This window comes from Ictalurus furcatus, chromosome 7 (genome assembly GCF_023375685.1).
Source record: "Ictalurus furcatus strain D&B chromosome 7, Billie_1.0, whole genome shotgun sequence".
Classification (NCBI taxonomy): Eukaryota; Metazoa; Chordata; class Actinopteri; order Siluriformes; family Ictaluridae; genus Ictalurus; species Ictalurus furcatus.
This window is the reverse complement of record NC_071261.1, coordinates 11,606,576-11,664,502: the sequence shown is the minus strand read 5'-3', so window position 1 is coordinate 11,664,502 and position 57,927 is coordinate 11,606,576. Positions and strand designations below refer to the sequence as shown.

The 57,927-nt window shown below is 42.5% G+C and overlaps 2 protein-coding genes across 2 annotated transcripts; one reads left to right on the top strand and one right to left on the bottom strand.

The window, feature by feature from the left end:
* The first annotated feature begins 710 nt into the window (after positions 1-710).
* On the top strand, positions 711-31,866 carry ephb3a (eph receptor B3a). The gene is made up of 16 exons (XM_053628400.1): positions 711-1,182; positions 4,852-4,916; positions 5,776-6,060; positions 6,440-6,827; positions 10,092-10,247; positions 15,956-16,285; positions 16,569-16,693; positions 18,265-18,421; positions 19,545-19,653; positions 20,569-20,621; positions 20,767-20,889; positions 21,204-21,451; positions 22,549-22,764; positions 25,210-25,359; positions 26,353-26,546; positions 29,572-31,866. Exons 1-16 carry the CDS (start codon positions 1,122-1,124, stop codon positions 29,675-29,677), a joined length of 2,766 nt encoding a protein of 921 aa, XP_053484375.1. The 5' UTR covers positions 711-1,121; the 3' UTR covers positions 29,678-31,866.
* Positions 31,867-49,693: 17,827 nt separating this feature from the next.
* On the bottom strand, positions 49,694-57,904 carry mfsd8l2 (major facilitator superfamily domain containing 8-like 2). The gene is made up of 11 exons (XM_053630095.1): positions 57,554-57,904; positions 56,594-56,779; positions 56,071-56,133; positions 55,822-55,941; positions 55,219-55,298; positions 54,777-55,089; positions 53,591-53,664; positions 51,425-51,638; positions 50,500-50,622; positions 50,267-50,397; positions 49,694-50,035 (listed from the first exon to the last, which is right to left on the bottom strand). The coding sequence occupies exons 1-11, from the start codon at positions 57,627-57,629 to the stop codon at positions 49,955-49,957; spliced, it is 1,461 nt and encodes a 486-aa protein (XP_053486070.1). The 5' UTR covers positions 57,630-57,904; the 3' UTR covers positions 49,694-49,954.
* Positions 57,905-57,927: the final 23 nt, after the last annotated feature.

Below are 57,927 nucleotides of genomic sequence, written 5' to 3'. Positions count from 1 at the left end.
GTACAGGGAGCAAACAGTGGGAAAGGCTGAAAGGTCTGGGATACGCCCACAAGGTGAGGTTAAGGGGTTTGCAAGACGCCAATATTAGCTGAAGGTGGGAGGTCTGGGACACACCTGAGGAAAGCAAAAGTATGACATATCTAGTACTCAGATGAATTCACCAAGTTTACCAGATGATGTATATAACACATATTATTAAAAACAAACATTACTGGAGCCATTTTAGTCAATGGTTAGTCTCGAAACTCACTCCATTAGGTAAAACAAATACCTTCCTTAATCCAAACTGTAGACTCGTATAGGCTATTGGCTATTGTGCTAACTGCTGGCAAAATGACTCAAAATTCTAGTGAGAAAATGAAGTGATTAGCATCATGCTTTAATAGTGTCTCAAAGCCCTTGTGCACATTCTTGAAAGCCTAAAATGAATCCAAGCTAATAATAGCCTACATTTATTTATTTATTTATTTATTTATTTATTATCATTATTATTTGACAGTTGGACTTTCACGTTTTGTGCCTCCTCGCCTTGTGTAGCTACACCTCATGCTCTCGTACAACGTTCAGAACTTTAGCAAAACTTTAAGATAGCTACACAAGTACATGGTCAAAAAAAGCCCAAACTTTAAATATTTCAAAGAGAGTGGGGGTGGGTGGGGGGGAAACAACCAAACATTGTATTCAGTATTGTAGGACGCCATTTCAATCTCAGGTAAAGGTGGGCGTGTGGGAGGAGCTAACGCCCCCCCCCCCCTTTATTTTTTTTGTCTCCCGCGCTTTGGGCTCATTGGTGGCTCGCGGTCGGGTTCAACCCCGCCCTCTGGAACGTCCGCAGAGAAGCAACAGCTTCTTTCATCGCGAGGATGGCGAACACGTAGCAGCAGTAACGAGCTACACTGTAACAGCTGTGCGCGCGGGGAGAGAGAGAGAGAGACAGAGAGAGGAAAAAAGAGATGCTTTGCGGATTATTGGGCTCGAAACAGCGGGAGGGAATTCGGATATAGCTCGGATATGGACGTGTCAGTCAGTTAAAGCTTCTTCTTTCTGCCTTCGTAGTCAAATTGTGGTTGTGCCTGTGGTTGGAGTTTTTTTTCGCTCCCTCTGCTCTTCATGGAAGCTTCATGATGGATTATTTGCTGGTTTTGTGCAGCCTTTTGCTGCCTGTGGTGTCTGCTGTTGAAGGTAAGTGCCTTTGTTCACCAAAATAAAATAAATAAATAAAACAGAATGATTCTCAGTCGTAATTCTTCACACAGTAGGGGAATAAACCAACCAACCAAACAAACAAAAATACCTCAGAAAGTCGGTTCCTGTCAGAAACCAGTTTGTATCGGAATGTCGTTATTAAAGCAGAGCATGCAGACTAACCTCAACGTTAGCTGTGTTTATTCTAGTAAACATGACTTCCATACGGTTCCTTTTCGACCCAAGGTGTAGCTTAAATGCTTGAAAACATCACCACTGGTTCTAATAAAGCTGTACGCTTGGGAAAAATGGGTGTCCCATTGGCTTCCAGTATGGCACAATAGGATCCCTGCATCTTGCAATGCAGTGATTACATGTTTGGGGTGTTCAATGCCTTGGCTTTGTTCCAAACCCAAACACCTAACACACACACACACACACACACACACACACACAATCTCTCTCTCACACACACTCACAGCACACAAACCATGTGCAAAATGATGCAATGGGAGTGTGATGATGTTATGTACATGTTGCATGCATGACTAACAGGTCAAGCCTTGTGATTGTGAGGTTTCAAAGGGGCAGGAGCGCTACGGCACACCTTTTCAGGTCAGGACGTCACGCCGTCGTGATGGAGCTCCGTCTGCTCCATCAGCTCCGTCAAAGTGATAAAGGAGAGGGTCAGCAAGCGACGGAGCGGCACGTCCGATAGTGTATAACACACCCCCGGGAGCGCAGGCAAGCTGGCGCAAGGTGTGGATCTGCTGCCTTTTTTGTGGGCGGGGGGCTGACGTTGGCGTGTCAGATTGGATGTAAAGTCATGCACACACTTTTTCGTCGTTTGAGACCCCAGCGCTTCGGTGGCACTTCTTCTTGTCTCGGATGATCTCGAAGGTGCTGCTTGCGATTCGTAAGCACCGTCCTAGAGCTCGGCTGCGTCTCGGTGATCTCGATCAGAGGGAGGAATCCACTCCCTTCTCTCGCGCTTCACCTCAGCTCGGCTCGATTCCTCATCAGTTTCGGTGTCAACGGCAGAGCTCAATCGATGCTGAGCGTGTGTGTGTGTGTGTGTGTGTGTGTGTGTGAGACTCAGAGGCCAGGCTGTCACGCCGGCTTTCTCACAGAGCACATTAGTTATACATCCCATGGAGGTCAAGTGGGCACCGTTTCCACTGTGACAGGAGAGAAAGTGTGAAACGGTTTTCTCGTGGTCCCTTGAGTCAACTCGGCCCATCTGTCAGAAGCTTCCGAGTCGGCAAGGCCGTCTGAAATGATACGTTCTGTTCAGATATCATATCAACCTCGAGTCCTCATCGTACAACTCCTGGTCTAACGTTAAACCACAGCACTGCCGAATTCTCAAATCCGACCGGTCAGAAGGTTTTCTAAAACAGCTATGACTTGTACGGTCGACGCTCCAAATAAACCTAAAGCTAAAGAAAGCATGTTTGCTACTGTATAAGGAGACATTTATGTTATTTAAAAAATAAAATTTGGAAGGGGTCTCCAAAAAGCGTCGGCGCTTTGTAACAGTCAGTAGTTTTTCCGCTAGAGGAAAGTCTTCAGTATGACAAGCTGGCTTATTTTTGTCTGATTAAAAACAAGAGACGCTGGCGAGGGTGAACATTAACTCGGGCACCTCAGAACATTACGTCGTGTTATTTCTTCGTTAATTCAGGGAAATATTGACCTGAAACTCTGGTGTCCGGTAACTCCGGACGCTTGCTGCGATATCAGTTTGGAAGTGGAGCGTTTGCGTTTTATTTTGGATGTAAACACAGTGGTGTGCACTTATCCCTTAGCAGTTCTACAAAGCACTTTACACTGGTTCCTATTCACCCATTCACATCCACAGTCACTCACACACCAATGGTAGCAGAGCTGACATGCAAGGTGCTAGCTTGCCATCGGGAGCAACTCGGGGTTCAGTGTCTTGGCCAAGGACGCTTCGGCATGTGGAGTCACGTGGGCCGGGAATCGAACCGCCAACCCTACAATTAATGGACAACCCGCTCTACCTTTAACCCGAGCCATAGGCCATAAATTGTAGCCACAATTATGTACGTTTCGTAGAGTGACATAGAACACCAACATCCAACCAATCAGGACAAGGAGGTGTCTCGATTTGCCTGTCAGTCACTTTGCCAGGTCTGCCAAATCCAAAAGCTTGCCACTCAATTCAGGGGTTGTATTTGTTTCCATTTTTGTTTGGATTATAAGCTAGCTTCAGGCAAAAAATCTCTAAGTACCGGGGACTGTTTCCATTTTCACACAGAATTTTCATTTTTCGGAATTTGTGGGGTATTACATTGGTTACGACATAAAACACGTCAGAGAATTGAAAGAATCTGAAAATATGTCAAATCTAATCCGGATCCTGATATTGTCGAGTAATTTCAACTGGTATCGGCTCTGTAGAACATATAACCTCTAGCCCTAGCACACGTCTAACTAATATATAATAATGCTATTACAACGTTACTGCAATTGCTTGTGTTCCCACGTGCGTTGCTAAAATAACACCACTGTATATTTGCTAAAGTTTACGGATGTCGAGTGTTTTTCTTATTTTTCGATTCCTCACCGATACGAGCGCTCCAACACCGATCCGTCACTAGCGCCGACCCGAGCAGTCGGGTCTTCAGCTCTTCGAGACGACCGACGCATTCACGTACAAGACACGTGTCGTGCCGGTCAATATCGCACACGTTTCTAAAATGCCACGGCGGTCAGTAAATCCCCAGTATCGCTCGTTTCCCAACTTCCAGATACCAGACTCTGAGAAAATCTCCAGAGCAATTCTCAGGAGTGTACACGAGACCCATCACCCAGAAAGCCAGTGACAGTGACGTTCTTTGCTCGAGCGCTCGAGCGAAGGCACGATTTCAAAGCGCCTCGAGAAAAGTGCCGGCATGGTCATAAGGAATTGATCAAAGCTTCAAAGCGATTTTCCCTCTAATTATAATGAGATGAATATTTCACATAGCGTGTTGCTCTTAAATTCACCCTGTTCCGCTCTGTAATTTATACACCGATGAAAAGGGGCTCTGCAATATGCATAAACAGTGTGAGAATGCTTGTGTCTGTGCTGTGTTTGCACGTCCACGCGCGAGTGTGTGTGTGTGTGTGTGTGTGTGTGAGTGTGTGTGTGTGTTTCTACACCGCCTGAACTGTATTTTCCGGAGACCTAATCGGCTAAGTTGACGTTCTGCTCTGAATATTTCATGCAGGAGCTCGCAGATGTGAGAGCGGCGCTAATTTGAAGCGAGCGCTCAGCCTCATCGAGCGGCGCCTCAACAAAGTGAATAAAACATTAGCATGTGTGCTAGCCGCGCAACCGGCTAGTTTTGCTCCACTGATTGGAGTATATTTAGAGGACAGAAAATGCCCCGGAGGTTACTGCATGCCTATATACGAGCAAAGCAACAGGGCCTTATTCCATCCGAGCCACAGGCTTTTCGCTGCTGAGGATAGATAAACGAAGGCCGCGCTATCTATATGCTGGCACAAAAAAAACGTGATTAAGCATGCAGCAGATAATGCAGAGAGAGAATACTAATCCGTGATGAGCTCGAGTTTGGAAGGGGGACAGGGCCTGGATGCGTGCGGCGTTTCATTATGTTTGGATGTATTTGTTTACTGATTATCTTTGGCTTACAGAGACACTTATGGACAGCAAGTGGGCCACAACCGAGCTAGCATGGACCACGTATCCAGAAAGCGGGGTGAGTACAAACATACTGTCTGTCTGTAGTTGCCTACCTACACACTCATGTTTGTAGAGAAAGGACAAAGGAAAACAGGCTCCACGGATGAAAAGATTTCTCCCTAAGGCAGCTTCCATTTATGGAATAAATAAATAAATAAATAAATATATATATGTGTGTGTGTATAAATATTTTTTCTCCTACATCTGAAATACAGTGCCGTATGACCGGTAAGGGAATTAAGCACCACATATTCTGACCTTAAGCTTGACAGACCTCTCCAAACCCCCCCTCTACCCCCTTTCCATCCAGCTCCCGTAGTACGATCTGTCTTTGGACTCTGCATGCAGAGTCAGTCAATGGAAACGATGGGTTGCCACGGCAACAATCTTAAGCGGTCCGGTCCTTTCTGCTGGCTGGCGCTCGTTGTCTGGCATGTCGAAACCCATACATCATTATAAGTAATGCGCTCCCGCGCGCCCCGAGATAAACACATGCTTTCCCCCTCGCCGAGCCGCTTCTTAATTGCGTAGCGCGAAGTTCCCTGACCCAAATGTCACCTTGGAAAACGGATTACATTTACCCAGATTGCTGAACGAGAATTCACTCGGGCGTTTCCGGAGAGCGTTGTGTCTGGTCCGAAGCTCGAAAGGTTGCTCGGGTGCAACCTGTAGATTTATTTATTTTTAATTTTTTTGCAAGGGTGATAAGAGTGAGAATGTAACATAAAAAAATTCTCAGAGGATCTGGTCCTCACTTGCCAATTAAATGAGCAATATATTCTCAGACATAGCATTTACCTGATTCTGCTCCGTCTCTTGACGGTTTGCCCATCATACTTTCCTATTTTCTCCTAACACTCACGCTTTCCTCTCAGTGGGAGGAGGTCAGCGGCTACGACGACTCCATGAACCCCATCCGAACGTACCAGGTGTGTAATGTCCTGGAGCCCAACCAGAACAACTGGCTTCGGACGGACTTCATCCCACGCCGAGGTGTGCTCCGCGTCTATGTGGAGCTCAAGTTCTCGGTGCGAGATTGCGCTAGCATTCCCAACATCCCCGGCTCCTGCAAAGAGACCTTCAACCTGTTTTATTACGAGTCCGATGGGGACACGGCGACGGCGAACAGCCCACCGTGGCGGGAGAATCCTTACGTGAAGGTCAGATGGGGGACTGAGGTGTTAGAGGAATTGTGTGGGGATTTTAAGATTTTAAGGGTGGGGTTCATTTTGTTTGGAATAAGTGCACGATGATGTTAAATGCTGATGGAATAGAAAATTTTATGGTGACTATATTGTCAAATTATAAAGATTAATAATACCAAAATTGCGGCCAAGGTTCCAATGGAGAGACAAACCAGAGTGTATAAGGAATAGTGTGAGATCTACACATTAGAATACACCTATACCTATAATCCTATAAGGAGTGACGTTTACTGTTCCAAGTGTTTCTGCCTTCTTACATGGTGATTCTAAGACATATGCCCCATTGGCAAGTCCGACGTGACCACTTCTTGAACCTGTGACCCTTTGCCTCCAGGTGGACACCATTGCCCCTGATGAGAGCTTCTCTCTGCTAGAGTCGGGGATCGTCAACACCAAATTACGCAGCTTCGGACCACTATCCAAAGCCGGTTTCTACCTGGCCTTCCAGGACTTGGGTGCTTGCATGTCTCTGATCTCCGCCCGTGTCTTCTTCAAGAAGTGCTCCACCACCATAGCCAGCTTTGCAGTCTTCCCCGAAACAGCGACAGGTGCAGAGGCCACCTCGCTGGTCATCGCCACCGGCGCGTGTGTACCTAACGCCGTCGAAGTGTCCGTCCCTCTCAAGCTCTACTGCAATGGAGACGGCGAGTGGATGGTTCCCGTGGGATCCTGCACCTGCATGCCAGGCTTTGAGCCAGCCAAGAAAGACACCCAGTGCCAGGGTAAGTGGAGTTTATTTGGCCTTAAGCACTTATTCCTAGAAGCCTGTTTTGAGAATTTTCTGGCACATGGTACAGTTTGGAAAGCATAGATGCCAAGGTCGTAAAGGTGGGTTTTTATTTCTTTTAACAGCATTAGTGATGATTTTGAGGTCAGAAAGTGGCCTCTTTTCTCGGCTTTTCAGATACAGTGAATTATCAGGTTCCTCAATGGCTTTAAAAGGATTAAACACGGAAGAACTAATTGGACAGCAAAGTTGTTACTCACAAGGCTCACAGGAACTCAAGAGAGGGGCTTTCAGTGCGAATTCGAATTAGCGTTTCGCTACGAATTCGCCGGACAGGCGGATTTGTAGAAGCTCTTTATGTTCGGAAGAATGTGAGGGATCGGCTCCAGCTGGTGTGCGCACACTCCCGTGTCTCCTCCGAGCTGGAGCGCAGAGGGAACAGAGGGAGAGAAAAGCCGATCAGTAACGGGTGGAGGACTGCAGCAGCGTCAGAGAACAAAGCTTCCAGCAAGAGCCGCTCCTGACAGATCTGACAAGGTCCTAACAGAGCGATAGAGCGGAGACGGATGGTGCTGCCGAAAAGGGGGGGGGGGGGTACAAACCGTGAGCCAGTGAGAGAGACCGAGTGAGCATGAGAGAGAGAGATAGTGGGGATTTTAAAGGAACAAACAAATAAAAGACAGGCAAAGCAAGGACCAGACAGGGAGGGGTATGGGGGTGAAAGTTGAGACAGACTGGAGTAATAAAGAAGAGTTCCACAGAGTTCAGAGTTCAGACGGGCTTCATTCGTTTCCATATGGTCGCTCAAGGTTAAGGGCAAGCCTTAAATGACTGATGGATGATTCCCTGCGGGGACGTTGTGCGCCACCAGACCACCACTTGGCCTAGAGCTGGGAAGAGTGGATGGTGTGGGGGGTGGGTTGTTTGTTTAGCGAGATCGAGAGCGCGGATAGAGGTGGGGGTTTTTCTGTCACCTCTCTGGCTGGACACAGCTACCACTTACCTCAGGCAGCTCTGTTAGCATTTATCTGTCAGCCTGGGCATGCTGTCGCTCTCCCTGTCTCTCTCTATGTATCTGTCTGTCCATCCTGTTATTTTCGTCACCCTATTTCTTTCTCTATTTGCTCAAGCTTTCGTCTTTCTGCATCTAACCTGTTCGTTTTCCCTCTCACTATTTTTTATGCATCTCTCTCACCCACCCTTTCTCTCGCTCGGTTCTGCAATCTCTCGCATTCTCTACTGCTAACTCTCTCACCATATCCATCTTTCTAAATCTCATCCCCATTGTTCTCTCCTTCTCTATCTTCCTTTAGTTCTGTCTTGTACCAAATCTCATCCTGTACCTCTCCCCCCTCTCTGTTTCTTTCTCTCTCTTTCATGCTTCCTGCTTCCTCCTCATTACTTTCTCTCTTACGACTCTTTCTGCCCATGTCTTTCACTCTCTCTCTCGCTCTCGCTCTGTGTGCCTCTCACTCTTTCATACTTTATCTCTTTCTGTCTTTGTCTCTTTCTCCTTGACTGTGGTATGTCTCTCTCGCTCTCTCTCTCTGACTATTATTTTTTCTACCTTCTCTCTCTCTCTGTCTGTCTCGCTCTGTTTGTCTGTCTGTATTTGTATCTCTCCATATGTCTGTCTTTTTCTGGCTATTATTTCCCCCTACCCACCCCCTCTCTCTTTCGCTCCTCTCATCCTCCGTACTTCACCCGGTACCTATCTGAATGCAGAGCGCCGCGCCTGTTAAGGGGCCACTCGCTTGGATTTTCCACTTTCTTATTATCCTCACACTCTTCTCCTTCAGTCAGGAACTAATATATATCATGGGTGGAATACTGAAGCAGGCCCGGTAGCTGAGGTGTAATTCAGCCGCTGCAGTGTGGTAGAGCAATAACGCAGGCAGCCGGCATTCCAATGTGACTCTCCGCTCTTCAAGCCATTTCCACATCGATTCCATTCAGAATGGGATGGAGGAGGAGGGTGTGGTGCGCTGATGTCGTTCTACAGCAAAATGGCACATGCTGTTCAGCATTTCGTCTTGTTAAATCTTGCAGAAGCGCATCCCTATCTTATAGTAAATGCGACCTCTAGGCTCTAATAGTTATCCTGCTATATTTCCAATGCCATACTGCTGCAACCTTTGTGTTTTAGCCAATAGCCAACACTGGTTCCATTGCAAGGCGATGCTATAGGGGTGCCGTTATTTTTCTTTTAGTGTAACAATTGATTGATTGAGACAGAAATTATGATCCTAACTGAGATACGTGACTGCAAAGAAGGAAGAAGGACTAGTCAGCATCATCTAAGATCGCAGCATAAAATAGGTTTGTAGATGAGGTTGGAAAGTATGTCCGACATGTCCAAAGTATATTTGCTATACGTACAATTTGCACAAAGAATATCCAGCGTGTGTCAAATATGGCCACAAGATGTCTAGTACGTCCAAAATATGTCCAACGTGTCTAGTCTGTTCTCAATATTTACATCGAATCTAGTCAAATTATGTCCAGAATATTGCCCGTATATCTAGAGTCTATCCAGTATGTCCAGAGCGTCCTCAGTATATCCGAGGTATGTTCACTAATTCCAAAGTATGTCCAGACTATTCAGTATGCCCAAAATAGGTCCAATATGGCCAGAGTATGTCTAATATGCCTAATATGTCTAAAGTATGTCCAGTGTGTTGAAAGTATATCCATTATGTCCAAAGTATGTTCTTTGTCCAAAGTGTGTCCAGCATACCCAAAGTATATTGATTATGTCCAAAGACTAATAAGTATGTCCAAAGTAGGTCCAGTATGTCCAGAGTATGTCTAGTATGTCTAATATGTCCAAAACAACAGGTCCAAGATGTCTAAAATATGTATATCCAGTATTTTTATATATTTTGTAGTTTTATAATTAATTTTGTTTTATAATTTAATTTTTATAAATAATCTAGTGTTAAATGAGAGTGCAGAGTTCCTGGACACTGAATGGTAAAAACTGTCACTAAATCATTATTAATAACGATCAATTATAACATTGTTTATCAATTTTAAATGCCAACCCAGTCATTATCCAGAATAATTTGGTCAGTGTCTAATTATCAGTAACTCTTTCCCCATTCTTTATAATGAATCTGTTATTTTAATCATTCTATCCTTTAAAAATAAATTTACGTACACACATACTACATCTAAAATTCTGACTTTGTGTTTCGCCTGCAGCCAGAAAGACAAAACATGTTGCTGCCTTGAGTGACCTTTTCCCTTTCCTTCTCAGCATGCACAGCCGGCTTCTTCAAGTCCAAGCAGGGCGAAGGCTTCTGCACCCCGTGTCCACCTTTCAGCCGGGCCACGTCCGGCGCATCCAGCGTGTGCCCGTGTCAGAACGGGTACTACCGTGCCGACGGCGACTCTCCTGACTCGCCCTGCACCAGTGAGTCTCCTGTGTTTCCCTGCCTTGTTGAGCATGTTTAATTTGCCTGATGACACCGAATAAAAAAGCAATAAAGGCCACCTTCCTCACCATTATCAAAGCGAATCCCGGAACCACTTAGCCTGCAGGCTAATTGCGCACATGCACGTGGATTGAATCAGCAATATTGCATGCACTCACGAAAAGCCAGTGCAACAAACGGTTCGATTATTTACAGCACCGTGCCGAAACGATTGCATGTTATGAATGGATTTCACAGAGGAGTGTGCACTTAATATCAGTCAGGAACAAAGAGAAAAAAAAAAGAAGTCAGATTAGAATTTTTTTTCCCAGAGGCTCGTTTGGTTTGTGTCTAACTGCAGCCTCTGCTTTTAATTACTTTGCATTCTAACTCTGCGGGTGAGATCCATCGGTTCTGAAATCCATCCTGTCAGACGAGGGCTCCTTCGAGAGAGCGACGCTTTTGGAATGAATATGTGCAAGCGATTAGCTGATTCGATCGAAGTGACTCGGAATAAACGCCTGCTTTTATCTGACCCTTTGAGGGATTAGATTTGATCTGGTGGAGTTGTGCAGCGTGAGCATTCACACGCCGGAATCTCTGCTTGCATACAAGTTAGAGTCCAGACCAAGGTCCATGTAGAACCATGTAGTTGGGTGTTGTAATAGGTAGAATGTGGGTGTTGTAATAGGTAGAATGTGGGTGTTGTAATAGGTAGAATAGATTGTAAAAGGTCGAGAAAAGTGTTGTTATAGTTGTATTCTTTTGCAGTGGGTAAGGTAATACATGTAGTAGATTGAAATAGGTGTTTTTATAGGTGTACTAGGTTGTAGTGTGGTTGTGGTCATAGGTGTAGCAGTTGTTGTAACAGGTGTAAATGATTGTAGTAGGCATTGTAATGGGTGTAAATGATTGTAATAGATGTTGTAATGGTTTAAAATAATTGTAATAGGTGTTGTAATGGGCGTAAATGATTGTAATAGGTGTTGTAATAGGTGTAAATGATTGTAATAAGTGTTGTAATAGGTGTAAATGATTGTAATAGGTGTTGTAATGGGTGTAAATGATTGTAGTAGGTGTTTTAGTAGGTGTTGTAATAGGTGTAAATGATTGTAATAGGTGTTGTAATGGGTGTAAATGATTGTAATAGGTGTTGTAATGGGTGTAAATGATTGTAATAGGCGTTGTAATGGGTGTAAATGATTGTAATAGGTGTTGTAATGGGTGTAAATGATTGTTGTAGGTGTTGTAATGGGTGTAAATGATTGTTGTAGGTGTTGTAATGGGTGTAAATGATTGTAATAGGTGTTGTAATAGGTGTAAATGATTGTAATAGGTGTTGCAATGGATGTAAATGATTGTAGTAGGTGTTGTAATGGGTGTAAATGATTGTAATAGGTGTTGTTATAGGTGTTGTAATGGGCTTAAATTATTGTAGTAGGTGTTGTAATATTTGTTGCAATGGATGTAAATGATTGTAATAGGTGTTGTAATAGGTGTAAATGATTGTAATAGGTGTTGTAATGGGTGTAAATGATTGTAATAGGTGTTGTAATGGGTGTAAATGATTGTAATAGGGGTTGTAATAGGTGTGAATGATTGTAATAGGTGTTGTAATGGGTGTTAATGATTGTAATAGGTGTTGTAATGGGTGTTAATGATTGTAATAGGTGTTGTAATGGGTGTAAATGATTGTAATAGGTGTTGTCATTGGTGTAAATGATTGTAATAGGTGTAAATGATTGTAATAGGTGTTGTAATGGGTGTAAATGATTGTAATAGGTGTTGTAATAGGTGTAAATGATTGTAATAGGTGTTGTAATGGGTGTAAATGATTGTTGTAGGTGTTGTAATGGGTGTAAATGATTGTAATAGGTGTAGTAATAGGTGTTGCAATGGATGTAAATGATTGTAGTAGGTGTTGTAATGGGTGTAAATGATTGTAATAGGTGTTGTAATAGGTGTTGTAATGGGCTTAAATTATTGTAGTAGGTGTTGTAATATTTGTTGTAATACATGTAAATGATTGTAATAGGTGTTGTAATAGGTGTAAATGATTGTAATAGGTGTTGTAATGGGTGTAAATGATTGTAATAGGTGTTGTAATGGGTGTAAATGATTGTAATAGGGGTTGTAATAGGTGTGAATGATTGTAATAGGTGTTGTAATGGGTGTTAATGATTGTAATAGGTGTTGTAATGGGTGTTAATGATTGTAATAGGTGTTGTAATGGGTGTAAATGATTGTAATAGGTGTTGTCATTGGTGTAAATGATTGTAATAGGTGTAAATGATTGTAATAGGTGTTGTAATGGGTGTAAATGATTGTAATAGGTGTTGTAATAGGTGTAAATGATTGTAATAGGTGTTGTAATGGGTGTAAATGATTGTTGTAGGTGTTGTAATGGGTGTAAATGATTGTAATAGGTGTAGTAATAGGTGTTGCAATGGATGTAAATGATTGTAGTAGGTGTTGTAATGGGTGTAAATGATTGTAATAGGTGTTGTAATAGGTGTTGTAATGGGCTTAAATTATTGTAGTAGGTGTTGTAATATTTGTTGTAATACATGTAAATGATTGTAATAGGTGTTGTAATGGGTGTAAATGATTGTAGTAGGTGTTTTAGTAGGTGTTGTAATAGGCGTAAATGATTGTAGTAGGTGTTGTAATGGGTGTAAATCATTGTAATAGGTGTTGTAATGGGTGTAAATGATCGTAATAGGTGTTGTAATGGGTGTAAATGATTGTAATAGGTGTTGTAATAGGTGTAAATGATTGTAATAGGTGTTGTAATAGGTGTAAATGATTGTAATAGGTGTTGTAATGGGTGTAAATGATTGTAATAGGTGTTGTAATGGGTGTAAATGATTGTAACAGGTGTTGTAATAGGTGTAAATGATTGTAATAGGTGTTGTAATAGGTGTAAATGATTGTAATAGGTGTTGTAATGGGTGTAAATGATTGTAATAGGTGTTGTAATGGGTGTAAATGATTGTAATAGGTGTTGTAATGGGTGTAAATGATTGTAACAGGTGTTGTAATAGGTGTAAATGATTGTAATAGGTGTTGTAATGGTTGTAAATGATTGTAACAGGTGTTGTAATAGGTGTAAATGATTGTAATAGGTGTTGTAATGGGTATAAATGATTGTAATAGGTGTTGTAATGGGTGTAAATCATTGTAATAGGTGTTGTAATGGGTGTAAATCATTGTAATAGGTGTTGTCATCTATTTTCACTTTTGAAACCGTGTTATGAAATGATGTTACATTTTTTTTTTTTAAATGTTTTACATAGTGTTCAGACTTTCTGAAACCGGAGCACAGATGGAGATAAAAGAAATGTAGTCAAGGGCCACAGGTAACCTGTAATAACTCATAATTAAATGATTAGCAACAACAGATATAATCACTTTGCAATAACCATCTGTTGCCTATTCATTTAGATGACTCGCTTAATAGAGCCCTCAGTGCTGAAGAGTTAGAAGAGTTGTACTGATACACCAATATCGTGATGCATTTTTACATTAGAAACGCTGTAATGAATGCATTCTTTTTCTTTCTTTAGTGCCTGAAGAATAGTGAGAGGAGAGAATGAGGAGGGTGATAAGGGTATGATGGGTGTTTTTGTTTTTTTTTTAACTGCAGAAGTTCAAAATAGAAACAGATTTTTTTACCTTCTTAGTAGTGGGCCCAACCTAATTATACTTGTAAGGTAGCTCACAAGCTGTTTCAATAATGCTGGAAGGTTTGCACACTCCTGCTCTACTGTAACCTAATGTAATGCCGCATTATACACTATTACACTGTGCAGCATCATGCTGTTCAATACTGCAATAGTCTGGCGTTATCCAAAACAACAAACCAGAAGGATTGAATCCAGGGATCTCAGACATTACAGATGGAATCGACACCAAAATTATTGGCACCTTTCAGAAAGAAACATTATACGAAATCATTTTCCCGACCCACTCGCAGGTTTAGAGATTTTTTGTGGCTGTTTGAAAGGATTCCACTGGAAAATCTTTTTTTTTTTTTTTTTTTTCGTTTTTTTTTTCTGTCTCATAAAACAGAAATGTAATTTGTGGGGTGCCAATACTTTTGAAACCAGTATTTCACAAGTGATTTTTCCCCCCTGTCTCATAAAACACGGCATCTACAGTTGAGAGCGTATCTATTGTGACCAAATGTTATTTGTGGGGTGCCAGTACTTTTGAAACCAGTATTTCACATTTGAATTTTTTTATATACATTTGAAAAAGTGACCACTTGCATATGTTTAAGCTCATTCGATATGCTTAATATCACTTACCACGTGTGTTGTTCATTTTATTTTATACTTTGAATATACAACACTTTTAACGAAGGGTGCCAATAATTAATCGTTTAACTTTGTCGTTTATGGATGGGGCATAATTTTTACCCTTTCGAGTCGTGATTTTGTAACCGGCGTTCACTTTGAATAATTGGAAAATGAATTGGGATTCGTTTAAATACATTTATCACAGTGGAATAAATTTGCATTTATTTATTTGACAGATGTTTCAGTTGAAGCATAACAAAGTGAAGGGGAAAGAATTGTGAAAATGGAAGCGGCATGCTCAATTCTCCCAAAAGTCAAAGGAATCCAAATGGGGAAGAAAAAAAATAGATTAGATTCTTTATTAGTCCTGAAATTAAAAGCAAACATCTACGGGTTTTTTTGGGGGGGGGTTTTTTTTGAGACACCATGGCGTTCTAGATGTAAATCACGAGCATATATTCTGGAGTTGCCAAGCCGTTTGTTTAATTCACACTCACAGGAGCACGTCGTAGCCAGGCAATATTTCAGGGCTTGTCTCGCCCCGAAGGAGGAAGGAAACTGAGTTAAAACACTTCTCACAGCTGATGAAAGGGTAATTACTAGAAATTGGCTTAAGGCTAAAACCCTAATTAACAAAATCAATACGCAGGTTTTGAGGAGGAGATATTTCACGTATTGGAAAAATAAGATTAATTTTATATATATATATATATATGGAGAGAGAGAGAGAGAGAGATTAAAAAAGTGACATTATTTAACAAAAAAAACTACTGCATAATTGTCGATAATAGTAAAAGTTTTTTAAGAACACCATGATGTCATGTTTATGGAAGGAGTCTCCAGTGTCAGGGCTCTATCTCCGTCAGAGAAAAAGAGAGGCTGGTCAAGGAACAACTTTCGTGGACGTTCTTTAACGTTAAATGTAACTACGAAGGGATAAAAAGTGTCATGTACTTTCATTTAATTGATGGCTGTGGTATAAGAGGAATAAAACACGTCAGGACATGATGTGACTGGAAGATACCCGGAATAAACAAACAAATTAAAAAATAAATAAATAAAAAACTATGTCGGAAATGGCTTGCGATTTTGTTATAGTGTGTAAACTTGCGCGATTTCCGAATTTGTATCCAATCGTTAGAGATCGCCAAAAAAGAGGATCATATGTACTTTTTATTTATTTTTTTCATTCCCTGAACTACCACCGTGAGCATTTTCCTCTAAAAGGCTGACAGCGTGCTCCTGACGATCACAGTTAATTTCGCGTGTGATCAGGCAGCACTGTTTTAATAGAATATCATTTATAAATAATGACCAAAAAAACCCTTAGAGGGTTATGCTGCTCTAATGTATGCGATAGCAGGAACTGTCATGTTTGAGCGTTTCCCCTCCATCTTTGTCTTCAGCTGTCCCTTCAGCCCCTCTCAGCGTGATCTCCAGCATAAACGAGACGTCGGTGTCTCTGGAGTGGGCGGAGCCACGCGACTCTGGTGGCCGAGCCGACCTTGTGTACAACGTGGTGTGCAAGAAGTGCGAGCACGGTGCCTGCGTGCGCTGCGACGACAATGTAGAGGTCGCGCCGCGGCGCCTGGGCCTCGCCGAGAGACACGCGGCCGTCAGGAACCTGCAAGCTCACACGCACTACAGCTTCGAGATCCAGGCCGTCAACGGCGTCTCACCCAAGAGCCCCGTCACGCCGCGCTACGCCACCGTCAATATAACCACCAATCAGGCGGGTGAGGGTTGGCTCGTCTCCATAAGAACCTAGCGTACATTTTCTGTGTGGGACTGTGTTTTTTGGGGGGTTTTTTTGGCTGCACTTTTTTTGATGACATCATCTCGTCGCACCTCTTCACACTATTCCCATAACAGCATTTAACTAAAACACACAGCAATAAACTTTGCATCATTTTAATTGCTATAACAAAGGCAGCCACTTTGGGTCCTGAAATGCTGATTATTGTGTTTTGTTATCTCTCTCTCTCTCTCTCTCTCTCTCTCTCTCTCTCGACTCTGTAGCACCTTCGGCTATACCCACTGTGCACCTCATGCGTTCCACAGCGAGCACCCTCAGCCTCTCCTGGCTGCCTCCAGAGCGACCCAACGGTGTCATCTTAGATTACGAGATCAAATACCACGAGCAGGTAAGAAAAAGCAGCACCGACCCCCTTGTTACAATTTTTTTTTTTTAATTAATATGAAATTTAATCCTTCACATCATTTAAATTTTTTTTTACATTTTTTATTAGCATTAAATTGTAACACGTCTTTTTTTCCCCACATAACTGGAGAAAATTCCTTGCTGTGAATCTGACACTGGAGACTCCTTCTAAAAAAAAAACCTAAATAACAACGATACGTTATAATGACGTGCTTTTATAGTCCCTTAAGGTTAGAAGACGATCGATCACGAGCGTCGGCCCTGCAAACGAGCTGTTACTATAGATATTATAACATGTTCTACACATAGCACGTTGTAATTTAGTGTGTGAGTTTATGAGAATTCTGTTAAAACCTCAGAGACCATTAAAATGTCATCGCTATTCTTCTTCTTATTCTTCTTATTATTAAGGCACTGCTGAACATCTCCAAACGTCTATACAATGGCTGAGTTTGTGCTCCGGCCACCGGTTTCCTTCCAAGCTGTGATGTGTGAAAACCCGATTGCCCCCTTGGGTATAAATAAAGTTAATTAAAAAAAATTAAAAATGGGGCGAACAGATGGCCTGTGCTTCCAGCCAAACAGTTAACACCCAAAGTGCAGGATAATGTTTTTTTTTTCCTATTCATTTTTGACAGCGTTTTTTTCTTCTTTCTCTCCTCGTTCGTTTTCATCAGAACTGTGACAGACGTGCTGCGTTCCCCTTTAATCTCAAAACATTTTTTCCTCTATTTAAAGTCCAAGGGAGCAGAAACGGACGATTGCTTCCTTTCTAATTAGGTTACCGGCATTCTTGCAGGTACAGCACGAGCCGTGAATAATTTACTCGCAAAGTGGGTGGGGCTAATCTTGCGTCCGCCAATCACTAGGCCGACATTTCACAGACACAGCTCGATCAAAACTCGAACGGTGTACTGTATGCTTCCTTCGAGTGTCGGATAGAGCGGCGTCGAGCAAGCGCGCGTTAGAATATCAGGCCATGCCCACATTCCCATTCAGTCTGATTTGTTGTTTTTTTTGTTGTTGTTTTTTGTTGGATAGATGGATTAATATAACACTATAACGCTCAAGTTTACTAACATAGCAATATTCTAAATATTATTTAAACACTAGATTTCGTGGGGTTTTTCACCGTCAAGGTCGCCATGTTTTCCGCGGTTTTCCGGCACACATTCGCGCTTTGTGAATCGATTCGGTAAAACTGCAGCTACGGTGAACGCATCTAAAATAAAATAACAACCTACTTTTACCATATAAATCAGAGTTTGTCCATTATTCTCATATGCGTTCTTTATTCATGATACTATATGTAAATAAGATGAGAACATATTAGTTCATTAGCATAATGATGGTCGTTTGTACATATTAAAATATTTCTGCTGTTGGCAGTCATGATTTTGGAGTTTGAGGCTGTCAGACACTGGACTGCTTTAGTGGGACTTGGCAACCCGCCGATCCTGTTGGTGCAGTGGAAATGCAAAAGTGCAGATCAATGATCCATTGTGTGTTGTGTAGATACTTTAGCTAGCGTGTGTGTGTGTGTGTGTGTGACAGGGTGAGTCTTTCTCTCACACGGTTACGGCTCAGACCAGCTCGGCGAGGGTGGAGGGGCTGAAAACGGGCACGGTGTACACGGTGCAGGTCCGAGCTCGCACCGTGGCCGGCTATGGCAGCTACAGTCACCCGGTGGACTACAGCACCAGCCTACATGGTACGTCCTTACATTCCAAAATCAAGAACCGTTTCGAGCAAGCGTACGGCACACTTGACAACCAGTATGCTTTTACACCTCACAGCCTGCTCATTTGCATATTTATCTGGCATGTCGGCGTTAATCGTCCACTCGCCGTCCGACAAACTGACCCTAGATGTCATGGATAACTAGATCACGCTTTAACGACTTTAACCCTCAGACTTCAGGGTTTAAGGTGCCTCAGAGACGCACAGCTTCAGTTTAAAAAAAACCAAAACAAAACAATATATTTCTTTGTATAATATAATTACTACACGATTATAAACATTAAACATTTGGAAATGTAATCACTTTTATATATATATATATATATATATATATATATATATATATATATATATATATATATATATATATATCTCCATCCATCCATCTTCTATACCGCTTATCCTTCCTTCAGGAAACCTGGAGCCTATCCAAGGGATTCCCTATCCCATATCCATTGGGCACAAGGCGGGGTACACCCTGGACAGGGTGGAAATCCATCGCAGGGCACAATCACATACTCATACTCTACGGACACTTTAGACATGCCACTCAGCCTACCATGCATGTCTTTGGACTGGGGGAGGAAACCAGAGTACCCGGAGGAAACCCCCGTAGCACGGGTTTTATATATATATATATATATATATATATATATATATATATATATATATATATATACATACACACACATATGTATGTGTATATGTATGATATAAATGTCACACCTCACCTCAAACCTGTAATTTATGATCAATAAAGCATGAGTAATATAATCTGAGCATTTCAGAAACATTTACTACTACTGAAAAAATTGAAATTGTGTAACTGCTACATATATTTATAATTTTATATATATATATATATATATATATATATATATATTATAATGCATAGTATGAAAATGTTGAATTGAAAGAAGAATTTTGGTTTCGGCTTTTGGCCAGCGATTTTCTTTTCAGCGCGTCACTGCGGGAAACAGCTGTTAGTGCACATTCAGCCAATGACTTTTGGCGTCTCTTTTCTCGTTCTGCATTTTTTTGGCAATGCTGCTGATGTCTGAATTGCATTTCCCTCTCCCTTTCGCCTCTTGCAGACGATCCGGAGCGCTCCGTGCAGGACCAGCTACCCCTCATCATCGGTTCGGCCTTGGCCGGCTTCGTCGTCATCGTGGCCACAGTGGTCATCGCTGTTCTCTGCCTCAGGTGAGAGAGAGCGAGAGACAGAGAGAGAGAGAGAGAGAGAGAGACCAGTCAAATCCCTTATCCTGGCTTTTTTTTTCCATAACGCTAACGAGCGAAATAAATGCAGACTGCGTCTCAGACAGTCACACAATAAGCAATATATTTAGAATTGTCTGGGTTTTTTTCCCCGACATTCTTTTACAAGCATCTGCAAAAAAAAAAAAGATGTCCATTTTGCAGAAGTGCTGTCGATCGTCAGCTGATGCTAGCACAGAAGGGCAAAGAATGCCGAGTTTTCAGAGTTTACACTTTGCGCAGTCTGTGTTTTGGCAATTCTTCCCAAATTGTCCCCCGTTATTCCGGCTCCTTGTTTTGTTTCGTTTCCCCCCCCTCCTTTTTTCTCATTCACGTACTCCTAATGCGTGTGTGTCGCTGTGGCCTGCTGTGCGAGACGTCATTCTTCTCCGCCGCCCATTTCCATCGGAGATGAGATGCTAATTAGAGGCGGCTTTTATTGTTAGGGCAACAATACCGGAGGGTGGGGGGGGAGGGGAGTGGGACCGTCCATTCCTTTTCATCCGCTTGCCTTCCTAGTGCAAAGTTAGCAATACAAAATAGGTCTAATGAGACGACTCGAGCTTTTCCAGGCCAAGCACGGACGCCAACAGAATCCGCATATACAGTACCTGTTCACGGAGAGTCCGACCAGCTACGCGGGGGCATCAGTGCAGGTCTGTGGTGCGCAACTGACTTCAACCGCATAATGGCGCAATTAAGTTTGCGGTAGAGAACTAGGCGATCTCCAGCCGCCACGCTCATTGTTTTCAGAACCGCCGTGCAGCGGTGTGAAATCAATGCCGAACAGTTCCACACGGCACTCATTAGGAGCAAATGCTGTACGTGATCACACTGTGAACGCCTTTGGTCTGGTTTCAGGAGGCAGCGCACAGGCTCTGAGCTGGAGTACACAGAGAAGCTGCAGCAGTACGGTGAGTAAAGCCATCCACAGGATGTGTGAAATACAGTCGCTACAAGCAGCTGTTCTCAGACGAAATATTTCAAATGAATATAAACAAACACATCTGTAGGAAATCCAGCGTTATTGATCCCTCCCCTTTTTTTTACATCTCACAGTGTCCCCAGGTGTGAAAGTCTACATCGACCCTTTCACTTACGAAGACCCAAACGAGGCGGTGCACGAGTTCGCCCGCGAGATCGACATCTCCTGCGTGAAGATTGAGGAAGTCATCGGAGCAGGTAAACAAAGGCGTTTTCACAACGGACAGAGAGAAAATAGTCAGTTCATACCCCACTTCCTCCTCAAACATCTGAATTTCCTATTTTTCAACCCCCATTTTCTTTTCAAAAAAATTAATGAAGGAGTACTTTCTCTCTCTCTTTCTCTCTCTCTCTGTTCCACGTACTTAAACATGACCAATCCGTGTGTCCTTTTTCATCTCAACATCTGAAAATCCTTTATGACAAGTGTTCCTCCCTCAGCATTCTCAGTATTCTTGTCTTCTTCTCTCTCTTTTTTTTTTGACCACTCCTCTGTCTCTCCTTTCCTCCAGGGGAGTTTGGAGAGGTTTGTCGCGGGAGGTTAAAGCAGCCCGGCAGGAAGGAAGTGGCCGTGGCAATCAAGACTCTGAAAGCAGGCTACACGGAGCATCAGAGACGCGACTTCCTGGCAGAGGCGAGCATCATGGGCCAGTTCGACCACCCCAACGTCATCCACCTGGAGGGGGTGTTGACCCGGAGCTGCCCGGTGCTGATAGTAACCGAGTTCATGGAGAACGGAGCTTTGGACTCCTTCCTCAGGGTGAGTTCAGGGGTTATTGGTAAAAAAACAACAAAAAAAAAAAACAGAACTGCAGGAACCTTTTCAGGAACCTAATGCGATTTGAGTTCGTGGACCATCGTTCCTATCAGAACTTTGCGTCTATAAATTGATGAAGCAGAGATGAGCAGTCAGGGGTCTCTGTGTCTGTGATTTTTAAAAAAAAAATTTTTTTGCCTGTTGACAGAAGAACTTGCTAAAGCCTGGAGCATGAGAGACTTCTCCAGAAATAACCTTAATTCACCTTACAACTCGGTTCCACCTCAGGGTTCTCTCATGACAGCAGGGACCCCAGATCACCTCTGTGCTAAACTGCAGCGGATAAATGAGCTTCTAGAAAAGACTTCACTCGCTGACCATCCTGCACATGAGTCAAACTTGGACAAGGGACTGGCTGTCTCTCAAGTCATCTCCTAACAGCACTGAGTGTACCATCCTTACCTCAGGACACCACACACACACACACACACGCACACACACACACAAACGTCTTCATCTGCCCACCGACACAAACTTCATGAATCATCAGCAACATGGCAGAAAAAAACAACAACCGCGTGACTGAACAGGAGCACGTGCAAGCCGTTAATGATCTAACGATGGTTCCGCTTTGAGGCTTAGAGCGACTCCCGCGGATTCTCTCGACTGAGAACCAGGGTCGTGAAGGTTTCTCGTTCGCTCGCGCTGTCGGCTGCCATTTTACCCGAGATCAAAACTTTTCACAAACGACAGCTGCGTTATGCTAACCGTGTCGCTCGAGTTATCCGGAAACGGATCACACAATCCCGTGAGAGCAGTCGAGCAGAACCGCGCTGCTGATTCATCCGATTATCCCGGGAGCGATGTGGTGTCACGCGTCTGTAAAAACATCGCAGAGACCGGGAATGATAAGCGTACATTCCAAAGTATCATTTTACAGCAGAGCACGGCGTTTGGTGACGTAGCTCTCCAATGGAAACGTGAGAGAAAAGTCTAGAATTTTATTTTAAGACTTGTTGACTCGGCGACATCTAGATCAGTATAACTATTCCGTATTTTTACCGCAACGACATGACGTGACGTTGTGGTTCCCGTTCCAGCTGAACGACGGTGGGTTCACGGTGACGCAGCTCGTCGGCATGCTGCGAGGCATCGCGGCCGGAATGAAGTACCTCTCCGACATGAACTACGTCCACCGCGACTTGGCAGCACGCAACGTCCTCGTTAACAGCAACCTGGTGTGCAAAGTTTCCGACTTCGGCCTCTCGCGCTTTCTGGATGAGAACTCGTCCGACCCGACCTATACCAGCTCCCTGGTGAGTTTGTTTGTGATTATTTGTAGAAAAGAAAAAAAGGTCAGTTATCATTAAAGCTTTATTGCTTGGCTAGCTATGGTGAAAATATTTACTATTATTAATATCTACTATTTACAGCCCGATGTGTGAAAAACAGACATACAGTATCTCACAAAAGTGAGTGCACCCCTCACATTTTTGTAAATATTTGATTATATCTTTTCATGTGACAACACTGAAGAAATGACACTTTGCTACAGTGTAAAGTAGTGAGTGTACAGCTTGTGTGACAGTGTAAATTTGCTGTCCCCTCAAAATAACTCAACACACAGCCATTAATGTCTAAACCGCTGGCAACAAAAGTGAGTACACCCCTAAGTGAAAATATCCAAATTGGGCCCAAAGTGTCAATATTTTGTGTGGCCACCATTATTTTCCAAAACTGCCTTAATCCTCTTGGGCATGGAGTTCACCAGAGCTTCACAGGTTGCCACTGGAGTCCTCTTCTACTCCTCCATGACAACATCATGGAGCTGGTGGATGTTAGAGACCATGTGCTTCTCCACCTTCCGTTTGAGGATGCCCCACAGATGCTCAATAGGGTTTAGTCCATCACCTTCAGCCTTAGCTTCTTTAGCAAGGCAGTGGTCGTCTTGGAGGTGTGTTTGGGGTCGTTATCATGCTGGAATACTGCCCTGCGGCCCAGTCTCCGAAGGGAGGGGATCATGCTCTGCTTCAGTATGTCACAGTACATGTTGGCATTCATGGTTCCCTCAATGAACTGTAGCTCCCCAGTGCCGGCAGCACTCATGCAGCCCCAGACCATGACACTCCCACCACCATGCTTGACTGTAGGCAAGACACACTTGTCTTTGTACTCCTCACCTGGTTGCCGCCACGCGCTTGACACCATCTGAACCAAATAAGTTTATCTTGGTCTCATCAGACCACAGGACATGGTTCCAGTAATCCATGTCCTTAGTCTGCTTGTCTTCAGCAAACTGTTTGCGGGCTTTCTTGTGCATCATCTTTAGAAGAGGCTTCCTTCTGGGACGACAGCCATGCAGACCATTTAGAAGCAGTGTGCAGCGTATGGTCTGAGGACTGACAGGCTGACCCCCCACCCCTTCAACCTCTGCAGCAATGCTGGCAGCACTCATACGTCTATTTCCCAAAGACAACCTCTGGATATGACGCTGAGCACGTGCACTCAACTTCTTTGGTCGACCATGGCGAGGCCTGTTATGAGTGGAGCCTGTCCTGTTAAACCGCTGTATGGTCTTGGCCACCGTGCTGCAGCTTAGTGTCAGGGTCTTGGCAATCTTCTTATAGCCTAGGCCATCTTTATGTAGAGCAATAATTCTTTTTTCACATCCTCAGAGAGTTCTTTGCCATGAGGTGCCATGTTGAACTTCCAGTGACCAGTATGAGGGAGTGTAAGAGCGATGACACCAAATTTAACATACCTGCTCTCCATTCACACCTGAGACTTTGTAACACTAACAAGTCACATGACACCGGGGAGGGAAAATGGCTAATTGGGCCCAATTTGGACATTTTCACTTAGGGGTGTACTCACTTTTGTTGCCAGTGGTTTAGACATTAATGGCTGTGTGTTGAGTTATTTTGAGGGGACAGCAAATTTACACTGTTACACAAGCTGTACACTCACTACTTTACACTGTAGCAAAGTGTCATTTCTTCAGTGTTGTCACATGAAAAGATATAATCAAATATTTACAAAAATGTGAGGGGTGTACTCACTTTTGTGAGATACTGTATAGGCCACACCTCCTTCACTGTGACTGACAGACACATAGGCCACACCTCCATTATTAGGACTGACAGGTACATTGGCCACACCTCCATTCTCAGAACTTAGGCACCTAGACCATGCCTCTTCTCTAAGACTAATAGTTGCAAGAGCCACACCTTCTTCATTATGACTGACAGACGTACCGACCACACCTCCTTCACGATGACTAACAGACACATTGGCAATGCCTCCATCACTGACAGACATACCGGCCACACCTCCTTCACTGTGACTAACAGACACATAGACCACGCCTCCATCATTAGGACTGACAGACATACCGGCCACACCTCCTTCACTGTGACTAACAGACACATAGACCACGCCTCCATCATTAGGACTGACAGATTTATGGCACTGACTGACACATAGGCCACGCCTCCTTCACAGGTGACAGACCATAACACACAGGCTTGATGCAGTATTTCAGAGCTAGCAGGACATTTTCATGTGTACCGATTAGCGTCTTTGTCCATGCTGCTCGTGCCACAGTCAGATTTCTGCCAAATCAGCGAACACACTGCGATGCGAGGAGGGAAGCCTGCGAGAAAGTATTCAGGCTCTACTCTAATTAGGCATCTGGTGGGTTTGAATCTGGCGTCAAACGGCTCATGTGGCTCGTGGGCGCGTTTCTCTCTCCCCACACACAGGGTGGAAAAATCCCGATCCGCTGGACAGCCCCCGAGGCCATCGCCTTCCGCAAGTTCACCACAGCCAGCGACGTGTGGAGCTACGGCATCGTCATGTGGGAGGTGATGTCGTTCGGAGAGCGGCCCTACTGGGACATGAGCAACCAGGATGTGAGCGAGAAAAACTGCAGCACACATACACACACACACACTCTCTCCAGCCTTATCAGTCTCACAGATGGAGTGTGTATGTAGACTTGAGCGTCGCTCTGCAGGCCCTGCCAAGCGAGGATTAAACCTGCACGCGCTGTCTCTTTATCACATCGCCTAAAAGCGCTAACGTGGCTAACCAGTGGAGCAGAATCTCCCGGGAAGCCATCAGCAAAGTCTCATTTACATAACGCTAACTGGCCTCGACTAGCCATCGCTCATTATTAGCAACGTTGGCATCTTTAGCTCAACTGTTTTAACCCTTCAGAAGGATTTGAAACAATATGACGAATGATCTTGCACTTACCATCATCTGCTGTGAGGTTCACAAACTCTTTAACCTGAAAAAAATAGAAACATAATCAACCTTTCTTTTTTTTGATAATGGCGGGTTGTCATTTAAAAAAATTGTTAAATTCCCAGTATTCGGTACATATTTGATTCTGATTCCGCACAACCTTTTGCAAATATATGTCAGCGTTACCAGTGAACCAACGGTCCGAATCACTGAGAGAGGGTCTCACTTGCATTTCAAGCCCTGATCCATTCAATTCCAACCAGTAAAACTCAAATGTCCATCTCTTTCTCAAAATGAAACATTCAAATCATTTTTGATGTTAGAAATCGACTCCAAAGCTTTGGAATCGACTCTTTAAGTTTTCACTGAATCAGTGAATCAGGAAATCGACTCTTCTGGGATGTGAACCAAAAGCAGGATGATGACTTATTGACTTGACACACAGCGTATAAAGAAAACGTATATCGTTTATATTTTGAAAATTAAGCAATGTAGCGCCTAGTTGATTCAGATAGCTTGAAGTGTTGCAGGCGTTATTGCTAATATTCCGCAAGAGGATGTGACTTGGTTGGTTATTTAAAATTCTACACTGACAACAAAGTGTTGCACTTGACATCCAGTGTGACCGTCTTCTCGTCCACGTCGGCTTGTCATAGGTGATGAACGCGGTGGAGCAGGACTACAGGCTTCCTCCACCCATGGACTGCCCGGCCGTTCTTCATCAACTGATGCTCGAGTGCTGGCTGAAGGAGCGCAACGCGCGGCCTCGCTTCGCCCACATCGTTAGCACGCTGGACAAGCTGCTGCGCAATGCTGCCAGCCTCAAAACACTAACCTCCGCACACTCAGGGTAAGTGTGTGTGTGAATAATTTCAGTGTCTGTACTCACAAAGCTGATTAGTCATAACGCTTTACACTTAGGGCTTTATGTAACATTGTTCTGTGTTTAATTTGTCTCTGAAGGTCAAAAGTCTTAGGGGTGTACTTACTAACCAGTGCGTCCGACTGACGTCAGAGTGGTCGGATTACCCCCCCCCCCCCCCAAGCATGCATTTATCCAGGCGTAGCTTGAGAAAAGAGTAACGAAGCACCTATCGTAATATTTCACTGCAGTAATTAAAAAATAATTAGTGACTTGTCATTCTGCTCACCCTTTCAGCACATTCGAAAAGAGCACACGTTCGTTTATTAATTCATCCGTCACGTGTCACGTCGCGTCGCATTGTTGTGGTTTTATTTGAAGGAGTGAAAAATGATTTCGTGAATTAACAAGAATTACGCAATCCATGCATACGCAAAACTTTTCCGGTATATAACTACATTCCAGATATTAGGCACGCCATCCGAATATTCCTCCTAATTAATGCACAGTCGTCGTTTCTGCTAAACAATGACAACAAGCAAGAAGACAGCGGCAAAACGCCACGTCACTGTAAAAAATCAAACAAATAAATAAAATATGGTACGCCCTAACTTTATATCCTTATCCGTAGTTTTATTATATATTTAAAACTGTTTTTATTTTTTTCATAATTGAGCCTTTTTTTCTCTTTTCATTTAATTGGAACTATTATAATTTTGTCCATGCCAAAATAGCATCTTAAAAAAAACAGGCAAATTAAATATAACTCAATTAATATTTGATTTTATTTATTTCAATTTCTTATTTTATTTGTATGGTTTGAATTTTATTGTATAAATATATTAGTCGTGTAGTTGTATTGTGTTTATCATTGTAAGACTTCGCTATAAAACAACATGTGTGGAATGATTAGAATGAAAAATAATGCAGCATAAAATAATTTAATAATATATAAATAAATGAGTATTTTTTTTCTTATTTATTTACATTTTTTAATTACTTTATTTTCTTTAAATATATACATATATATATTCATTTAATTGTGTGTTTGTGTGTGTGTTTTTCAAAGAGCATTATTTGGGCTTTTTTTTATGTTCTTTTTATTTAGAATAAAGTCTCGCAAAAACAGCTGGATGTACTGTACACGCCGCCATTTAATTTTTATTTTTTTATTTTTTGCCTTCCTTTTCACACACTGTTCCTTAAGCAGTGGCGGTGAAGACCTCAGGCACGGCAGATGCAGCGAGCCTAATAAGGGAGACGGAGGAGAAACTAAGAGAGAGCAGCAGCTTTAATTGGCCCGCTAATGAGCTTTTTAATGCGGCGAGCGAGCTGAGCCGAGCGTAGCATGGAGAGCGCGGAGTGTGTAGGAGTGTGCGAGTGTGTGCGTGGGCACAAAGGGCGACACTCTCGCATGGAGCTGCATGCCGATGATCCATTTATGGTCGCATCTGTATGCGAGAGCGGCGGCCCGTCTCTGCTGTTGACACGCCGTGATCCAATTTCCAGAGTCCACAGCTGCATATGTGTGCAAAGTGTGTGTGTGTGTGTATGTGTGTGTGTGTGTGTGTGTGTGTGCAAAGTGTGTGTGTATTGTTGTAAATTGATTGAAATAGCTTTCGCTGCTCTTGTCATTTCTTTGGGTTAGCTGTTTTATATGGTTCCTAAATGGCAAAGCCATTGGACAGTGACTTATGCTGAATTGATCTTCTCCCTCTCGAGTAGTTTTATTGGCGTGACCGTAACATCGGCGAAGCTTTTTAATCTCTAGAGGCGCGACGCCATGCAGGTATTTTCAACGAGGAAGTGTCAGTATATTATACCAAGGAGAACTCAAAGAGTTATGGTGTTCGAGTTATACAGCTGATGAAGCTACTTTTGTTAAAGGCAATAATTAAAGGCGGCGTTGTAAAAAAACAAAAACGCACCGTGGCCGTTTCCCCAAGCCGAATAATTGGATTTAAGCAGATAGAGTGATGTACTAGAAACCCGGTTATTGCATCACACTGTGGATCTCCCCCCGCCTACTTTTCCATTCCTATATATTATCATTCTGTCACTTTCTCAGCCTCTCTCTTATTCCCATCATCAATAGAAAGCGGCCACGACTGAGCAGATATGATTTGAGTGCTGGAACTTTCTCAGCTCAGCGCTGACATTGACCGGGTAGTGTGTGACAAGAAGTAAGGAATAGAGGACTTCATGGTGTGCTGTCTTCAGAAAATAATCAATGATGGCTGGTGCGATATTTGACGACACCGCTGAATCTGCGACGATGTTTTCAATACTTAAGACAACAATTTTCAGTATTTGACAGTGCCACTGAATCTGCTACGATACGATTAAGACAACGCTTTTCAATATTTTAGTCTACTAGAGTCTTCAACGATACGATTTTGATTCTTAAGACAATTTTTCGATATTTGACGATACTACTGAATCTGCTACGATATGATTTCGATTCTTAAGACAACAATTTTAGATTTTTGTTACCACCTCAATGTTGATTATTTTCCTATAGGAACAAAGAGTTTCATTCCTCTCATGCCACAGGGATGAACAATTTTTCTCAGTTAAAGAATGACATGTCATACTTTTTATTAGCTCAGGGTTCTCGAAGGTTAGTAGTTATATACAATTGCATGACAAAATGAAACACAGCTTGTCATGTTACGGAGAAACTGGAAAATGTCAATTCCTCTGTCCCGAAGACTTTCATGTGGTGGAAAAACGTCAAATTATTACAGCTTTACTGTTACAAAGCACGAACACTGGAGACTCCTTCCAGAAATGCTAAATACACACCTCCTATGCGAGCTGCTGTTACTTCCTGACCAATCAGGATCGAGAATACAACAATTAACACACCCTGTACAAGGAAAAAGATGATCTTCGGTGCCTTCCTAAAGAAAAAAAACCTTGTTTTGTTCTTTGTATCGAGTGTTACTGAGGGGTTTTTATATCTTTCCTTGATGTCTCACTCCGTCTCTTCTCTTTCGTTTCTCCTCCTCAGGGATCTGTACCGTATTGGCGGGACCCTGCCTGGCCACCAGAGGAAGAGTTTAGGCGGCGTGCAGGACATGAGACAAATGAGCCAAACTCTCCCCATCCGAGTCTGAAGCGAGTCCGAATCGGAAACCAGACCGCACCCCCCGAGGAACATTTCATCATTAAGAACACCACCGGAGGCTTGGAGAACCTTCTTCATGCAGTATTTTGGAAATATATATATATATCATCGAACTCCATCAGACCTGAGGAACTTTGGAGAACCTTTGGGCTTCCCTACAAGGAAACTACTCCTGGTCTATAGGCAGTGTGTATAAATGACTCGGATTGTATTCAGTTCTTTTTTTTTTTTCCCTCATCTTCATTTTTTTTTGCACTGAACGATTATTACGCAGCTCAAATCTGTGGGGTTTTCTGTTTTGTTTAGTTTTTTTTACTACTCAGGTTCAGTTTGCATGCATGCATGTTTCTCTAACAGCGAACCTTTGGAGACGGGGTGGTTGGGGGCGGGGGGATCAATGTAACGTGGCTGACGATGAATAAGAACCAGTAGAGGGGTAAGCATCTGGTTCGCATGCTACCGGATTGCCTTTAGCTTTCCTGCATTATTAACGGCGGCATTCTGGGTGTTCTCTTAATGAAATCCTTCCGTTTGCGAGTTTCCGGAGGCCATACAGAGTGAAGAATTATAAGCTAAATGAATAATATTTGACATGAATTAATATGCGAGCCTCAAATAGAAATGAAAGGGTTCGCCGTCAGCCCTGAGGACATTTTCGATTCCTTTTTTTTCTCTTCTGATCTTCATATTGAAGAAAAGAAGGGCACGGAAGAAACATTTTTTTTTTTCCCCAAATGGGGGGAGGGGAGGGGGGAACGATCACCTGCGGAGGTTGAGAACTTGAAGAACCCTTTGAACCGAAGCAAAGTCAGTTGACTCCTGCGTTTTGTTTACCTCTGTTGTATTTCGTCTTCCACGTTCCAGTATTAAGACAAATCTCCTCATGGACTGTGATCTTAGAACTGCTGTTAACTGTGACCGAGGAGGATGTTATGGAGTGTGTGTGTGTGGGTGTGTGTGTGGGTGTGTATACAGTATGTGTCCAAATGAGATTCATATGCATGCTAGATTTCAGAGCTCTGTGATTGATCATATTTCGTGAAGAGAGACAACACGTGGACTGATGAAACAGCTATTCCTATTTACCAGTAATTCACTGCAAAATATGCATCATTCTGTAAATAAATACGGCTCATACGAGACTAATTAGACCTGATTGGATTAATTTGCGATGGCCGGTGTGTTCGATTTAGACCACAAAGCAACTAGTGTCCTGTTGATGCTTATCTTTTAGGTTTTAAAGCCACGTCATGGCCGGGACGTACGAACCATTTTACAATTTAATCCAACATCCACTGTCATTGTATCACAGTACAAACGAACCCCTTTTTTTATTATTTAAATAAATAAATAAATAGATAGATACGCCCATAAAATGGTTAATAAGATAAACAGGAGAGCTGTTGAATTCTCGATTCTGATTGGTCAGAAGATGTACTGTTTTTATAGTAACCACTCGCACGGGGACTTGTATGGCTTTGTTGTTTCCCGCTAACGTGACGAGCCGCGTATTCTTTCTCTTATTAACTGCTAACATGAACTATAAACAGATAACAGATCGACTCCTCTGCGCTGACACTGGAGACTCCTTCCATAAATACGGAGAACGACACCATATCAAACGATTACGCGTTATATAATATAAACCGCTCTCCCGAGATGTCGGAAATTATTTGGATGAAAACTTTCGGACTAATTAGAACGGAAAAGCGCCACATTATTTATATATCTAGACCTCGCATAGGTAATCAAAGTGATGGGTCTTGGCTATGTGTGTGTATATGCGTGGACTCTGGAAGCGATTTTTGTCAGCGTGATCAGAGGCGCTCTGACTCGTCTGGCTGATTTCCCCAGTCGTATCTCCCTAAGCGAGCAGACCCTCGTTCCCCGCACTTGCACAAAGGTGCGTTTGATCTCGCCAATTACGCCGAACGCGGCGAGAACAGCTTGGCAGCCGAGTCGGGTGTGCGTCGGACTCTTTTAACTGGCATAGCAATTTGCCCAGAGGTTGCTGGGCCTGCAGCCGCCGCCATTCTCGCTGCCTCATCAGTAGAGAGAGAGAGAGAGAGGAATAAAGAGAGAGAGGCGAGAAACAAATATGAGGGAGGAAGTAGAAAAGGAGAGAGAGAGAGAGAGAGGAAAAAGGCTAGTCCAAATGTGCTGTAATAATCACAATGCGAGACTCCTCATTAAAGACTGCAGGGCACTGTCAGAGAGAGATTGTGTGTGTGTGTGTGTGTGTGTGCGTGTGTGTGTGACAACAGAAAGACAGGTACAGCTGAACATTCGTCGAACGCATTACAGCCAGGATTCATCTGCTAGCTGTGCAAGTCCTTGCTGTCAATATGTGCTTCTCAACTGTCTGCTGGAAAACTTGTGAATCCAATTAGACACTGCAGGCGTACACACACACGCACACACCACTGCAAATATGCTGCAACACAGTATTGCCTCAGAGAGAGAGAGAGAGAGAGGGAAAAAGTAAGTATAAGGACTGGGTGATTCATTAAATGAACATTCACACAGCTCTGTTCCAGCGCGTCCTACGCCTCCAGATAACAGCCTTCGACCCGCACCTCTGTCTAGGAATGTTGAAAGTAAGTTCGGTCTCACTGATTTCCACCTACTCAGCGCAGGCACCGTCCTCGTGTCTTTCGTCATGCCTCTGCTTCCCTTCCTATAGCTCCTAATGCATCGCACTTGGAAAGGGCTTGGAAAGTCTCCGTTAGCTTGCGCTGTGCATGTTGCATAGAGGTGATTATGAGAAACCGGCAGCATTATCAGAAAAAAAATGCTAAAGGTTGAAAATCTGCTGCCCACTTAAGAGGGGACTGTACAGAGTGGGCGTAAATGTGATAAAGTTTTTTTTTTTAAACGGCTCACAAATAAATGCACCAAATAAAGCAGTTCCATCAAGGGTACATCCTCTGGTAGAGCGCTATATTCATGGTTATAGGTAAATGATAACTTTTGGTTAAAAGATTTTTTTTGTAGTCTTAAAGGTACAAAAGACGCACCCTCTGTGCTTCCACTTGAGTGACAAGGACAAGTACAGTTTGGTACCTTTTTATTTCTGAGAGGCCGGGATATAATTCTGTGTTCTACTATGGATCTCTTCTCACTGGCCACCAAATCCTCAAGGCTCAAGATGCACCCCTTGAGCCTGGAGCTGTGGAATCAAATCCGCTGACCTCCGAACAGCCTTTAGAGGCTCACGTAATGCCTGATTTATATTTATGGCCTACTTAAACACCCGGTGAAGCTTGACTGCTTTTCGCCGCCCCGCCTGAATGACTGAGTGACTTTCCCCAGCTGAACGGTGACCTCCTCCAGAACTACTCGCTTGTAAGTTGTGGCGTGCGGATTTGAGATCCGGCGCTGGAAGATGTGTGACTTTCTTACCCCAACACGGCCTGCCCTAAGGCGCTGAGTGAATGGAGAGGGCCTCAAAGAGGAGATTAGAGTCCCTGTGTGTTTGCTGATGGGATTGCGGGGGGGGGAGGTTCAGGACCTCCTGCCAGAGTTCCTGCTAACAAAGAGCAGCAGTAAATCAGTGGAGGAGGCAGTGAAACGGCAGGGATAAATAAAAGAGTAAAAAAAAAAAGCCCAGCAGGGACCTCATACATTATCCGTTGGCGTCGACATACAGTAGGAAGAGTAGAAGGCAGGATGGGCACAGGAGGATCCTTTCAGTAGTCTAATACGGCCACCAGCACTTAGCAGGACCACCACGTGGAATCGAAGCGACTTTACGCTCAAGTGGCCTTTGGAGGCGGCCCAGAGGAAATTGCTGGAAAATGCCATGCGAGTCCCTGCTCTATTCCCCCCGCCCTTCCCGCTTCTTTTCCACCCTTCCCCCACCTCCTTGTTTTCTTTCCCCTTCCTCCTTCCCTTCGTGTACCTGATTTCCTCCGTCCATGGCTGACATCTGCCACCACTTGCCTGCGCAATCACACGGCTGAGAAGGGCCACGGATTACCTCACCAAGAAGTCATGCAAATCATCACAACCACCCCTCCTTCCCTCCCTCCCTCCCATCCTTCTCTGTCCCCTCTACCAGGCTTGATCAAGGATTTAAAAAAAAAAAAAAAAGGAACGCACAGACTGACTTTCCTTTCTTTCTTATTGCTAATGCACTTGCAATATAGTGCAGTAGAGCAGTCACTTTTATGGTAATGAAAGGAAAATAAAAAGCGGTATATGTTACCGCTCATAAATTACCCGCCCGTTCCTGGCCACGGCTTAAGCACCGTAATATAGACTCGCACTCCCTCGTTCTCTGGACTGAATTGAGGCTGGGGTCACTTTCAAATCGAGAAGAAAATTCCACTAAAATGTAATCAAGGGGCGGATCCACTCTTTTAGGGCCTCTGTGTCGACGTGTGGAACACATTAAAATAAATCGATGGCACGGATCAGTCGGGCCCGGCGTGTGACGTTAGCGAAGACGGTCCAAGGAGCAATTAAGAAGCACGAGAAAGGAGCGCAGTGATTGATCGCTCGCTAAGGGCCGCGTCGCGGCAATGCCCCTGTCCTTGCTGAGCGGTTGCTATGGCAACTGGAGGAAGGAGACGGACTCAAGGAGGGAGAGATAGGCTTCGGAGTGACTGACCGCACACCTCCTTCGTAAGGTTTTGAAGATCTTAATGAGTTACACCAACACAAATTCTTAATATTCGGACCGCATCCCTTTCACTCTCCGTGAAAACTGTACCTTCACAAACCTTTTAGAGGAGACAAAAGTTCGCACCATTATCCGTTTACGAGGAAAACCGTTTGTTATGACAGCGGAGAGACGGAAAGATCTATTTCGGGGTCATATTTTAAAGCAAGCCTGACGCCTGTCACATCCTTCTCGCTTGATTAAAGTCAGTGAATGTCACAGTGACATGTGGCATCTTGAAAAAGACACTGATAGGCAGTTTAACCTTTTACGACGGTTTTCGGGAGCCATTACCCTTTAAAGACGCACTAACTTCCATTTGGGGTTTGCTTATAAAATGGAGATGTGGCTTATTTGAGACCATCATTTTATGCAACTGCCTCAGTTTGAATGGAGGAACAACAGAAACTGTTATTACAGGTGTTGGGCTGATTAGCAATTCACAGCACTCTTTATAATCAGCCTTTATGGTTTCTGATCTGGGCCTCGTGGCCAAGTGACCATTCGGGTTTTGGAGAAGATGGATTCTGAACATGCCTCTGTCTCCTTGGAGGCTGTTTAAATAAACCACTGAGACAAGATTGGAAATTATGACGTTGGATTATGACGTTGGACGTTATCTGAAGAGACGTTTGTGGGAGGAGTCTCCCGTGTCAGCGCTTTGTAACAGTCTGAGGTAAAGCTGTAAAGCTTTACGTTTATGATTTGCGGTTTCTTGGTAACATGACAAGTTGCAGTTGGTTTTTTTTAATGAACTTTAAGAGAGAAAACAAGAGGCTGGTGAGGGAAGGAGTGCTGATAGCTGCTATAACACAAGTGATAATGGGGACTAACAGGGACAGAGGTCCCATGAAATGAAATGTAAATATAAATGGATAAAAAGTATAACTGATTAATAAAACAACAACAAAAAAATCTAATTGTTTACAAATGGCTGTGGTATAAGAGGAATAAAAGACTTTATGGTCAACTTTTAAAATAATCAACTTTATGGTGTTAAGAGTAACACTGTGTAATAGTGTTGGCCCATGTCACACCATTCCACTGTTGATTATTTTCCTATAACAACACAATCCCAATTGATTTATTTCTTACACATATTATAATTATCCAGTTTTAGCAATTACCAAATATTTGGAAGGCAATTGTCAGAGTTTAAGAAATCTGGCAAAAACACCTGGATTATAGCGCAATAATTGGATTATTCAGGTCATACGGTATATAGCATTTGTATGGATACCAGATTAAGGATACCTGCCAAGGAAGCAGTAACCCTTGCTCATGCTTAATGAAACAAAGAAACTCGATATTAAACTCTCGATTTGTTTTTTTCCCAGAATAACGCGTCACATCCTTTTTTTCCTTTGGTGGGTTAACAACACCATTGAGCTCATGTGCACACATCAAGTACTTAGAAAGAAGGTAGAGTTTTGTTATTATCGTAACAGTTTGCCAGTAACCTTATTGGCAAAATCTGATTATTTTGTTGTTGTCGGATTATTTTTAGCATATAAAAGTCCTGGACATTTTCAGTCGTATAAAATGTTCGTACAGTTCGTAACCCCATCAGAATTTTCCTAATACTTCTGAGCTCATTTATCTAAGCCAGAGGGTCTCGTCTCCAGCCTCGACCGTTCATGCGAAAGTGCTTTGCCTCAGACGTGGTGGTGACCAGGAAATACATAGTTGCCTGACTGATCGTGCTTTTGTTTACTTGTTGGTCATAACAGGGAAGTTTCGTGCCATGCTGGGTGGGAAGGCCACCCAAACAGCAGCTGGGTCTCAGCGAATCCTCGTGAGGGCGTCAGCGCAGCCCTCAAATCAGCCAAGCAGATGTGTCACGAGATTAATCAAGACCCAGGACTTCTTGGCGCCATCGCATCACATCGAGGTTTAGCTCCCTAGCTCAGACAGAAACTTCTTCCTCGGTTAGGCACCAGGTGCGTGTTTGCAATAAATCGACTGCACAATCCTGTCATCTTGCCTCTCATATGGGGACCGTGGCTTGATATCGCTCCAGGATTCCTCTATGCTCTGCGTGTATGGAAAAGGAGTGAGAGACAAAAAGAAAGGGCGATTTAGCCGCAGGTATTGGAGTGGCACGGAGACGCCACTAGAGGATGAAATTACGAAGTTATGACGCGCCGAGAAACAGATGGTAGGATTGCATTTCGGCCTCCCGCGGCGTTCACTTAAACAAATCGCAGAGCAGAGCGTGAAGGCAAAATCGCCAAGGACTTCAAGTCGGGACTGATGCGGAACGTGCTTTCATACCTCCGTAAAAAGTCTTTCATTTTTTCCCATAACAGCATTTTTTGTGTGTGTGTGTGTGTGTGGGATGGATAGCAGCCCTCGAGAGCTAACCTCCAGATTCCTCAACAACGTTTGTATGTCCCTGAAAAGTTGAAGAAAGATAGAAAGAAGATGAAGAAAAAGAAAAAAGCTCTCGTTTTTTTTCGCTTAGGGGAAACCAGATCCTGAAAGTGACACTTTGGCAACTCCATACTGAACTGATTATATCGTTTGCACCAACACTGTGGTAGACCGAATTATCCTTTGCTCCTCTGCTGAAACTCCCATCAAAGCTCTGGCATGAACACACCACTGAGGTCTCCCTTTAATCAGATTTGCTGGAGTGAAAACACTCCGGCGCACAAAGAGACCATTGATGCCCGGTTGATGTCAACAAAAGAAGAGTCTTGACAAGGGAGGCGGAGTGCAAGAGCAGAATGATGGAGAGGGAGAGTGAAGAAAGAATGGCGGGGGAAGCAAGGGGAGGATGGGAGATGCCACTTTTTTTTTCTTTTTTTTTTTTTTAACATTACCATTTGTATTGCATGGAGCAAATCTCCAAAACCACCATCAACTGGTGAATAGATAACTAGAAGAACGAATCTGGTGTAATATCTGAACGCTTCACATTATTGCGTATTTAAATGAAGAAGGTTGTTTCTTGTGTTTGACTGTGTCGGCGTTTCAAGCCTTTTGAATTACGGCCAAAATTCAGGTATGAGAGGAATACTGTACGGCGCAAACCAATGGGGAACGGTCTCAATTTGATGCCCGACTTTTGATCTTTGTGTCTGTCATGCTATTATGCGTAGCGACAGTGCACACGCGATGCGGCCATTCACGGCAGGCCTTGGGTTGGAAATGAAGTTAGCATTACAAGGGATAGCAGATTTGATTAAGAAGGAAGCTGAGGTCAGGATGGAAGTGACCTTCATTCAAGCGATGATCCATCATGCGAAAATGTAATTATTTGGACTCTAACTGGAATCAGGTGATTTGTAAATACTGTAAATCTTGTTTTGTTCTTCCACCGGCCAAAACGCCATGTGACTGATTAGCCGAGACTATTAACTCTCAAGACTTTCTTGATAAACAGGAAATGTCGGATGTCCGTTATCAGATGTCCTTCCCAAGACGGCAAAGGTGAACTTCATGAAAACCACGCACTAGTAAGTGTCACTGCTGTGCTGGGAATGGTCCATCACTTAAATAATATCTGTTCAGTGCTGGTTCTGTTTGTCCTTTTCCACTGATAGACGGAAAATAGACAAACACGGTTAGTAATTACCTACAAATTGCACATATATGGTCGGTTTACCTGATAAAATGGCCAATGAGTCATTATTCCTCATATACCATTGCGCATTTGACATCCCCTGTCTCGAAGATGGTGGAAACATCACAAATGGTGGAATGACAGTCACAAAGCACTGACAAAGGAGAGTTCTTCCATACAAGTGAGCGTCCACCCTACAAAACCCAGTGAAAGAGGTGTTACTATATAAACGTGTGATTTGACTGGCAGCCAGACCGACTACCAGAGCTGATGTAGTAAAAAAAAAAAAAAAATGAATCAACCAATCAGAATGGAGAATTTAACAGCGCTGTGGTATAAATATAGATTTTAGACCACATTATGCCTCATCTGAGACAGAGCTAAATTGTTGGTTCTCATCCAACTCAACTACATACAGGCAGCATTTACGTTCCAGAACAAAAGGTGTCTTTTGGGAGCTCGTCCGTCGTCTGTGGTGTCGTCCCCCCTGAGGAATGAATCTGCGCACATGCGAACTTGAAAGCCCTGTTTTAATAAAGGACTGGAGGGAAAAGGAATATGAGAAACAACCTCAAAGGCTTATCGTGGGTTTGAGAGTGACAAAGCTGTGGCTCTGGGTGCCAAAGGGGCAGCTGGGGGTGGTGGTGGTGGTGGTGATGGTGTTGGGGTACTGTGTCACTCGGAGAATGCGAAATGGTGACAAACAATGGCAAATTGGGATGAAGACCCCCAGCTGGGCTATTGTGGCCTCCCGCTGGGGTCTGAATGGAAGAGAAAATGGCAAACGCACAGGCATTTCACTGAAAGAGGATGAAGAAGGAGATCGAGAGTTGGGGTATAATTGCTTCGATAAAACCCAGACATACACACTCACTTGCCTCGGTGCTACAACTTACGATGGGGGTTTTAAAGAGCCTCAATCATAGTTATCACTCCAACAACAGCTGAATGTGATCCTGACTCAGAAGCAGGATGGCATGCTGTCTAATTGGATAAATGAAAACTTTTTTTCTCCCCAAATCTCCATTTCTTGATGCCAAACAAGCAGAACCATGTCTGAACTTAGGCCCCCCTGTGTCCCCTGGGCTTAATTGTGGCAGCGGCGTACACAAGCTGCCTATTGTGTTTGTGTAGAGATGGGATTTGCATGCGTGTTAGACAGGATTACCCATGGCGGAGTCCATGCTGGGAACTTGAACCCCTGCAGCCTGCTGTCACTTTAGTGTCTTTGCGTCTGCACCATAAAGGACACAGACACCAATTTTTCGCCAATTTCCCAGGAATATTTTAGCCACTTTGTATTATTCAGGACTTACCCCTGTTGTTTTTACTGCTGATTTCACTAGTCAGACTTATTTCCCTTGTATTTATCATACAGGCTTCCCTTATTTAATTAAGAACATGCCTTTTTGGGGAAAGGAAAAAACTTCCTCAAGGATTATTTGGATAGTTAAGTGTCCTTAGGTTGACTACAGGTTCTACATGAAACACTCCGATAGAAAAACATTCAGTTGTAGGGGTTAAAGGTTATAGTTCAGCTTTAAGGGTTTTCCCCAGAGGGACGACTGAAGAACACTTAACGGTTGTAGATTTGAAAGTGTTTATCTAAGATGTATTAGAAGTTCCAGAAGTGCCTTTACTGCATCCTTTAAACGAAACGAATATCATTTCGTCATATATTTCTTGACTACACTGTTAGTTATTAGGACATGACAAAAAATTACAACTATGTGCTAGGAATGTACCGTAAGTATTTCGTACATTATTTATTTATCAGCTTCTTGAAGCGCATCTACGAAGAAAAAACTGCACAAACCCAAATACAGCACAAGGGGAAAAGCGGAAATAAAAGTCATTCTTTTCAAATACTAAAGTAACCGTAAAATAAATAAGGAATTAATAATAAATAGTAATAACAAACTGAGGAGAATATGGAATTGAATATAAAAAAAAAACACATTTAAATTAAAATATTAAATGCAAATAAAAAAACAAATAATTAATTGCTTATAAATGGTCAAATTATAAAACGAATTAGAGAAAAGCTATAGTAAAAAAAAAAAAAAAAAATTCAATCCAATAAATGTACTTTTAAAATGCTAATTTAACTTCAGGACACCCCCCCAATCACCCCCCCCCCCCCCCCCCACCACCAAAAAAAAAAAAACCTCACCATTTAATTTGTCTTGTCCTTCGAACAGAAACTAATTTTTTTTTTTTTTTTTTAATATTATAATTAGTATTTTTGTTGTTGTTGTTGTGGGGTGCATTCTGTTGAACAATCTATTTTTATAGCCTTAGTTTAAACAATCAGAATAACTCAACTGTAAGTATCAACTGATGTTTTGGACTGATATTTCACACACAAAACCCCAATTTTCACCCTGCAGTACAATCCAATCGCCTTCCCAATTATTTCTCCACGCGCTCGCCTCTCTGCTGTGGTGTCGGCTCGATCCCTTGAGCCTGCAAGGGTTCATCTAACAAACTTCACTCTGGCTAATTGGAGCGGCCCTTCAGGCTGGCAGAGTTGAAATGGTGAGGGGAAGTCAACCAGGTCGTGTTAAAGGTATTGGAACACGGCCCAGCTCTCGCATCCAGAGCGGTTTTCAATTAAACCCACTCGTTTTGCAGCTGTCTGTTTTCTCTGTTGTCTCTTTTTCTCTTCCTGGGACGAGGTTAATCCGTTTCCTAACAAAGCTGTTCGGAAAGAGATGTGTAACGCTACGATGTCTGTGATTAATACACGTCTTCGTGTGTATAATACGGTCATTAATACATGCCGTAGCTGCAGGATTCATGCATCATCATCCTGTGGTTAGTTATGCTAACTCGCACCTCAGCATGACACCTAGACCCGACACATTAAATATGAATGTCTTGTTAATAATACATTGATGTGGCATTGAGCAATGTTTCCAGCTGTGCAGGAGTCGGCATGGCGCGATTGTGATTAACCACCATGTCAGTTTAGTCATAATTATGCCACAGCTCGATTCTGATTGGTCGGAAGGTGTTGATTTGATTTGCTGTAACAGCAGCTCTGACAGCGGTTCATATTTAATACGTAACAGCTTGCATACTGTAAATAGCTGTAAAATATGCGTGTAATCGTCGTTATGATGACGTTTTCGGCGTTTGTTTAACATTTGTGGAAGGAGTCTCCAGTGTCAGTGCTTTGTAACAGTCAGAGGGTTAACGCTGGACGTTTTCTGATGCAGTTTATCAGTAACGTGCAACGTTTGTTTTTGTTTTTTATGTCTTATTAACAAAGAAAAGAGAGGCGGGTGAAGGAATGGGCATTTATAGCTGGTATAACATAAGCGAAAACTTGTTTTGCAGAAGGTCCACCGTGTTAAATATGACTATTTTAAGTGGAAATGGATCAAATATCATCGAATGTATTATAAGTGTTACTCATTATGAAATATGATAAAAGATAATATTATCAAGCCAATTATTGGGTTTTTCTCTTTTATTTCCGAAATATAACATGACATAATTTCACTGTTTTACAAGAAATAAATGCATGAAATTGCACCAAATAAAAACACAATCTGATAATAAATAGGTTTGAAATGAGTGTAAAATTACGCTCAATTGTCTTATATATGTTTTATTATAATCTATCGTAATTGGAAATATTAGACGATCAAAACAAGGTATGTTCACTTTACTTTTTTTAACATAAATGAATATTTATGAGTATTCGCATGAATATGTAAGTAATCGATTTGAGTAAACTATGAGGAAAGTGGCTGTGATCCTCCTTCGCTTTATTCTTCTCGTCTTTTCATCCTTCTTTCTTCATCTCCGACTGTTCACACACATCAACAGGCGCAGATCAAGCAGAATCCCTCCATTCATAATTGATAACCGCTGTGGAATTGAAGAGCTGGGCTGTGTTCCAATACTGTTTTTAACACAACTTTCTTGACTTCTGCTCACCAACCCAAGGGACTGCTGAAATACTTTATTAGCTGAAGGAAAGTTTGTTAGATGAGCCCTTTGAGACTCACGGGACCAAGTACTTCAGGAACAAAACTTACCCAGAAAGCACAGCGCTCTGATGCGATTTGCATTCCCTTGTATTTAATTTCAGGGTATTCCCTTGGTTTTTTTTTTTTTTTTCTAGGGCTGGTGGGAGGAAGGAAGGAGGAGTTGGTATTCATGTAGTGGCTGTGGCTTATTTGCTAAAAAATTATGCTGGAATTAAATTTTAATAAAATCATAATGTAGCTAAATATGAACAAAAAACCCCATAATTTCCACCTGGTACCATTTATCTCCTGATGATTTCAGTAATATAGCTTATAAGCTAGCTACCCTACTGAAGCTAACGAGGAGATAGCTATTATATACAAACAAAGCAACAGTTGGCTTAGCTAGCTAAATTCATCTCAAGTTACCTCACCTCAAGTTACCTCACTAGCATTTGGATGTGTATGGAAAAGAAAAACAAAGGCTAGACATTCAAACACAAAAGAATGAAGTATTATTCTAAGCATAAAATGACATTTTTACTTATACTTAACACAATTTACCTAAAAAATGACAAGCTAATAATTATTTCTCAGCAATACTACACCTACAGACTTTCAGTATTTAACAGTTTATATATATGTTTATGATATAATTATCCATTTTAAAAATCAAGACTATGGAATTCTAAGCTTGGTTACTCTTTGCTTTCTTTGTGTGCTTTTTTTCTCACAAAAAAATTAGGTAATGTTACAATCATATTATTTAGAACACTGCTGAAGAAAACAATAGAAACCCTCATAGAATTTGTAATGGTTTTAATGGGAATTGTCTTGTTTTTAATGGAAACTGTAACGGCCCGTCTGGGTCTCTACTGGTAATTGGTTGCATATTCTATTGGTGGTATATTATGTCTAGTGAATACAATTCAGGACCAGTAAGTGTGTTGGTTGTAATGGATAGCTGATGGTTTGAAATGGTATTTGTAGTGGAAACCATTAGAATTTCTGTGTATTGTTGGGGGTGGGGGGTGGGGGGTTCACAGGGAATTCAATACAATTGAATTGAACTTCACATGTAACATGAAGGTGTTACGCACTTTTGAGTCATAACATGAAGTCAACGACTGCGTATTGAAATACACGCCTGCGCACGGCGGAGGTTGTATATGTGTGTACGTATTTATTTGGAGCTGCTGTGAGAATTTGCGTCAGGTGGATCGTGTCATACTCTAAAGCCACGGTGTAGAAATCTTGTATTCCACAATATGGCATTCCCCATGATCAGGACTAATAGATTACCTGTCAGGTACAATGAAGACAAATGGAGGCAGCTGCATCCTTTCAAGGTTGATTCAGAGGCCTGGTTTTAAAAGCGCAACAGGGCGAAAGGATTTTTTTCCCTCTTCATACGGGTAATGCACAGGTAATGCGGTTTATGCTCTCATGAGAAATGACCTCAAATGCTGTTTGTGTGTGTGTGTGTATGTGAGTGAAAGAGAGGCAAAAGAGAGAGAGAGAGAGAGGGACGCTGCCCTTCAGGATGGCGTTGTAATGAGATTAGCAATCGATCTCTTGTTGACCTCATGTGACACGCTTATCAGTTTGTAATAACTTCCAAGTGAACATCTAATGAGATCAAGACGTTGAAACGGAGCCGAGAGTACACAGCGGATGCTCGGGTCAATCCACACCCGGAGCCGCGATCTGAATGAAACGATTGTCATCCAACCGCTTTTCATATTGCTGATTTTTACAGCTTGTGAAATCTGGTTACTTGCCCACGGTATTTCAACGAACTCCTGCTTTGTTGAATTAAAGGGAAAATTTGTCCACTTAGTCTACATGCAATCGATCAACTAACACAAGGCTTGCGCTGAATGTCAATAACGTAGTGAAGAACTAAAGAAAGTTTCTACACAGATACACCACCTGCCTAATATTGTGTATACCCGTTGTGCCTCCAAAACAGCTCTGACCCGTCGAGGCATGGACTCCACAAGACCTCTGAAGGTGTGCTGTGGTATCTGGCACCAAGACGTTAGCAGCAGGTCCTGTAAGTTGCGAGGTGGGACCTCCGTGGATTGGACTCGTCCCACAGACGCTCGATCGGATTGAGATCTGGGGAATTAGTCATTTGTTCTTCTCATCGAGATATAACAACGAATATGATTTGTCTTTGAAGGGGAAAAAATTGTTTATGCCCAACCACATTAGCAAGATGGCTACACACTTCATGCTGACAGAAAAATCCAGCACTGAGTTCATCCTGAACACCCATTAAAATCCCAGTTTATTCTTCAGTTATTCATCTGGAAGCATTTCAAGCGGACTAGGTCTGGCGTTTAAGGGATTCGTTTGAAGAAGGGTTTCGGCATGGTACCAACCTTTTGCGATTAAAAGAAGAAGAAGAATCATTCAAAATGCGTGTGATTAACGTCATATCCATGAGCCAGCCTTCTCTCATTCAGAACCACACCATATGCAAGCGATGCTGAAAACGCTACAGCGTGTGCCCTTTGACCCCCGGGCTTGACCGAGGCAGCTGTCTCGCTGCACTTATATTGCCGCAGTTTGCCCTCTAGCTGCCCGTGTGGTGTTTTTCCCCGATGTTCAGCATGCTCGGCCGACACTTTCGATCCCAGAGTGCTCGGTGACGTCTGATACGCTTGTCAAATAGGATTTCGAGTGTAGTATAATCGCTACGCACTGCCTCGAAATGGCATTTGTGACATCCTAGTGCACGAAAATCTGAAATGGCAAACAGCTACAAGAGAGTGACTTTTTTTTTCACCTACGTTAACACTATATGTCGTTCTAATAAGAAAACGCTTTGAAGACATGCCTTCTATCACGCCTTGCTGCTTTCATGTGCTCTCAGAACCATCGTACAATATGAGACCCTGACAGATTACACAAGTAAACACAAAGAAGTCTCTAGTAAAAGAACCAGTCAAGTAAGATGTTATTCATTACACAGGATCAGATTTATCCTACGTCTGAACTCCCATTTAATCGAATACAAATTCATTCCATCTTCACCCTGAACCACATGAAATATGTTTATACTGAAATATTTGTGATGTGTTGAGCATTCCTGGTGCTAATTTGTCGCCCGGTGCAGCGTTCCTGTGAGAGGTTTCCTGCGACGTCCAAAATGTCACAGTCGTGAGAAAATCCAGACACTCGAAGGACTCAAAAGTCCCAGAATGCAATGCAGCTACTCGGGCAGGGAGCGATCTATGAGATGGCGAGCGCAATGGTATTGGCGGTGGTATTCACAGGAACGTCGAAGCTTTGGAGGATGAGTGCGCAGGATTAAAGCCGTATCACTCTCTTTAGGTCGAAATGACGTGAGGGATAAATCCTGAAAACAGTGAACTCAGCGGCAGAAATGTAACATGGTCTTCAAATAAACAGCGTTCTTTGTTAACAGTTTTCATTTACACTCCGCCAAGTTTATCTTCATCATTCTGGCCCGAGTCTCTCGTGTGGGCGGGGCTTAATAGCGATTTACTCTCATTGGCTAGTGAGATTTGGATGGACAGCTCCCTGACCTGGAAGTAGAGAATTTTGGAGAGCGTTCTGGATGCGGTTCTCTGATTAGTTACCATGTTTGTACTTTGTAGTGGAAATGACTTACTTACTTAGTCAGTAAATTAGTTCATAATTAATATTTGAGGTTTGGGTCGTCTCATACAACTATTTTGCAGAGATGAGCTCTCAGGATGGAACGTCATCATCATCATCATCATCCTCTTCCTCCTTAGCTGGACACTCAAGCTGTCGATCTAAATTTCACTAGCCAATGAGAGTAAAGTGCTGTCAAGCCCCACCCACATGAGACGTTTGGGCCAGAAATTTGCGGCACGTAAACTAAAAGTTTGAAAGCGTAAATAAAAAGTCTGGCGAGCGCGTTCATAAACCACGATTAGCTTCTAAAACTGTTAACAAAGAACAGGTAAACATTTTCGCCACCAAGATCAAGTGTTTTTCTTCATTTCTTTCCCGTTGTACAGTTTTGTGCATTTCTTGAAATTTTGCGTTTCGAGACTTTTGGCACAAATTTAATTCCATAGTAACGTAGGACACGGTTAACCGACGTGAAAATAAACCGATATGTCAATCGAAAATGTAGACTTTCCGATATAAAAATCAATCTCTAACGTTGCGGAAGATTTTGTGCTGATTATAAACGTTAATACGTTTTATTCTGAGAAATGAACTAATCTGACCTGCATCTTGGTTACATCTCTTAACCGCTGGGCGTTAAATAATACCATCCATCCATCCATCTTCTATACTGCTTATCCTTTTCAGGGGAGAACCTGGAGCCTATCCCAGGAAGCACCGGGCACAAGGCATGGTACACCCTGGACAGGGTGCCAATCCATCGCAGGGCACACAATCACACACACACCCATTCATACACTACGGACACTTTAGACATGCCAATCAGCCTACCATGCATGTCTTTGGACTGGGGGAGGAAACCGGCGTACCCAGAGGAAACCCCCGCAGCACGGGGAGAACATGCAAACTCCGCACACACAGAGCCACGGGAATCGAGCCCCCGACCCTGGTGGGGTGAGGCGAACGTGCTAACCACTAAGCCACTGTGTGCCCCTTAAATAATACCAAAATACCGAAAATATCATTCCAACTAGTTAGTTAACTGGAAGACAACAAATATGAGGACTAGCTGCGAACTAGCTTGTGGAGTACGTCAGCTGAGCTGATTTATAAAAATGAAACTGAAGGAATGTTTCAATCATAAACGTTGAAAATTTCAAGTATTTTATTGCTTGTGTTTATATATTTAGAAACATTCTTTAGGGAAAAAAAATAGCATTCTGGATGAAAGGTCTAGTGAAACTCCTGCATGCTGATAATGTAATAGCACAGCCCTTAAGATGGCAGGGAAATGGCAAGTCATGGAGGTGAAGTAAAAATCTGAAATGTAACACAGCTGGAGCGTTCGTCAAGCGTTTATTAACAGCAGGGACATGAGGGATCATAAATATTTACCTTCTGCAGCGCAATAAGGGGCTGAGGGGATATCATTACCGAGCCGTCACTCAACATCAGGTCGGTGTGTCTGGCAGAATTATGAAGGGGGGGTTATGATGAATAATGTCACGACTCTTTTTAAATCAAGCGCATTAACAGGCCCAGAGTGCATATGTGTGTGTGTATGTGTGTATGCGTGTGTGTGTGTGGTCTGCTGGGTGAGTGTGAACGTGTTGTGTTGTGAGACCGGGATTACAACCTGTCAGGCCACACACAGAGAGAGGAGGGATTGGGAGATAATCTGGATTAAAGTGCGAGAGGTTAAACACGTATTCGTCCGTCTCTCTGCTGTAAATCATGCCGAAGACTGAAACACTGAAAATCAATTCTGCATGTGAGAGAGAGAGAGAGAGAGCACGGCAGCGTTAACATTTGGCGTCAGATTCTTCCATTTCGTCTGCTTTTTAATCTGAGATTTGTCAAGACGAAACAATATAAACGTTCTGGTTCTGTGTCCCGGGTTATTAAAAGCAAACACGGAAGCTGGGAAGATTCAAATTACAGAGTAGTTAGGTTTGTTTGAGAGTTATTTCAAATTTCTTCATAATTTATTTCAGAACTTCCCCTCTCTCTCTCTCTCTCTCTCTCTCTCTGTCACACACACACACACACACACACACACACACACAGATTTGTCTTACTATCCTTATAAGAACCTTCCAAGGAAATGTCCCCACAAGGTCAAAACGGTCAGCTATCATTGTGGGGACACTTGTGTTTGTTTTACTATCCTTATTAGGACAATTAATAATTGTCAATGGAAGGTCCTCATAAGAATAGTAAGGCAAACATGAATGTGTGTGTGTGTGTGTGTGTGTGTGTGTGTGTGCATGTTTTTACATTTTTTTGAGGACCAAATGTTCCCACAAGGTTGAAACTATTAGATATTCCTGTCCACATGGTCCCCCCCACCCCAACCAACACACACATTTTTTTTTACCAGCCTAATGAGGACCTTCCATTGGCTGTTAATGCTACGCCAAAACCTAAATCTAACTCTAGCCTTATCCTCAGTAATCATAACAAAACTTTTTTTCATGAAAGCTGAAGCTTTTGTCCCTTGTGGGGACAAGTATTGGAATTTGGTCTAAGAATTCCCCACTAAGATATAAAAACACGTACACACACTTTCTTCTTACTAGCCTCATGAGGACCTTCCACTGACATAATTATTTACACAGTAACAGGTAACACTACAGAACAAAACTGTTTTTTTTCTCATTTATTATTGTTGTTGTTATTATTATTATTATTATTATTAAAAGCTGAAGTTTTTGTCAAACACACACACACAAAAATTGTGGGGACTAACCAAATGTCCCCACTAGATCAAAACTGTCAGATATTCCAATCCTTGTGAGGACATTTAGTCCCCAATAACATATAAAAACATGTCCCCACACACACACACACACACACACACACACACACACACACACACACACACACACACAGAGTTGTGGAGGAATAGCGCCCTCATCTGTACACTCACCGCAAACTACAATCACACAAATCAAAGCAACAATTTAATTTAACCTAAAGACTGTTTGAATGAAGTATGAATGCATTTTATGCAAAACTAAGAATAATAAGCAGAGCTTTATGAGGTGTGAGCATATGTGTGGGCGTATATATATATATGTGTGTGTATGTGTGTGTGTGTGTGTGTCCATGTCCATCTCTCTTGCTGTCTGAGGTCTGCTGCTCCTGGCACGAGCCGGTAACTACCACCGCTCCAGCATCTGTTCCACTGAGCACCACACGCACCCCAACCCCGGGCCAGACGGACCACCGCGAGCTGCTGTCCTGAATGGAAATAAAGAGAAGAAAAAAAATCATAGATCTTTTAATTTCACTCGGCCATCTGGAGACACAGTGGAGCAACTAGAGTAAAGTTAAACCATTTGTAAACAATAGCGTGGTGAACAGTGCTCTTGGTTACAGACTAGGACTTTTGGACTTAAATGGCTTCCCATATATAATGCTAATTCACCATCACCTACATTAGCATTTTCATATAACTTTTTTTTTTCTTTTGTGAAAATTGTTTTATATTCAGCTTTACTGATTTAAAGCGTCCTACAGAAAACCATCCCGGTTCAACAACATAACTTAATGGCACATTAATCACCTGCACATAATCTACATAAAAAATACATACAATATTAACTAACTAGACAGCTACACACGATTACCTTCTTGGCTACGTAAAACTAGCTAGTGTATATACAAGTTAATGTGTATATAGTGTAATGTGTATAGTGTATATACAAGTTATACTAGTGGGCTACATGAAAATAGCTAGCCTAGCTATTTGGCTACATAAAACTAGCTAGTGTATATACACGTTAACTAGCTAGTGGGCTACATGAAAATAGCTAGCCTAGCTATTTGGCTACATAATACTAGCTAGTGTATGTACAAGTTAACTAACTAGTGGTCTAAATGAAAATAGCTAGCCTAGATATTTGGCTACATAAAACTAGCTAGTGTATATACATGATAACTAGCTAGTGGGCTACATGAAAATAGCTAGAATAGCTATTTGCTTACATAAAACTAGCTAGCGTACATTAAAAATGAACTAGTGAGTAGCTGGTCTACGTAAACATTACTAGCCAGTTGGATATGTAAAAGTAAACTAGCTTCTCAGATCCACATAACTAGGGTAGCAGCAATATAAAACCAGCTTGTATACGTTAAATTAACTAGCTAGTCAAATTCACATAACCAGCTTGTTGGGTAGTCTGTGTAAAAGTTTACTAGCTAGCCAGCTACATCAAAGTCGCTAGTCTACATAAAAGTTAACTAGCTAACATACAATTAGTTAGCGTAAAACTAGCGAGCCAGCTACACATAACTAGATTGCTGTTTCTATAAAACTATGTAGCACTAGAAACGATCAGCTTGTGACCTAAAAATCCGAACATCCTCCTGTTCCTTCTCACCTGTACGGTTTGACGTGCGAACGAGCGACCTCCTCCTCTACCCTTCGCTCTCAGAGTCATCTGCGTGCCGCACCACCGGGGGCTCCACCAGTTTGTCATAGGACAGCGCCATCATGATCTGACCGACGACACAACACAACACTCTCAACATGTCTCGATACCTACAGAGCTGTGTCTCTTGGCACATTTCTTATCCTAAACAAATCCCTCAATGCAACGGAGAAAAAGAACAATTCAAAATGGTGGACACAGACGTATTTGCGTATATACATTGATTAAGTTTTAGTTTCCATTACACTGCCATTACATCGTGCAAGTTTATTAGATTATTCCAAATGCCCTCACTGACCATAATGAGCGTGAGGAGAAACAGCATCATTCCCAGCATCACGTACAAGTTTCCAGTCAAACCACCCGCCCAGAGCGGCCCCAGGATGGTGGCAAGACCTCCGATGGAGCGCCGTACACCTTGACTAAAGCCTGCAGATATATAAACACACACACACCATAATAAGATTTTTGATACTAACAGATCCTGAGATTTTATTCTTTTGGTTGAATTTTATTCTCGCATGTACGCACCTTGCGTCTTCTCCGCAGTGACTTTGGAGAAGAGGGACACTTGGGACACGGCGACGAAGGGAAGCCCCATCAACTGCAGGAACACCCCAATAATGAACTCGGTCAGCTCCAGCGCAAAGCCACCTGATTACATACATATATATATATATATACATATATATATATGTATGGAGTAAGACACATTTCCAACAAAGCACAACAACATTGTAGACTTTAACTGCAAAACCAGGAAGTGTCTGAAGTACAACGCAGCGATGTTATGTTTGTAGCTGCTTGAGAAAATAAAACACTAACTTCTTTCACGTAATGGATGCCATCATGTTATTCTTTAATGAGTGAAATTGTAATCATTGGAATATTGGTATGGTACAAGATGAGTAAAACACGTTGAGATATGCTAATATTAATTGAACATACCGTAAAGGAAACGTTCATCCTTGGCAAAAGAGGACAATGATGGGACAGTGACGGTCTTTAAAAGCATTGTATACATTTTGAGAGTGGTTTTTTGGCTGGTTTATTTGGCCATGGGTTTGTTTTTTTTGTCATCCAGACCTATCAGGCAAACATCTGTGTCTTTTTCTAATTATCCTACATTTGTTGTGTTTCTCACTGTGAAGCACAGACGGCAGTCATGAATAATTAAATAAATAAATAAACGGTTTTGAAAGCTGCATGCACTTCTTGACAGTGTTCGAATTCTTCTGGAATATACAGTATACTGCATTTTCATTAAAAAAAAAAACAACACCACCACTCTAATATTGCAGGAAGAATAGAGCATCGCTCTACACGCACCACCTGGCATCAAACAGTGCCAGCATATTGTGGCTGTCCGCACGCAGGTGTGTGCCAGTCTGTTCGGGCATTTGGCCAACAGAGCACTCGTACTTTATAACCCCCACACACACACACACATGCATACCCTTGGGGTCGGCAAGGAAGACAAGGCACCAGACGCAGGCCACGCAGCTCACGAGCAGGCCGGCGGCGAGCAGCACGCGCTCCTCAAGTACGCGGCTCAGCCAGCGCACGAGGAAAAACCCGCCAATCACCTCCACACCGCACAGGCCGTACATCACACTGTTCCCCAGCTCACCAAAGCCGAAGTACTTCTGCGTCATCGGTGTAACCATGGTCTGGAGAGGACACCAAGATGCTTCGTTAATCCCAATATTCTGTCATTACTACTCTGTAAATATGCGAATACAATTATACTGTTTAACAAGAGCAGACATTTTGGGTTTTCAAATGGTTGGTGGTTGTTCCCATGGAAACAGTGAGATGTGAGAGCTCTTTGTGCAATACGTTAGTGTTTGAGACTTCATGGCAATAATGAAGTAACTGTAAATGGCTTTTTTTTTAAAAACATAGAATATTAACTAACTAGACAGCTACACACAATTACCTTCTTGACTATGTAAAACTAGCTAGTGTATATACAAGTTAACTTGCTAGTAGGCTTCATGAAAATAGCTAGCCTAGCTATTTGGCTACATAAAACTAGCTAGTGTACATTAAAAGTTAACTAGTGAATAGCTAGTCTACGTAAACATTACTAGCCAGTTGGATACGTAACAGTAAACTAACTTCTCAGTTCCACGTAACTAGGGTATCAGCAATATAAAACCGGCTTGTATACATTACATTAACTAGCTAGTCGAATACACATAACTAGCTTGTTAGGTAGTCTGCATAAAAGTTAACTAGCTAGTCAGCTACATAAAAGTCACTAGTCTACATAAAATTAACTAGCTAACATTTTTGCCACATACAATTAGCTAGTCTGTGTAAAACTAGCGAACCAGCTACACACAACTAACTTGCTGTTTCTATAAAACTACGTAGCACTAGAAACGATCAGCTTGTGACCTAAAAATCCAAACGTCCTCCTGTTCCTCCTCACCTGTACGGTCTGCGTAAAAGTTAACTAGCTAGCCAGCTCCATAAAAGTTTCTAGTCTACATAAAAATTAACTAGCTAATATTTTTGCTACATAAAATTAGCTAGTCTACGTAAAACTAGTGAGCTAACTACACATAACTAGCTTAAAACTGTAAATGGATTTTTAAAAAAGTATGACGTGTCATTTTTTATTTAATAAAAAACTTTTAGTTGTTGCAAAGGGGACTAAAACACTTCAGGACATGTTGTTATTGGAAAATAAATCAACTTCAAGGTGGTACAAGTACCTCCATTTCACACATCAAGTTTTTACTTCTTCGCACATGACAGCAATTTGATAGCAATTACGATTTTTATTCCTTAAAGTAAGACTGCACGTCGTACTTTTTGTTAATTTATTGCTGCATTTAATATTGTTTAATATATATTCCACAAAACCGGTTATCACTTGCGTTATCGCAGCTATAAACGCTTGTAATCTCATGAATCGTTCTTTTTTTTTTTTTTTTTAAAAAGGGTCTATAAAAACATAAAACAACAAGCCTAAATGTTAGAAGTGTCTCCTCACAGGAAATTTCAACAACTACACACCATCCATCCATCCATCTTCTATACCTCTTATCCTCAGGGTCACGGGGAACCTGGAGCCTAACCCAGGATAGCATCGGGCACAAGGCGGGGTACACCCAGGACAGGGTGCCAATCCATCACAGGGCACAATCACATACACATTCATACACCTATTCATACACTACAGACACTTTAGACACGCCAATCAGCCTACCATTCATGTCTTTGGACTGGGGGAGAAAACCGGAGTACCCGGAGGAAACCCCCACAGTGCGGGGAGAACATGTAAACTCTGCACATACAGGCCCATGGTGGGAATCAAACCCCCGACCCTGGAGGTGTGAGGTAAACGTGCTAACCACTAAGCCACCGACAACTACACATTTCTTTTAAAAAAACGTCTGCAATACAAGTCTCTGTCGTTACTATAGAAACGATAACATATTAGAAGGAGCGTGTTGGTATATAACCCTGTGGTTTGCCTTTAAGCCAGAACGACTGCTGTTCTAGAAAATGAATCAACAACCTTCTGACCAATCAGGATTGAGGAATAGTTTAATGAATTACTGTCCGAGTCCAAATGAAGGAAGATTCTTGTCTGAGAGAAGGAACGTACCTCGAGTGCGGTCTGATTAAAGAGCGTGATGAACTGTGCGGTGAGGAGAACCACCACCTCCTCCCTCAGGAACTCTAGAGAGAGGAGAAGAGAGAGAGACGGATAAGTGAAGGAGACGAAGCTCTGGCACGGATCGATACAAAGCTATATCACGATATATCACAAACACACAAGCGTAGAAAAGGTGCACGGGTCAATAAAGACTTCAGCACAGTCTGAGATCATCTCCCTCAGTCACAACAGGAGGAATCGATGAAGAGTGAGATCACCCACACACACACACACAGGTGCAGCCTCTATCTATAATCAACAACTCCCTTCTCCCCAGGGGTGATGAAAACGTTTTGCAGAGAACCGCCCAACTAGCAATTTCGGTTTTAGGAACTTTTTAGTTCAGAGAAAAATTCAATCTAAGATTATGGGATGTTCTGCGAACGTTTTGTTTTTAATATAAAACACTTGTAGGCATTCCTACAACATTCCTGCAACATGTTTATTCGTACAAACATACCTGATAATATTTATTTTATTATTTATTTTTAATATTGACTTATTTTTATGTTTCAGGCTACTATATTATGTTGACAATTGAATATTGGCCATGGGATTGTAAACTGACGTGATGAAATTGTAATGTCTGGCTTGCAATTTGCTTTTGTTTTGAGCACTCCAGTTAATAAAGCGCGCCCGTGTTTCGGCTAATCGGATGGATCTAATTGGGTTCTGGATTTTTCCGAGAATGCCCTTATGTATATAGACTTCATGTATATACCATAATGAACTTTCTTTTACTTTCTGCACTTTTTGCTCAATAGAGATAAACTTGCACGCTTAAAATCTGTATCCTGTGTTTATATGTTTCTGTAAAGCTCAGAATAATTATTATAATGAAATTCAGCCCTAAAGAGATGTCTCCAATACAGTCATAAATTTTTTTTCCCCATTCCCACTGCCTGTCACATAGCCCGGCTTTTTTTTCCGTCTTCTGAAGGTCAGTTGCAGATAAATAACAATGTTTAGAATCACTCAGTTGTGCAGGTAGCAAAAACATAAATTAAATCTGTATAAATATCTGTATGCATTAACAACCCCCTTTCATAGCTCACCAGATTCACTAATTATTTTCAAATTATTATTCACACACGTTCTTCACGCCCTTTATAAATTCAGCAAACGCGAAACTCACCTTGGCTGGCATTGAAGTTCTCAAAGGGGTCATCAGGGGAATGAGGACTGTCTGAAGCAGGCGTCGCTTCATACTCGGATGGCCCGAGTTCTTCTGAAAGCCGCGTCTCGGCCTGATCAGACATCGCCATGGTGTAGGAGCCTGACCCTGGTGTACCATCCTCACCCTGCAGGCGCACGAGCGGCCGCTCTTCTTCCTCCTTGACACGGCGGAGGGCAGTGTACATCTCGGGCACGGAGTCCAGCGGAGGGACATCCCAGTACAGCAGAACCACTGCTAACTGGAGGACCAGCCACATGGCACACATGAAGAGCTGGAGCACATCCAGGGTAAAAGAACAGGTTAGAATTTAGGTGTAGCAGCAACAGTTGAACAGTGTCATTAATCTCTCTTTTAAAACATCATAAAATATGTTTCCACGGCTTGTTTTGGGCAGTCTTACCCCCGGGGCGGTGTACTTGTTCACAATGAAGGGTCCCAGTCGAAAATCACACAGTCGAAGGAAAATGTTAAAAGCAGGCCCTAAAAACAACAAAGTATGTCATCATGGAAGAAAACACACAATAAGACCTACCCTTTCTATCTATAATCAACAACTCCTTTCTCCCATGGGGTGAAAATGTTGCTTTTCAGAAATATGATCCTTCCTTCCTTTACAACAAGACAATCTCCTGAACCCATGCCCAGTGAGAGCAATCCACTAGTTGAAACCGTGAAGCTAGCAATTTTAGAATATTTTCTGAACATTACAGGTTTATGAACTTCAAAGTAAATTCAACGAATCGAGTGCTCTGAGAACATATTTATAAAACATTTGTTAGCACCAAATTCTTGTTGTGCCATATTCTTTCAGGTTTTTTTTTTTTAAATAACAGATTTAATGATGCTCCACAATAAGATCTATCTTTCTCTATCAGCGCTCATCTATGTGCTAATATTTGTTAAGGTCCCTAGCCATTTCAGTCTTCTTCTGACCAGTTCTCAGTAATGGAGTCTGACTTTAGTATCATACTAAACCACAAAACCACAAAGGAGTTCGACTGACCGATCAGGAGTCCGGCTTGGCGTGATGCCATCACAGCGGCAAACACCCGAGCTCGTTCTTCAGGAACGGTGGTCCGCGTCAGGAAACCAAAAATGGATGACCCTGCGCCAGCACCGACGCCTGGGATCGTTTCATATAGAAGCCATGTTGTAAAATGCAAGTTTTAAAGATTCACCAACTGATTACATGAGAATTTGTAGTTTAATGAGTGTTACCAACTGGTAGATCGAAGCCAAAGCCCATTCTCACCTGCAACAAGTCGACTGGACAGGAGAAGCCATTTTGAGTAGCCTATGAAGTACATGAAGTTCCCTAGATGAAGAAATAGTTCTTAGTGTGCAATATGAACTATGTAAGGAATAAAACACTTTGGGCTGTGCTGTTATAGGAAAACAACCCCCCCACCAACCCCCAAAGTTGATTCTTTTCCAATAACTGCATGTTCTGAAGATTTTATTCCTCTTACATCAATTGGCCAATGCTTACATTTTTTATGTGCCCATCATACAAATCCCTGTCACTATAGACATGATAGTAAAAGCAATAAAATATTGTAATTGTTGGCCAGTTGCTATGGTATTCAAGAAATAAAACACTTCATGACATGCTGATTTGGGAAAATAATCTGGTTCTGTGGTGCTATCTATAATTCTGCTTCATCACACCACTCTGTTGTTGATTATTTCACTCCAAAAGTGTGTTTATTCCTGACAAATCACATGCTAGTGTGGATCTCACGATTTTGGCCCAGGCTCTTTCTCTCAACACTTACCGACAATCTCAAAGAGGTTAGAGAAAAGGATGATGGTCTTTGTAGCGCCAGTTCTATCAGACCAGCGTCCAAACAACGGCCCCGTCACAAGTCCACTGAAACTGAACGCAGACAGGCCGAGTCCGAGGAAATATGGCGGGGCGTTGAGAATCTGCAGATACCTCCATATAGTCGGGAGGATAACGGCTTAGAGAGAGAGAGAGAGAGAGAGAGAGAGAGAGAGAGAGAGGGAGAGAGAGAGAGAGGGAGTGGGATAACATCATAAGTCAATTAGGGCAATGCGGGAAGTCATTACCTGTATAACCAAATCACATGATGTACAGTACAGTATGTAACCTGGTTGGTGACAGTCAAGGGAAAATGTTTGCACCCCCCCCCCCATGTACATTCAACAGGTTACATTTAATTGCGATGAGAAATTGGGAGTCACATAGATTGTTGGGATGGGCAGGTTTACAGGCCATACCCCCTTCTGTTGGTCTGACAGGTGCAGACGCTATGCCTCCTTCACTGGAACTGAAAGGTTTATAGGCCACCCCTCATTTCCTGGAACTGACATGCACAGAGGCCACGCCTCCTTCATTGTGTTTTACAGGTTTACAACCCACATCTCATTTCCAGTGGTTTTATTGTACAATATAAAAAAAAACTAAGATCAAGGAGTCGTCCATTTTCATGACGGCATAAAAGAATACATAAAAAGAAACTTACTATAATTACGAAGACTTTAATGTGAGTCTGATATAAGCCTAAGTCGTTTTTTTTCTCTTCACCAAATTTTATTATACATTTTTTTTCTGGTTTCTCATTCGGTTGTGCTTTTTGGGAATTGGATAGCCGGTCTCACACACACACACACACACACACACACACACACACACACACACACACACACACACTTCATATTCAATCTACAAACAATCTGTTATAACCTCTAAGTCCCCGAACACAGACACTCACCATATTCAATACCGCTCAGGAAAAACAGCAGTCCAATTGTCAGAAAAGAAAGTTTCCTCTTACGCCCGTAATCCATCAGTATGACTTACTACAATGGTGCTTATTTCACCCAAAGCGTCTTCATTGCTCTGTTTTTTTGTCCTCGCTTTGAGGAAATGGTCCAAATGAGAGACGTGATGCCCTCACTTAAGGCCTTTCTCCCGCATGGAGGCTGTTTCAATGCATCTCTCTGTGCCCTGCTGCCGATTTTTCCAATCAAGGTTACACGCAGAAGAAAAAAACAGGCGGATGTTTCACTTCTTTGAGGCGTTTATAAAAAATTAAATAAATAAAAACACTTTTTTCAAGGAGGCATTTCTGTCTCGGCTAGCCTG

Coding starts and splice junctions, on each gene's coding strand:
- mfsd8l2 (XM_053630095.1), bottom strand. CDS start 57,629: ATGGATTACGGGCGTAAGAGGAAACTTTCTTTTCTGACAATTGGACTG. Junction 55,090..55,218: donor ACAAGTACACCGCCCCGGGG/GTAAGACTGCCC, acceptor GATGTGCTCCAG/CTCTTCATGTGTGCCATGTG. Junction 50,623..51,424: donor CTTCCTTGCCGACCCCAAGG/GTATGCATGTGT, acceptor GTATGTAATCAG/GTGGCTTTGCGCTGGAGCTG.
- ephb3a (XM_053628400.1), top strand. CDS start 1,122: ATGATGGATTATTTGCTGGTTTTGTGCAGCCTTTTGCTGCCTGTGGTG. Junction 18,422..19,544: donor CTACAGCACCAGCCTACATG/GTACGTCCTTAC, acceptor CGCCTCTTGCAG/ACGATCCGGAGCGCTCCGTG. Junction 20,622..20,766: donor AGAGAAGCTGCAGCAGTACG/GTGAGTAAAGCC, acceptor TACATCTCACAG/TGTCCCCAGGTGTGAAAGTC.